We start from the raw sequence: 72,089 nt of genomic DNA, 5'->3' as shown, positions 1-72,089 counted from the left end.
CAGATATATACTAAAAACACCTTCTTTTGGGACAAATAATTGGTTTTCGCCCTTGATTTACGGAAGATTATAGCCAAAACATGCATTTTCATAATTTAGCGAACTGAAATCTACATTAAAACTGCAGATAACTACTTAAAAATTCACTTCCTTGAATTGATAATAGGTTTTTCTTTGTCATTTTAAACAGATTGTAGTCAAAATCGGCTTCTTCGATTCATATCGTATCTAAAACCGCATCAAAACTGCAAATATCAGTTTAAACTATCATTTTTTGATACAAACAGTTATATATTCATGTCAATATCTCTCAAATTCCAGTCAAAATCGGCGTCTTTGGGCATTTTAGTAACGAAAACCTTAATTAACTATTAGATTTCGACGTATGGCAACCTTTCTGAGTCAAATAGTTGCCGATTTCGATAAAATCTTAGTCAGAATCTGCTTTTTCGCCTCTTATTGTACCCAAATCTACCTTAGAAATGCAGATATATACTTAAAACACCTTCTTTTGGGACAAATAATTGGTTTTCGCCCTTGATTTACGGAAGATTATAGCCAAAACATGCATTTTCATAACTTAGCGAACTGAAATCTACATTAAAACTGCAGATAACTACTTAAAAATTCACTTCTTTGAATTGATAATAGGTTTTTCTTTGTCATTTTAAACAGATTCCAGTCAAAATCGGCTTCTTCGACTCATATCGTACCTGAAACCGCATCAAAACTGCAAATATCAGTTTAAACTATCATTTTTTGATACAAACAGTTATATATTCATGTCAATATCTTTCAAATTCTAGTCAAAATCGGCGTCTTTGGGCATTTTATTAACGAAAACCTTAATAAACTATTAGATTTCGACGTAAGGCAACCATTCTGAGTCAAATAGTTGCCGATTTCGATAAAATCTTAGTCAGAATCGGCTTTTTCCCCTCTTATTGTACCCAAATCTACCTTAGAAATGCAGATATATACTTAAAACACCTTCTTTTGGGACAAATAATTGGTTTTCGCCCTTGATTTACGGAAGATTATAGCCAAAACATGCATTTTCATAACTTAGCGAACTGAAATCTACATTAAAACTGCAGATAACTACTTAAAAATTCACTTCCTTGAATTGATAATAGGTTTTTCTTTGTCATTTTAAACAGATTCCAGTCAAAATCGGCTTCTTCGATTCATATCGTATCTAAAACCGCATCAAAACTGCAAATATCAGTTTAAACTATCATTTTTTGATACAAACAGTTATATGTTCATGTCAATATCTTTCAAATTCTAGTCAAAATCGGCGTCTTTGGGCATTTTAGTAACGAAAACCTTAATAAACTATTAGATTTCGACGTAAGGCAACCATTCTGAGTCAAATAGTTGCCGATTTCGATAAAATCTTAGTCAGAATCTGCTTTTTCGCCTCTTATTGTACCCAAATCTACCTTAGAAATGCAGATATATACTTAAAACACCTTCTTTTGGGACAAATAATTGGTTTTCGCCCTTGATTTACAAAAGATTATAGCCAAAACATGCATTTTCATAACTTAGCGAACTGAAATCTACATTAAAACTGCAGATAACTACTTAAAAATTCACTTCCTTGAATTGATAATAGGTTTTTCTTTGTCATTTTTAACAGATTCCAGTCAAAATCGGCTTCTTCGATTCATATCGTATCTAAAAGCGCATCAAAACTGCAAATATCAGTTTAAACTATCATTTTTTGATACAGTTATATATTCATGTCAATATCTTTCAAATTCTAGTCAAAATCGGCGTCTTTGGGCATTTTAGTAACGAAAACCTTAATAAACTATTAGATTTCGACGTAAGGCAACCTTTCTGAGTCAAATAGTTGCCGATTTCGATAAAATCTTAGTCAGAATCTGCTTTTTCGCCTCTTATTGTACCCAAATCTACCTTAGAAATGCAGATATATACTTAAAACACCTTCTTTTGGGACAAATAATTGGTTTTCGCCCTTGATTTACGGAAGATTATAGCCAAAACATGCATTTTCATAACTTAGCGAACTGAAATCTACATTAAAACTGCAGATAACTACTTAAAAATTCACTTCCTTGAATTGATAATAGGTTTTTCTTTGTCATTTTAAACAGATTCCAGTCAAAATCGGCTTCTTCGATTCATATCGTATCTAAAACCGCATCAAAACTGCAAATATCAGTTTAAACTATCATTCTTTGATACAAACAGTTATATATTCATGTCAATATCTTTCAAATTCTAGTCAAAATCGGCGTCTTTGGGCATTTTAGTAACGAAAACCTTAATAAACTATTAGATTTCGACGTAAGGCAACCATTCTGAGTCAAATAGTTGCCGATTTCGATAAAATCTTAGTCAGAATCTGCTTTTTCGCCTCTTATTGTACCCAAATCTACCTTAGAAATGCAGATATATACTTAAAACACCTCCTTTTGGGACAAATAATTGGTTTTCGCCCTTGATTTACGGAAGATTATAGCCAAAACATGCATTTTCATAACTTAGCGAACTGAAATCTACATTAAAACTGCAGATAACTACTTAAAAATTCACTTCCTTGAATTGATAATACGTTTTTCTTTGTCATTTTAAACAGATTCCAGTCAAAATCGGCTTCTTCGATTCATATCGTATCTAAAACCGCATCAAAACTGCAAATATCAGTTTAAACTATCATTTCTTGATACAGTTATATATTCATGTCAATATCTATCAAATTCTAGTCAAAATCGGCGTCTTTGGGCATTTTAGTAACGAAAACCTTAATAAACTATTAGATTTCGACGTAAGGCAACCATTCTGAGTCAAATAGTTGCCGATTTCGATAAAATCTTAGTCAGAATCGGCTTTTTCCCCTCTTATTGTACCCAAATCTACCTTAGAAATGCAGATATATACTTAAAACACCTTCTTTTGGGACAAATAATTGGTTTTCGCCCTTGATTTACGGAAGATTATAGCCAAAACATGCATTTTCATAACTTAGCGAACTGAAATCTACATTAAAACTGCAGATAACTACTTAAAAATTCACTTCCTTGAATTGATAATAGGTTTTTCTTTGTCATTTTAAACAGATTCCAGTCAAAATCGGCTTCTTCGATTCATATCGTATCTAAAACCGCATCAAAACTGCAAATATCAGTTTAAACTATCATTTTTTGATACAAACAGTTATATGTTCATGTCAATATCTTTCAAATTCTAGTCAAAATCGGCGTCTTTGGGCATTTTAGTAACGAAAACCTTAATAAACTATTAGATTTCGACGTAAGGCAACCATTCTGAGTCAAATAGTTGCCGATTTCGATAAAATCTTAGTCAGAATCTGCTTTTTCGCCTCTTATTGTACCCAAATCTACCTTAGAAATGCAGATATATACTTAAAACACCTTCTTTTGGGACAAATAATTGGTTTTCGCCCTTGATTTACAAAAGATTATAGCCAAAACATGCATTTTCATAACTTAGCGAACTGAAATCTACATTAAAACTGCAGATAACTACTTAAAAATTCACTTCCTTGAATTGATAATAGGTTTTTCTTTGTCATTTTTAACAGATTCCAGTCAAAATCGGCTTCTTCGATTCATATCGTATCTAAAAGCGCATCAAAACTGCAAATATCAGTTTAAACTATCATTTTTTGATACAGTTATATATTCATGTCAATATCTTTCAAATTCTAGTCAAAATCGGCGTCTTTGGGCATTTTAGTAACGAAAACCTTAATAAACTATTAGATTTCGACGTAAGGCAACCTTTCTGAGTCAAATAGTTGCCGATTTCGATAAAATCTTAGTCAGAATCTGCTTTTTCGCCTCTTATTGTACCCAAATCTACCTTAGAAATGCAGATATATACTTAAAACACCTTCTTTTGGGACAAATAATTGGTTTTCGCCCTTGATTTACGGAAGATTATAGCCAAAACATGCATTTTCATAACTTAGCGAACTGAAATCTACATTAAAACTGCAGATAACTACTTAAAAATTCACTTCCTTGAATTGATAATAGGTTTTTCTTTGTCATTTTAAACAGATTCCAGTCAAAATCGGCTTCTTCGATTCATATCGTATCTAAAACCGCATCAAAACTGCAAATATCAGTTTAAACTATCATTCTTTGATACAAACAGTTATATATTCATGTCAATATCTTTCAAATTCTAGTCAAAATCGGCGTCTTTGGGCATTTTAGTAACGAAAACCTTAATAAACTATTAGATTTCGACGTAAGGCAACCATTCTGAGTCAAATAGTTGCCGATTTCGATAAAATCTTAGTCAGAATCTGCTTTTTCGCCTCTTATTGTACCCAAATCTACCTTAGAAATGCAGATATATACTTAAAACACCTCCTTTTGGGACAAATAATTGGTTTTCGCCCTTGATTTACGGAAGATTATAGCCAAAACATGCATTTTCATAACTTAGCGAACTGAAATCTACATTAAAACTGCAGATAACTACTTAAAAATTCACTTCCTTGAATTGATAATACGTTTTTCTTTGTCATTTTAAACAGATTCCAGTCAAAATCGGCTTCTTCGATTCATATCGTATCTAAAACCGCATCAAAACTGCAAATATCAGTTTAAACTATCATTTCTTGATACAGTTATATATTCATGTCAATATCTATCAAATTCTAGTCAAAATCGGCGTCTTTGGGCATTTTAGTAACGAAAACCTTAATAAACTATTAGATTTCGATAAGGCAACCTTTCTGAGTCAAATAGTTGCCGATTTCGATAAAATCTTAGTCAGAATCTGCTTTTTCGCCTCTTATTGTACCCAAATCTACCTTAGAAATGCAGATATATACTTAAAACACCTTCTTTTGGGACAAATAATTGGTTTTCGCCCTTGATTTACGGAAGATTATAGCCAAAACATGCATTTTCATAACTTAGCGAACTGAAATCTACATTAAAACTGCAGATAACTACTTAAAAATTCACTTCCTTGAATTGATAATAGGTTTTTCTTTGTCATTTTAAACAGATTCCAGTCAAAATCGGCTTCTTCGACTCATATCGTACCTAAAACCGCATCAAAACTGCAAATATCAGTTTAAACTATCATTTTTTGATACAAACAGTTATATATTCATGTCAATATCTTTCAAATTCTAGTCAAAATCGGCGTCTTTGGGCATTTTATTAACGAAAACCTTAATAAACTATTAGATTTCGACGTAAGGCAACCATTCTGAGTCAAATAGTTGCCGATTTCGATAAAATCTTAGTCAGAATCTGCTTTTTCCCCTCTCATTGTACCCAAATCTACCTTAGAAATGCAGATATATACTTAAAACACCTTCTTTTGGGACAAATAATTGGTTTTCGACCTTGATTTACGGAAGATTATAGCCAAAACATGCATTTTCATAACTTAGCGAACTGAAATCTACATTAAAACTGCAGATAACTACTTAAAAATTCACTTCCTTGAATTGATAATAGGTTTTTCTTTGTCATTTTAAACAGATTCAAGTCAAAATCGGCTTCTTCGATTCATATCGTATCTAAAACCGCATCAAAACTGCAAATATCAGTTTAAACTATCATTTTTTGATACAAACAGTTATATATTCATGTCAATATCTTTCAAATTCTAGTCAAAATCGGCGTCTTTGGGCATTTTAGTAACGAAAACCTTAATAAACTATTAGATTTCGACGTAAGGCAACCTTTCTGAGTCAAATAGTTGCCGATTTCGATAAAATCTTAGTCAGAAACTGCTTTTTCGCCTCTTATTGTACCCAAATCTACCTTAGAAATGCAGATATATACTAAAAACACCTCCTTTTGGGACAAATAATTGGTTTTCGCCCTTGATTTACGGAAGATTATAGCCAAAACATGCATTTTCATAACGTAGCGAACTGAAATCTACATTAAAACTGCATATAACTACTTAAAAATTCACTTCCTTGAATTGATAATAGGTTTTTCTTTGTCATTTTAAACAGATTCCAGTCAAAATCGGCTTCTTCGACTCATATCGTACCTAAAACCGCATCAAAACTGCAAATATCAGTTTAAACTATCATTTTTTGATACAAACAGTTATATATTCATGTCAATATCATTCAAATTCTAGTCAAAATCGGCGTCTTTGGGCATTTTAGTAACGAAAACCTTAATAAACTATTAGATTTCGACGTAAGGCAACCATTCTGAGTCAAATAGTTGCCGATTTCGATAAAATCTTAGTCAGAATCTGCTTTTTCGCCTCTTATTGTACCCAAATCTACCTTAGAAATGCAGATATATACTTAAAACACCTTCTTTTGGGACAAATAATTGGTTTTCGCCCTTGATTTACAAAAGATTATAGCCAAAACATGCATTTTCATAACTTAGCGAACTGAAATCTACATTAAAACTGCAGATAACTACTTAAAAATTCACTTCCTTGAATTGATAATAGGTTTTTCTTTGTCATTTTTAACAGATTCCAGTCAAAATCGGCTTCTTCGATTCATATCGTATCTAAAACCGCATCAAAACTGCAAATATCAGTTTAAACTATCATTTTTTGATACAGTTATATATTCATGTCAATATCTTTCAAATTCTAGTCAAAATCGGCGTCTTTGGGCATTTTAGTAACGAAAACCTTAATAAACTATTAGATTTCGACGTAAGGCAACCTTTCTGAGTCAAATAGTTGCCGATTTCGATAAAATCTTAGTCAGAATCTGCTTTTTCGCCTCTTATTGTACCCAAATCTACCTTAGAAATGCAGATATATACTTAAAACACCTTCTATTGGGACAAATAATTGGTTTTCGCCCTTGATTTACGGAAGATTATAGCCAAAACATGCATTTTCATAACTTAGCGAACTGAAATCTACATTAAAACTGCAGATAACTACTTAAAAATTCACTTCCTTGAATTGATAATAGGTTTTTCTTTGTCATTTTAAACAGATTCCAGTCAAAATCGGCTTCTTCGATTCATATCGTATCTAAAACCGCATCAAAACTGCAAATATCAGTTTAAACTATCATTTTTTGATACAAACAGTTATATGTTCATGTCAATATCTTTCAAATTCTAGTCAAAATCGGCGTCTTTGGGCATTTTAGTAACGAAAACCTTAATAAACTATTAGATTTCGACGTAAGGCAACCATTCTGAGTCAAATAGTTGCCGATTTCGATAAAATCTTAGTCAGAATCTGCTTTTTCGCCTCTTATTGTACCCAAATCTACCTTAGAAATGCAGATATATACTTAAAACACCTTCTTTTGGGACAAATAATTGGTTTTCGCCCTTGATTTACGGAAGATTATAGCCAAAACATGCATTTTCATAACTTAGCGAACTGAAATCTACATTAAAACTGCAGATAACTACTTAAAAATTCACTTCCTTGAATTGATAATAGGTTTTTCTTTGTCATTTTTAACAGATTCCAGTCAAAATCGGCTTCTTCGATTCATATCGTATCTAAAACCGCATCAAAACTGCAAATATCAGTTTAAACTATCATTTCTTGATACAGTTATATATTCATGTCAATATCTTTCAAATTCTAGTCAAAATCGGCGTCTTTGGGCATTTTAGTAACGAAAACCTTAATAAACTATTAGATTTCGACGTAAGGCAACCATTCTGAGTCAAATAGTTGCCGATTTCGATAAAATCTTAGTCAGAATCTGCTTTTTCGCCTCTTATTGTACCCAAATCTACCTTAGAAATGCAGATATATACTTAAAGCACCTTCTTTTGGGACAAATAATTGGTTTTCGCCCTTGATTTACGGAAGATTATAGCCAAAACATGCAATTTCATAATTTAGCGAACTGAAATCTACATTAAAACTGCAGATAACTACTTAAAAATTCACTTCCTTGAATTGATAATAGGTTTTTCTTTGTCATTTTAAACAGATTCCAGTCAAAATCGGCTTCTTCGACTCATATCGTACCTAAAACCGCATCAAAACTGCAAATATCAGTTTATACTATCATTTTTTGATACAAACAGTTATATATTCATGTCAATATCATTCAAATTCTAGTCAAAATCGGCGTCTTTGGGCATTTTAGTAACGAAAACCTTAATAAACTATTAGATTTCGACGTAAGGCAACCATTCTGAGTCAAATAGTTGCCGATTTCGATAAAATCTTAGTCAGAATCTGCTTTTTCGCCTCTTATTGTACCCAAATCTACCTTAGAAATGCAGATATATACTTAAAACACCTTCTTTTGGGACAAATAATTGGTTTTCGCCCTTGATTTACGGAAGATTATAGCCAAAACATGCATTTTCATAACTTAGCGAACTGAAATCTACATTAAAACTGCAGATAACTACTTAAAAATTCACTTCCTTGAATTGATAATAGGTTTTTCTTTGTCATTTTAAACAGATTCCATTCAAAATCGGCTTCTTCGACTCATATCGTACCTAAAACCGCATCAAAACTGCAAATATCAGTTTAAACTATCATTTTTTGATACAAACAGTTATATATTCATGTCAATATCATTCAAATTCTAGTCAAAATCGGCGTCTTTGGGCATTTTAGTAACGAAAACCTTAATAAACTATTAGATTTCGACGTAAGGCAACCATTCTGAGTCAAATAGTTGCCGATTTCGATAAAATCTTAGTCAGAATCTGCTTTTTCGCCTCTTATTGTACCCAAATCTACCTTAGAAATGCAGATATATACTAAAAACACCTCCTTTTGGGACAAATAATTGGTTTTCGCCCTTGATTTACGGAAGATTATAGCCAAAACATGCAATTTCATAATTTAGCGAACTGAAATCTACATTAAAACTGCAGATAACTACTTAAAAATTCACTTCCTTGAATTGATAATAGGTTTTTCTTTGTCATTTTAAACAGATTCCAGTCAAAATCGGCTTCTTCGACTCATATCGTACCTAAAACCGCATCAAAACTGCAAATATCAGTTTATACTATCATTTTTTGATACAAACAGTTATATATTCATGTCAATATCTTTCAAATTCTAGTCAAAATCGGCGTCTTTGGGCATTTTAGTAACGAAAACCTTAATAAACTATTAGATTTCGACGTAAGGCAACCATTCTGAGTCAAATAGTTGCCGATTTCGATAAAATCTTAGTCAGAATCTGCTTTTTCGCCTCTTATTGTACCCAAATCTACCTTAGAAATGCAGATATATACTTAAAACACCTTCTTTTGGGACAAATAATTGGTTTTCGCCCTTGATTTACGGAAGATTATAGCCAAAACATGCATTTTCATAACTTAGCGAACTGAAATCTACATTAAAACTGCAGATAACTACTTAAAAATTCACTTCCTTGAATTGATAATAGGTTTTTCTTTGTCATTTTAAACAGATTCCAGTCAAAATCGGCTTCTTCGACTCATATCGTACCTAAAACCGCATCAAAACTGCAAATATCAGTTTAAACTATCATTTTTTGATACAAACAGTTATATATTCATGTCAATATCTTTCAAATTCTAGTCAAAATCGGCGTCTTTGGGCATTTTATTAACGAAAACCTTAATAAACTATTAGATTTCGACGTAAGGCAACCATTCTGAGTCAAATAGTTGCCGATTTCGATAAAATCTTAGTCAGAATCTGCTTTTTCCCCTCTCATTGTACCCAAATCTACCTTAGAAATGCAGATATATACTTAAAACACCTTCTTTTGGGACAAATAATTGGTTTTCGACCTTGATTTACGGAAGATTATAGCCAAAACATGCATTTTCATAACTTAGCGAACTGAAATCTACATTAAAACTGCAGATAACTACTTAAAAATTCACTTCCTTGAATTGATAATAGGTTTTTCTTTGTCATTTTAAACAGATTCAAGTCAAAATCGGCTTCTTCGATTCATATCGTATCTAAAACCGCATCAAAACTGCAAATATCAGTTTAAACTATCATTTTTTGATACAAACAGTTATATATTCATGTCAATATCTTTCAAATTCTAGTCAAAATCGGCGTCTTTGGGCATTTTAGTAACGAAAACCTTAATAAACTATTAGATTTCGACGTAAGGCAACCTTTCTGAGTCAAATAGTTGCCGATTTCGATAAAATCTTAGTCAGAAACTGCTTTTTCGCCTCTTATTGTACCCAAATCTACCTTAGAAATGCAGATATATACTAAAAACACCTCCTTTTGGGACAAATAATTGGTTTTCGCCCTTGATTTACGGAAGATTATAGCCAAAACATGCATTTTCATAACGTAGCGAACTGAAATCTACATTAAAACTGCATATAACTACTTAAAAATTCACTTCCTTGAATTGATAATAGGTTTTTCTTTGTCATTTTAAACAGATTCCAGTCAAAATCGGCTTCTTCGACTCATATCGTACCTAAAACCGCATCAAAACTGCAAATATCAGTTTAAACTATCATTTTTTGATACAAACAGTTATATATTCATGTCAATATCATTCAAATTCTAGTCAAAATCGGCGTCTTTGGGCATTTTAGTAACGAAAACCTTAATAAACTATTAGATTTCGACGTAAGGCAACCATTCTGAGTCAAATAGTTGCCGATTTCGATAAAATCTTAGTCAGAATCTGCTTTTTCGCCTCTTATTGTACCCAAATCTACCTTAGAAATGCAGATATATACTTAAAACACCTTCTTTTGGGACAAATAATTGGTTTTCGCCCTTGATTTACAAAAGATTATAGCCAAAACATGCATTTTCATAACTTAGCGAACTGAAATCTACATTAAAACTGCAGATAACTACTTAAAAATTCACTTCCTTGAATTGATAATAGGTTTTTCTTTGTCATTTTTAACAGATTCCAGTCAAAATCGGCTTCTTCGATTCATATCGTATCTAAAACCGCATCAAAACTGCAAATATCAGTTTAAACTATCATTTTTTGATACAGTTATATATTCATGTCAATATCTTTCAAATTCTAGTCAAAATCGGCGTCTTTGGGCATTTTAGTAACGAAAACCTTAATAAACTATTAGATTTCGACGTAAGGCAACCTTTCTGAGTCAAATAGTTGCCGATTTCGATAAAATCTTAGTCAGAATCTGCTTTTTCGCCTCTTATTGTACCCAAATCTACCTTAGAAATGCAGATATATACTTAAAACACCTTCTATTGGGACAAATAATTGGTTTTCGCCCTTGATTTACGGAAGATTATAGCCAAAACATGCATTTTCATAACTTAGCGAACTGAAATCTACATTAAAACTGCAGATAACTACTTAAAAATTCACTTCCTTGAATTGATAATAGGTTTTTCTTTGTCATTTTAAACAGATTCCAGTCAAAATCGGCTTCTTCGATTCATATCGTATCTAAAACCGCATCAAAACTGCAAATATCAGTTTAAACTATCATTTTTTGATACAAACAGTTATATGTTCATGTCAATATCTTTCAAATTCTAGTCAAAATCGGCGTCTTTGGGCATTTTAGTAACGAAAACCTTAATAAACTATTAGATTTCGACGTAAGGCAACCATTCTGAGTCAAATAGTTGCCGATTTCGATAAAATCTTAGTCAGAATCTGCTTTTTCGCCTCTTATTGTACCCAAATCTACCTTAGAAATGCAGATATATACTTAAAACACCTTCTTTTGGGACAAATAATTGGTTTTCGCCCTTGATTTACGGAAGATTATAGCCAAAACATGCATTTTCATAACTTAGCGAACTGAAATCTACATTAAAACTGCAGATAACTACTTAAAAATTCACTTCCTTGAATTGATAATAGGTTTTTCTTTGTCATTTTTAACAGATTCCAGTCAAAATCGGCTTCTTCGATTCATATCGTATCTAAAACCGCATCAAAACTGCAAATATCAGTTTAAACTATCATTTCTTGATACAGTTATATATTCATGTCAATATCTTTCAAATTCTAGTCAAAATCGGCGTCTTTGGGCATTTTAGTAACGAAAACCTTAATAAACTATTAGATTTCGACGTAAGGCAACCATTCTGAGTCAAATAGTTGCCGATTTCGATAAAATCTTAGTCAGAATCTGCTTTTTCGCCTCTTATTGTACCCAAATCTACCTTAGAAATGCAGATATATACTTAAAGCACCTTCTTTTGGGACAAATAATTGGTTTTCGCCCTTGATTTACGGAAGATTATAGCCAAAACATGCAATTTCATAATTTAGCGAACTGAAATCTACATTAAAACTGCAGATAACTACTTAAAAATTCACTTCCTTGAATTGATAATAGGTTTTTCTTTGTCATTTTAAACAGATTCCAGTCAAAATCGGCTTCTTCGACTCATATCGTACCTAAAACCGCATCAAAACTGCAAATATCAGTTTATACTATCATTTTTTGATACAAACAGTTATATATTCATGTCAATATCTTTCAAATTCTAGTCAAAATCGGCGTCTTTGGGCATTTTAGTAACGAAAACCTTAATAAACTATTAGATTTCGACGTAAGGCAACCATTCTGAGTCAAATAGTTGCCGATTTCGATAAAATCTTAGTCAGAAACTGCTTTTTCGCCTCTTATTGTACCCAAATCTACCTTAGAAATGCAGATATATACTAAAAACACCTTCTTTTGGGACAAATAATTGGTTTTCGCCCTTGATTTACGGAAGATTATAGCCAAAACATGCATTTTCATAACGTAGCGAACTGAAATCTACATTAAAACTGCCGATAACTACTTAAAAATTCACTTCCTTGAATTGATAATAGGTTTTTCTTTGTCATTTTAAACAGATTCCATTCAAAATCGGCTTCTTCGACTCATATCGTACCTAAAACCGCATCAAAACTGCAAATATCAGTTTAAACTATCATTTTTTGATACAAACAGTTATATATTCATGTCAATATCATTCAAATTCTAGTCAAAATCGGCGTCTTTGGGCATTTTAGTAACGAAAACCTTAATAAACTATTAGATTTCGACGTAAGGCAACCATTCTGAGTCAAATAGTTGCCGATTTCGATAAAATCTTAGTCAGAATCTGCTTTTTCGCCTCTTATTGTACCCAAATCTACCTTAGAAATGCAGATATATACTTAAAACACCTTCTTTTGGGACAAATAATTGGTTTTCGCCCTTGATTTACAGAAGATTATAGCCAAAACATGCATTTTCATAACTTAGCGAACTGAAATCTACATTAAAACTGCAGATAACTACATAAAAATTCACTTCCTTGAATTGATAATAGGTTTTTCTTTGTCATTTTAAACAGATTTTAGTCAAAATCGGCTTCTTCGATTCATATCGTATCTAAAACCGCATCAAAACTGCAAATATCAGATTAAACTATCATTTTTTGATACAAACAGTTATATATTCATGTCAATATCTTTCAAATTCTAGTCAAAATCGGCGTCTTTGGGCATTTTGGAAACGAAAACCTTAATAAACTATTAGATTTCGACGTAAGGCAACCATTCTGAGTCAAATAGTTGCCGATTTCGATAAAATCTTAGTCAGAATCTGCTTTTTCGCTTCTTATTGTACCCAAATCTACCTTAGAAATGCAGATATATACTAAAAACACCTTCTTTTGGGACAAATAATTGGTTTTCGCCCTTGATTTACGGAAGATTATAGCCAAAACATGCATTTTCATAATTTAGCGAACTGAAATCTACATTAAAACTGCAGATAACTACTTAAAAATTCACTTCCTTGAATTGATAATAGGTTTTTCTTTGTCATTTTAAACAGATTCCAGTCAAAATCGGCTTCTTCGATTCATATCGTATCTAAAACCGCATCAAAACTGCAAATATCAGTTTAAACTATCATTTTTTGATACAAACAGTTATATATTCATGTCAATATCTCTCAAATTCCAGTCAAAATCGGCGTCTTTGGGCATTTTAGTAACGAAAACCTTAATTAACTATTAGATTTCGACGTATGGCAACCTTTCTGAGTCAAATAGTTGCCGATTTCGATAAAATCTTAGTCAGAATCTGCTTTTTCGCCTCTTATTGTACCCAAATCTACCTTAGAAATGCAGATATATACTTAAAACACCTTCTTTTGGGACAAATAATTGGTTTTCGCCCTTGATTTACGGAAGATTATAGCCAAAACATGCATTTTCATAACTTAGCGAACTGAAATCTACATTAAAACTGCAGATAACTACTTAAAAATTCACTTCCTTGAATTGATAATAGGTTTTTCTTTGTCATTTTAAACAGATTCCAGTCAAAATCGGCTTCTTCGACTCATATCGTACCTAAAACCGCATCAAAACTGCAAATATCAGTTTAAACTATCATTTTTTGATACAAACAGTTATATATTCATGTCAATATCATTCAAATTCTAGTCAAAATCGGCGTCTTTGGGCATTTTAGTAACGAAAACCTTAATAAACTATTAGATTTCGACGTAAGGCAACCATTCTGAGTCAAATAGTTGCCGATTTCGATAAAATCTTAGTCAGAATCGGCTTTTTCCCCTCTTATTGTACTCAAATCTACCTTAGAAATGCAGATATATACTTAAAACACCTTCTTTTGGGACAAATAATTGGTTTTCGCCCTTGATTTACGGAAGATTATAGCCAAAACATGCATTTTCATAACTTAGCGAACTGAAATCTACATTAAAACTGCAGATAACTACTTAAAAATTCACTTCCTTGAATTGATAATAGGTTTTTCTTTGTCATTTTAAACAGATTCCAGTCAAAATCGGCTTCTTCGATTCATATCGTATCTAAAACCGCATCAAAACTGCAAATATCAGTTTAAACTATCATTTTTTGATACAAACAGTTATATATTCATGTCAATATCTTTCAAATTCAAGTCAAAATCGGAGTCTTTGGGCATTTTAGTAACGAAAACCTTAATAAACTAATAGATTTCGACGTAAGGCAACCTTTCTGAGTCAAATAGTTGCCGATTTCGATAAAATCTTAGTCAGAATCTGCTTTTTCGCCTCTTATTGTATCCAAATCTACCTTAGAAATGCAGATATATACTAAAAACACCTTCTTTTGGGACAAATAATTGGTTTTCGCCCTTGATTTACGGAAGATTATAGCCAAAACATGCATTTTCATAACGTAGCGAACTGAAATCTACATTAAAACTGCAGATAACTACTTAAAAATTCACTTCCTTGAATTGATAATAGGTTTTTCTTTGTCATTTTAAACAGATTCCAGTCAAAATCGGCTTCTTCGACTCATATCGTACCTAAAACCGCATCAAAACTGCAAATATCAGTTTAAACTATCATTTTTTGATACAAACAGTTATATATTCATGTCAATATCTTTCAAATTCTAGTCAAAATCGGCGTCTTTGGGCATTTTAGTAACGAAAACCTTAATAAACTATTAGATTTCGACGTAAGGCAACCATTCTGAGTCAAATAGTTGCCGATTTCGATAAAATCTTAGTCAGAATCTGCTTTTTCGCCTCTTATTGTACCCAAATCTACCTTAGAAATGCAGATATATACTTAAAGCACCTTCTTTTGGGACAAATAATTGGTTTTCGCCCTTGATTTACGGAAGATTATAGCCAAAACATGCATTTTCATAATTTAGCGAACTGAAATCTACATTAAAACTGCAGATAACTACTTAAAAATTCACTTCCTTGAATTGATAATAGGTTTTTCTTTGTCATTTTAAACAGATTCCAGTCAAAATCGGCTTCTTCGATTCATATCGTATCTAAAACCGCATCAAAACTGCAAATATCAGTTTAAACTATCATTTTTTGATACTAACAGTTATATATTCATGTCAATATCTTTCAAATTCTAGTCAAAATCGGCGTCTTTTTGCATTTTAGTAGCGAAAACCTTAATAAACTATTAGATTTCGACGTAAGGCAACCCTTCTGAGTCAAATAGTTGCCGATTTCGATAAAATCTTAGTCAGAATCTGCTTTTTCGCCTCTTATTGTACCCAAATCTACCTTAGAAATGCAGATATATACTTAAAACACCTTCTTTTGGGACAAATAATTGGTTTTCGCCCTTGATTTACGGAAGATTATAGCCAAAACATGCATTTTCATAACTTAGCGAACTGAAATCTACATTAAAACTGCAGATAACTACTTAAAAATTCACTTCCTTGAATTGATAATAGGTTTTTCTTTGTCATTTTAAACAGATTCCAGTCAAAATCGGCTTCTTCGATTCATATCGTATCTAAAACCGCATCAAAACTGCAAATATCAGTTTAAACTATCATTTTTTGATACAAACAGTTATATATTCATGTCAATATCTCTCAAATTCTAGTCAAAATCGGCGTCTTTGGGCATTTTAGTAACGAAAACCTTAATAAACTACTAGATTATGACGTAAGGCAACCTTTCTGAGTCAAATAGTTGCCGATTTCGATAAAATCTTAGTCAGAATCTGCTTTTTCGCCTCTTATTGTACCCAAATCTACCTTAGAAATGCAGATATATACTTAAAACACCTTCTTTTGGGACAAATAATTGGTTTTCGCCATTGATTTACGGAAGATTATAGCCAAAACATGCATTTTCATAACTTAGCGAACTGAAATCTACATTAAAACTGCAGATAACTACTTAAAAATTCACTTCCTTGAATTGATAATAGGTTTTTCTTTGTCATTTTAAACAGATTCCAGTCAAAATCGGCTTCTTCGACTCATATCGTACCTAAAACCGCATCAAAACTGCAAATATCAGTTTAAACTATCATTTTTTGATACAAACAGTTATATATTCATGTCAATATCTTTCAAATTCTAGTCAAAATCGGCGTCTTTGGGCATTTTAATAACGAAAACCTTAATAAACTATTAGTTTTCGACGTAAGGCAACCATTCTGAGTCAAATAGTTGCCGATTTCGATAAAATCTTAGTCAGAATCTGCTATTTCGCCTCTTATTGTACCCAAATCTACCTTAGAAATGCAGATATATACTTAAAACACCTTATTTTGGGACAAATAATTGGTTTTCGCCCTTGATTTAACTAAGATTATAGCCAAAACATGCATTTTCATAACTTAGCGAACTGAAATCTACATTAAAACTGCAGATAACTACATAAAAATTCACTTCCTTGAATTGATAATAGGTTTTTCTTTGTCATTTTAAACAGATTCCAGTCAAAATCGGCTTCTTCGATTCATATCGTATCAAACCGCATCAAAACTGCAAATATCAGTTTAAACTATCATTTTTTGATACAAACAGTTATATATTCATGTCAATATCATTCAAATTCTAGTCAAAATCGGCGTCTTTGGGCATTTTAGTAACGAAAACCTTAATAAACTATTAGATTTCGACGTAAGGCAACAATTCTGAGTCAAATAGTTGCCGATTTCGATAAAATCTTAGTCAGAATCTGCTTTTTCGCCTCTTATTGTACCCAAATCTACCTTAGAAATGCAGATATATACTTAAAACACCTTCTTTTGGGACAAATAATTGGTTTTCGCCCTTGATTTACAAAAGATTATAGCCAAAACATGCATTTTCATAACTTAGCGAACTGAAATCTACATTAAAACTGCAGATAACTACTTAAAAATTCACTTCCTTGAATTGATAATAGGTTTTTCTTTGTCATTTTAAACAGATTCCAGTCAAAATCGGCTTCTTCGATTCATATCGTATCTAAAACCGCATCAAAACTGCAAATATCAGTTTAAACTATCATTTTTTGATACAAACAGTTATATATTCATGTCAATATCTTTCAAATTCTAGTCAAAATCGGCGTCTTTGGGCATTTTAGTAACGAAAACCTTAATAAACTATTAGATTTCGACGTAAGGCAACCTTTCTGAGGCAAATAGTTGCCGATTTCGATAAAATCTTAGTCAGAATCTGCTTTTTCGCCTCTTATTGTACCCAAATCTACCTTAGAAATGCAGATATATACTTAAAACACCTTCTTTTGGGACAAATAATTGGTTTTCGCCCTTGATTTACGGAAGATTATAGCCAAAACATGCATTTTCATAACTTAGCGAACTGAAATCTACATTAAAACTGCAGATAACTACTTAAAAATTCACTTCCTTGAATTGATAATAGGTTTTTCTTTGTCATTTTAAACAGATTCCAGTCAAAATCGGCTTCTTCGATTCATATCGTATCTAAAACCGCATCAAAACTGCAAATATCAGTTTAAACTATCATTTTTTGATACAAACAGTTATATGTTCATGTCAATATCTTTCAAATTCTAGTCAAAATCGGCGTCTTTGGGCATTTTAGTAACGAAAACCTTAATAAACTATTAGATTTCGACGTAAGGCAACCATTCTGAGTCAAATAGTTGCCGATTTCGATAAAATCTTAGTCAGAATCTGCTTTTTCGCCTCTTATTGTACCCAAATCTACCTTAGAAATGCAGATATATACTTAAAACACCTTCTTTTGGGACAAATAATTGGTTTTCGCCCTTGATTTACGGAAGATTATAGCCAAAACATGCATTTTCATAACTTAGCGAACTGAAATCTACATTAAAACTGCAGATAACTACTTAAAAATTCACTTCCTTGAATTGATAATAGGTTTTTCTTTGTCATTTTTAACAGATTCCAGTCAAAATCGGCTTCTTCGATTCATATCGTATCTAAAACCGCATCAAAACTGCAAATATCAGTTTAAACTATCATTTCTTGATACAGTTATATATTCATGTCAATATCTTTCAAATTCTAGTCAAAATCGGCGTCTTTGGGCATTTTAGTAACGAAAACCTTAATAAACTATTAGATTTCGACGTAAGGCAACCATTCTGAGTCAAATAGTTGCCGATTTCGATAAAATCTTAGTCAGAATCTGCTTTTTCGCCTCTTATTGTACCCAAATCTACCTTAGAAATGCAGATATATACTTAAAGCACCTTCTTTTGGGACAAATAATTGGTTTTCGCCCTTGATTTACGGAAGATTATAGCCAAAACATGCAATTTCATAATTTAGCGAACTGAAATCTACATTAAAACTGCAGATAACTACTTAAAAATTCACTTCCTTGAATTGATAATAGGTTTTTCTTTGTCATTTTAAACAGATTCCAGTCAAAATCGGCTTCTTCGACTCATATCGTACCTAAAACCGCATCAAAACTGCAAATATCAGTTTATACTATCATTTTTTGATACAAACAGTTATATATTCATGTCAATATCTTTCAAATTCTAGTCAAAATCGGCGTCTTTGGGCATTTTAGTAACGAAAACCTTAATAAACTATTAGATTTCGACGTAAGGCAACCATTCTGAGTCAAATAGTTGCCGATTTCGATAAAATCTTAGTCAGAAACTGCTTTTTCGCCTCTTATTGTACCCAAATCTACCTTAGAAATGCAGATATATACTAAAAACACCTTCTTTTGGGACAAATAATTGGTTTTCGCCCTTGATTTACGGAAGATTATAGCCAAAACATGCATTTTCATAACGTAGCGAACTGAAATCTACATTAAAACTGCCGATAACTACTTAAAAATTCACTTCCTTGAATTGATAATAGGTTTTTCTTTGTCATTTTAAACAGATTCCATTCAAAATCGGCTTCTTCGACTCATATCGTACCTAAAACCGCATCAAAACTGCAAATATCAGTTTAAACTATCATTTTTTGATACAAACAGTTATATATTCATGTCAATATCATTCAAATTCTAGTCAAAATCGGCGTCTTTGGGCATTTTAGTAACGAAAACCTTAATAAACTATTAGATTTCGACGTAAGGCAACCATTCTGAGTCAAATAGTTGCCGATTTCGATAAAATCTTAGTCAGAATCTGCTTTTTCGCCTCTTATTGTACCCAAATCTACCTTAGAAATGCAGATATATACTTAAAACACCTTCTTTTGGGACAAATAATTGGTTTTCGCCCTTGATTTACAGAAGATTATAGCCAAAACATGCATTTTCATAACTTAGCGAACTGAAATCTACATTAAAACTGCAGATAACTACATAAAAATTCACTTCCTTGAATTGATAATAGGTTTTTCTTTGTCATTTTAAACAGATTTTAGTCAAAATCGGCTTCTTCGATTCATATCGTATCTAAAACCGCATCAAAACTGCAAATATCAGATTAAACTATCATTTTTTGATACAAACAGTTATATATTCATGTCAATATCTTTCAAATTCTAGTCAAAATCGGCGTCTTTGGGCATTTTGGAAACGAAAACCTTAATAAACTATTAGATTTCGACGTAAGGCAACCATTCTGAGTCAAATAGTTGCCGATTTCGATAAAATCTTAGTCAGAATCTGCTTTTTCGCTTCTTATTGTACCCAAATCTACCTTAGAAATGCAGATATATACTAAAAACACCTTCTTTTGGGACAAATAATTGGTTTTCGCCCTTGATTTACGGAAGATTATAGCCAAAACATGCATTTTCATAATTTAGCGAACTGAAATCTACATTAAAACTGCAGATAACTACTTAAAAATTCACTTCCTTGAATTGATAATAGGTTTTTCTTTGTCATTTTAAACAGATTCCAGTCAAAATCGGCTTCTTCGATTCATATCGTATCTAAAACCGCATCAAAACTGCAAATATCAGTTTAAACTATCATTTTTTGATACAAACAGTTATATATTCATGTCAATATCTCTCAAATTCCAGTCAAAATCGGCGTCTTTGGGCATTTTAGTAACGAAAACCTTAATTAACTATTAGATTTCGACGTATGGCAACCTTTCTGAGTCAAATAGTTGCCGATTTCGATAAAATCTTAGTCAGAATCTGCTTTTTCGCCTCTTATTGTACCCAAATCTACCTTAGAAATGCAGATATATACTTAAAACACCTTCTTTTGGGACAAATAATTGGTTTTCGCCCTTGATTTACGGAAGATTATAGCCAAAACATGCATTTTCATAACTTAGCGAACTGAAATCTACATTAAAACTGCAGATAACTACTTAAAAATTCACTTCCTTGAATTGATAATAGGTTTTTCTTTGTCATTTTAAACAGATTCCAGTCAAAATCGGCTTCTTCGACTCATATCGTACCTAAAACCGCATCAAAACTGCAAATATCAGTTTAAACTATCATTTTTTGATACAAACAGTTATATATTCATGTCAATATCATTCAAATTCTAGTCAAAATCGGCGTCTTTGGGCATTTTAGTAACGAAAACCTTAATAAACTATTAGATTTCGACGTAAGGCAACCATTCTGAGTCAAATAGTTGCCGATTTCGATAAAATCTTAGTCAGAATCGGCTTTTTCCCCTCTTATTGTACTCAAATCTACCTTAGAAATGCAGATATATACTTAAAACACCTTCTTTTGGGACAAATAATTGGTTTTCGCCCTTGATTTACGGAAGATTATAGCCAAAACATGCATTTTCATAACTTAGCGAACTGAAATCTACATTAAAACTGCAGATAACTACTTAAAAATTCACTGCCTTGAATTGATAATAGGTTTTTCTTTGTCATTTTAAACAGATTCCAGTCAAAATCGGCTTCTTCGATTCATATCGTATCTAAAACCGCATCAAAACTGCAAATATCAGTTTAAACTATCATTTTTTGATACAAACAGTTATATATTCATGTCAATATCTTTCAAATTCAAGTCAAAATCGGAGTCTTTGGGCATTTTAGTAACGAAAACCTTAATAAACTAATAGATTTCGACGTAAGGCAACCTTTCTGAGTCAAATAGTTGCCGATTTCGATAAAATCTTAGTCAGAATCTGCTTTTTCGCCTCTTATTGTATCCAAATCTACCTTAGAAATGCAGATATATACTAAAAACACCTTCTTTTGGGACAAATAATTGGTTTTCGCCCTTGATTTACGGAAGATTATAGCCAAAACATGCATTTTCATAACGTAGCGAACTGAAATCTACATTAAAACTGCAGATAACTACTTAAAAATTCACTTCCTTGAATTGATAATAGGTTTTTCTTTGTCATTTTAAACAGATTCCAGTCAAAATCGGCTTCTTCGACTCATATCGTACCTAAAACCGCATCAAAACTGCAAATATCAGTTTAAACTATCATTTTTTGATACAAACAGTTATATATTCATGTCAATATCTTTCAAATTCTAGTCAAAATCGGCGTCTTTGGGCATTTTAGTAACGAAAACCTTAATAAACTATTAGATTTCGACGTAAGGCAACCATTCTGAGTCAAATAGTTGCCGATTTCGATAAAATCTTAGTCAGAATCTGCTTTTTCGCCTCTTATTGTACCCAAATCTACCTTAGAAATGCAGATGTATACTTAAAGCACCTTCTTTTGGGACAAATAATTGGTTTTCGCCCTTGATTTACGGAAGATTATAGCCAAAACATGCATTTTCATAATTTAGCGAACTGAAATCTACATTAAAACTGCAGATAACTACTTAAAAATTCACTTCCTTGAATTGATAATAGGTTTTTCTTTGTCATTTTAAACAGATTCCAGTCAAAATCGGCTTCTTCGATTCATATCGTATCTAAAACCGCATCAAAACTGCAAATATCAGTTTAAACTATCATTTTTTGATACTAACAGTTATATATTCATGTCAATATCTTTCAAATTCTAGTCAAAATCGGCGTCTTTTTGCATTTTAGTAGCGAAAACCTTAATAAACTATTAGATTTCGACGTAAGGCAACCCTTCTGAGTCAAATAGTTGCCGATTTCGATAAAATCTTAGTCAGAATCTGCTTTTTCGCCTCTTATTGTACCCAAATCTACCTTAGAAATGCAGATATATACTTAAAACACCTTCTTTTGGGACAAATAATTGGTTTTCGCCCTTGATTTACGGAAGATTATAGCCAAAACATGCATTTTCATAACTTAGCGAACTGAAATCTACATTAAAACTGCAGATAACTACTTAAAAATTCACTTCCTTGAATTGATAATAGGTTTTTCTTTGTCATTTTAAACAGATTCCAGTCAAAATCGGCTTCTTCGATTCATATCGTATCTAAAACCGCATCAAAACTGCAAATATCAGTTTAAACTATCATTTTTTGATACAAACAGTTATATATTCATGTCAATATCTCTCAAATTCTAGTCAAAATCGGCGTCTTTGGGCATTTTAGTAACGAAAACCTTAATAAACTACTAGATTATGACGTAAGGCAACCTTTCTGAGTCAAATAGTTGCCGATTTCGATAAAATCTTAGTCAGAATCTGCTTTTTCGCCTCTTATTGTACCCAAATCTACCTTAGAAATGCAGATATATACTTAAAACACCTTCTTTTGGGACAAATAATTGGTTTTCGCCATTGATTTACGGAAGATTATAGCCAAAACATGCATTTTCATAACTTAGCGAACTGAAATCTACATTAAAACTGCAGATAACTACTTAAAAATTCACTTCCTTGAATTGATAATAGGTTTTTCTTTGTCATTTTAAACAGATTCCAGTCAAAATCGGCTTCTTCGACTCATATCGTACCTAAAACCGCATCAAAACTGCAAATATCAGTTTAAACTATCATTTTTTGATACAAACAGTTATATATTCATGTCAATATCTTTCAAATTCTAGTCAAAATCGGCGTCTTTGGGCATTTTAGTAACGAAAACCTTAATAAACTATTAGTTTTCGACGTAAGGCAACCATTCTGAGTCAAATAGTTGCCGATTTCGATAAAATCTTAGTCAGAATCTGCTATTTCGCCTCTTATTGTACCCAAATCTACCTTAGAAATGCAGATATATACTTAAAACACCTTCTTTTGGGACAAATAATTGGTTTTCGCCCTTGATTTAACTAAGATTATAGCCAAAACATGCATTTTCATAACTTAGCGAACTGAAATCTACATTAAAACTGCAGATAACTACATAAAAATTCACTTCCTTGAATTGATAATAGGTTTTTCTTTGTCATTTTAAACAGATTCCAGTCAAAATCGGCTTCTTCGATTCATATCGTATCAAACCGCATCAAAACTGCAAATATCAGTTTAAACTATCATTTTTTGATACAAACAGTTATATATTCATGTCAATATCATTCAAATTCTAGTCAAAATCGGCGTCTTTGGGCATTTTAGTAACGAAAACCTTAATAAACTATTAGATTTCGACGTAAGGCAACAATTCTGAGTCAAATAGTTGCCGATTTCGATAAAATCTTAGTCAGAATCTGCTTTTTCGCCTCTTATTGTACCCAAATCTACCTTAGAAATGCAGATATATACTTAAAACACCTTCTTTTGGGACAAATAATTGGTTTTCGCCCTTGATTTACAAAAGATTATAGCCAAAACATGCATTTTCATAACTTAGCGAACTGAAATCTACATTAAAACTGCAGATAACTACTTAAAAATTCACTTCCTTGAATTGATAATAGGTTTTTCTTTGTCATTTTAAACAGATTCCAGTCAAAATCGGCTTCTTCGATTCATATCGTATCTAAAACCGCATCAAAACTGCAAATATCAGTTTAAACTATCATTTTTTGATACAAACAGTTATATATTCATGTCAATATCTTTCAAATTCTAGTCAAAATCGGCGTCTTTGGGCATTTTAGTAACGAAAACCTTAATAAACTATTAGATTTCGACGTAAGGCAACCTTTCTGAGGCAAATAGTTGCCGATTTCGATAAAATCTTAGTCAGAATCTGCTTTTTCGCCTCTTATTGTACCCAAATCTACCTTAGAAATGCAGATATATACTTAAAACACCTTCTTTTGGGACAAATAATTGGTTTTCGCCCTTGATTTACGGAAGATTATAGCCAAAACATGCATTTTCATAACTTAGCGAACTGAAATCTACATTAAAACTGCAGATAACTACTTAAAAATTCACTTCCTTGAATTGATAATAGGTTTTTCTTTGTCATTTTAAACAGATTCCAGTCAAAATCGGCTTCTTCGATTCATATCGTATCAAACCGCATCAAAACTGCAAATATCAGTTTAAACTATCATTTTTTGATACAAACAGTTATATATTCATGTCAATATCTTTCAAATTCTAGTCAAAATCGGCGTCTTTGGGCATTTTAGTAACGAAAACCTTAATAAACTATTAGATTTCGACGTAAGGCAACCATTCTGAGTCAAATAGTTGCCGATTTCGATAAAATCTTAGTCAGAATCTGCTTTTTCGCCTCTTATTGTACCCAAATCTACCTTATAAATGCAGATATATACTAAAAACACCTTCTTTTGGGACAAATAATTGGTGTTCGCCCTTGATTTACGGAAGATTATAGCCAAAACATGCATTTTCATAATTTAGCGAACTGAAATCTACATTAAAACTGCAGATAACTACTTAAAAATTCACTTCCTTGAATTGATAATAGGTTTTTCTTTGTCATTTTAAACAGATTCCAGTCAAAATCGGCTTCTTCGACTCATATCGTACCTAAAACCGCATCAAAACTGCAAATATCAGTTTAAACTATCATTTTTTGATACAAACAGTTATATATTCATGTCAATATCTTTCAAATTCTAGTCAAAATCGGCGTCTTTGGGCATTTTAGTAACGAAAACCTTAATAAACTATTAGTTTTCGACGTAAGGCAACCATTCTGAGTCAAATAGTTGCCGATTTCGATAAAATCTTAGTCAGAATCTGCTTCTTCGCCTCTTATTGTACCCAAATCTACCTTAGAAATGCAGATATATACTTAAAACACCTTCTTTTGGGACAAATAATTGGTTTTCGCCCTTGATTTACAAAAGATTATAGCCAAAACATGCATTTTCATAAATTAGCGAACTGAAATCTACATTAAAACTGCAGATAACTACTTAAAAATTCACTTCCTTGAATTGATAATAGGTTTTTCTTTGTCATTTTAAACAGATTCCAGTCAAAATCGGCTTCTTCGATTCATATCGTATCTATAACCGCATCAAAACTGCAAATATCAGTTTAAACTATCATTTTTTGATACAAACAGTTATATATTCATGTCAATATCTCTCAAATTCTAGTCAAAATCGGCGTCTTTGGGCATTTTAGTAACGAAAACCTTAATAAACTATTAGATTTCGACGTAAGGCAACCATTCTGAGTCAAATAGTTGCCGATTTCGATAAAATCTTAGTCAGAATCTGCTTTTTCGCCTCTTATTGTACCCAAATCTACCTTAGAAATGCAGATATATACTTAAAACACCTTCTTTTGGGACAAATAATTGGTTTTCGCCCTTGATTTACGGAAGATTATAGCCAAAACATGCATTTTCATAACTTAGCGAACTGAAATCTACATTAAAACTGCAGATAACTACTTAAAAATTCACTTCCTTAAATTGATAATAGGTTTTTCTTTGTCATTTTAAACAGATTCCAGTCAAAATCGGCTTCTTCGATTCATATCGTATCTAAAACCGCATCAAAACTGCAAATATCAGTTTAAACTATCATTTTTTGATACAAACAGTTATATATTCATGTCAATATCTTTCAAATTCTAGTCAAAATCGGCGTCTTTGGGCATTTTAGTAACGAAAACCTTAATAAACTATTAGATTTCGACGTAAGGCAACCATTCTGAGTCAAATAGTTGCCGATTTCGATAAAATCTTAGTCAGAATCTGCTTTTTCGCCTCTTATTGTACCCAAATCTACCTTAGAAATGCAGATATATACTTAAAACACCTTCTTTTGGGACAAATAATTGGTTTTCGCCCTTGATTTACGGAAGATTATAGCCAAAACATGCATTTTCATAACTTAGCGAACTGAAATCTACATTAAAACTGCAGATAACTACTTAAAAATTCACTTCCTTGAATTGATAATAGGTTTTTCTTTGTCATTTTAAACAGATTCCAGTCAAAATCGGCTTCTTCGACTCATATCGTACCTAAAACCGCATCAAAACTGCAAATATCAGTTTAAACTATCATTTTTTGATACAAACAGTTATATATTCATGTCAATATCTTTCAAATTCTAGTCAAAATCGGCGTCTTTGGGCATTTTATTAACGAAAACCTTAATAAACTATTAGATTTCGACGTAAGGCAACCATTCTGAGTCAAATAGTTGCCGATTTCGATAAAATCTTAGTCAGAATCTGCTTTTTCCCCTCTCATTGTACCCAAATCTACCTTAGAAATGCAGATATATACTTAAAACACCTTCTTTTGGGACAAATAATTGGTTTTCGCCCTTGATTTACGGAAGATTATAGCCAAAACATGCATTTTCATAACTTAGCGAACTGAAATCTACATTAAAACTGCAGATAACTACTTAAAAATTCACTTCCTTGAATTGATAATAGGATTTTCTTTGTCATTTTAAACAGATTCAAGTCAAAATCGGCTTCTTCGATTCATATCGTATCTAAAACCGCATCAAAACTGCAAATATCAGTTTAAACTATCATTTTTTGATACAAACAGTTATATATTCATGTCAATATCTTTCAAATTCTAGTCAAAATCGGCGTCTTTGGGCATTTTAGTAACGAAAACCTTAATAAACTATTAGATTTCGACGTAAGGCAACCTTTCTGAGTCAAATAGTTGCCGATTTCGATAAAATCTTAGTCAGAAACTGCTTTTTCGCCTCTTATTGTACCCAAATCTACCTTAGAAATGCAGATATATACTAAAAACACCTTCTTTTGGGACAAATAATTGGTTTTCGCCCTTGATTTACGGAAGATTATAGCCAAAACATGCATTTTCATAACTTAGCGAACTGAAATCTACATTAAAACTGCAGATAACTACTTAAAAATTCACTTCCTTGAATTGATAATAGGTTTTTCCTTGTCATTTTAAACAGATTCCAGTCAAAATCGGCTTCTTCGATTCATATCGTATCTAAAACCGCATCAAAACTGCAAATATCAGTTTAAACTATCATTTTTTGATACAAACAGTTATATATTCATGTCAATGTCTTTCAAATTCTAGTCAAAATCGGCGTCTTTGGGCATTTTAGTAACGAAAACCTTAATAAACTATTAGATTTCGACGTAAAGCAACCATTCTGAGTAAAATAGTTGCCGATTTCGATAAAATCTTAGTCAGAATCTGCTTTTTCGCCTCTTATTGTACCCAAATCTACCTTAGAAATGCAGATATATACTTAAAACACCTTCTTTTGGGACAAATAATTGGTTTTCGCCCTTGATTTACGGAAGATTATAGCCAAAACATGCATTTTCATAACTTAGCGAACTGAAATCTACATTAAAACTGCAGATAACTACATAAAAATTCACTTCCTTGAATTGATAATAGGTTTTTCTTTGTCATTTTAAACAGATTCCAGTCAAAATCGGCTTCTTCGATTCATATCGTATCTAAAACCGTATCAAAACTGCAAATATCAGTTTAAACTATCATTATTTGATACAAACAGTTATATATTCATGTCAATATCTTTCAAATTCTAGTCAAAATCGGCGTCTTTGGGCATTTTAGTAACGAAAACCTTAATAAACTATTAGCTTTCGACGTAAGGCAACCATTCTGAGTCAAATAGTTGCCGATTTCGATAAAATCTTAGTCAGAATCTGCTTTTTCGCCTCTTATTGTACCCAAATCTACCTTAGAAATGCAGATATATACTTAAAACACCTTCTTTTGGGACAAATAATTGGTTTTCGCCCTTGATTTACGGAAGATTATAGCCAAAACATGCATTTTCATAACTTAGCGAACTGAAATCTACATTAAAACTGCAGATAACTACTTAAAAATTCACTTCCTTGAATTGATAATAGGTTTTTCTTTGTCATTTTAAACAGATTCCAGTCAAAATCGGCTTCTTCGATTCATATCGTATCTAAAACCGCATCAAAACTGCAAATATCAGTTTAAACTATCATTATTTGATACAAACAGTTATATATTCATGTCAATATCTTTCAAATTCTAGTCAAAATCGGCGTCTTTGGGCATTTTAGTAACGAAAACCTTAATAAACTATTAGATTTCGACGTAAGGCAACCATTCTGAGTCAAATAGTTGCCGATTTCGATAAAATCTTAGTCAGAATCTGCTTTTTCGCCTCTTATTGTACCCAAATCTACCTTAGAAATGCAGATATATACTTAAAACACCTTCTTTTGGGACAAATAATTGGTTTTCGCCCTTGATTTACGGAAGATTATAGCCAAAACATGCATTTTCATAACTTAGCGAACTGAAATCTACATTAAAACTGCAGATAACTACTTAAAAATTCACTTCCTTGAATTGATAATAGGTTTTTCTTTGTCATTTTAAAAAGATTCCAGTCAAAATCGGCTTCTTCGATTCATATCGTATCAAACCGCATCAAAACTGCAAATATCAGTTTAAACTATCATTTTTTGATACAAACAGTTATATATTCATGTCAATATCTTTCAAATTCTAGTCAAAATCGGCGTCTTTGGGCATTTTAGTAACGAAAACCTTAATAAACTATTAGATTTCGACGTAAGGCAACCATTCTGAGTCAAATAGTTGCCGATTTCGATAAAATCTTAGTCAGAATCTGCTTTTTCGTCTCTTATTGTACCAGAATCTACCTTAGAAATGCAGATATATACTAAAAACACCTTCTTTTGGGACAAATAATTGGTTTTCGCCCTTGATTTACGGAAGATTATAGCCAAAACATGCATTTTCATAATTTAGCGAACTGAAATCTACATTAAAACTGCAGATAACTACTTAAAAATTCACTTCCTTGAATTGATAATAGGTTTTTCTTTGTCATTTTAAACAGATTCCAGTCAAAATCGGCTTCTTCGATTCATATCGTATCTAAAACCGCATCAAAACTGCAAATATCAGTTTAAACTATCATTTTTTGATACAAACAGTTATATATTCATGTCAATATCTCTCAAATTCTAGTCAAAATCGGCGTCTTTGGGCATTTTAGTAACGAAAACCTTAATAAACTATTAGATTTCGACGTAAGGCAACCTTTCTGAGTCAAATAGTTGCCGATTTCGATAAAATCTTAGTCAGAATCTGCTTTTTCGCCTCTTATTGTACCCAAATCTACCTTAGAAATGCAGATATATACTTAAAACACCTTCTTTTGGGACAAATAATTGGTTTTCGCCCTTGATTTACGGAAGATTATAGCCAAAACATGCATTTTCATAACTTAGCGAACTGAAATCTACATTAAAACTGCAGATAACTACTTAAAAATTCACTTCCTTGAATTGATAATAGGTTTTTCTTTGTCATTTTAAACAGATTCCAGTCAAAATCGGCTTCTTCGACTCATATCGTACCTAAAACCGCATCAAAACTGCAAATATCAGTTTAAACTATCATTTTTTGATTCAAACAGTTATATATTCATGTCAATATCTTTCAAATTCTAGTCAAAATCGGCGTCTTTGGGCATTTTAGTAACGAAAACCTTTATAAACTATTAGATTTCGACGTAAGGCAACCTTTCTGAGTCAAATAGTTGCCGATTTCGATAAAATCTTAGTCAGAATCTGCTTTTTCGCCTCTTATTGTACCCAAATCTACCTTAGAAATGCAGATATATACTTAAAACACCTTCTTTTGGGACAAATAATTGGTTTTCGCCCTTGATTTACGGAAGATTATAGCCAAAACATGCATTTTCATAACTTAGCGAACTGAAATCTACATTAAAACTGCAGATAACTACTTAAAAATTCACTTAGTTGAATTGATAATAGGTTTTTCTTTGTCATGTTAAACAGATTCCAGTCAAAATCGGCTTCTTCGATTCATATCGTATCAAACCACATCAAAACTGCAAATATCAGTTTAAACTATCATTTTTTGATACAAACAGTTATATATTCATGTCAATATCTTTCAAATTCTAGTCAAAATCGGCGTCTTTGGGCATTTTAGTAACGAAAACCTTAATAAACTATTAGATTTCGACGTAAGGCAACCATTCTGAGTCAAATAGTTGCCGATTTCGATAAAATCTTAGTCAGAATCTGCTTTTTCGCCTCTTATTGTACCCAAATCTACCTTAGAAATGCAGACATATACTAAAAACACCTTCTTTTGGGACAAATAATTGGTTTTCGCCCTTGATTTACGGAAGATTATAGCCAAAACATGCATTTTCATAATTTAGCGAACTGAAATCTACATTAAAACTGCAGATAACTACTTAAAAATTCACTTCCTTGAATTGATAATAGGTTTTTCTTTGTCATTTTAAGCAGATTCCAGTCAAAATCGGCTTCTTCGATTCATATCGTATCTAAAACCGCATCAAAACTGCAAATATCAGTTTAAACTATCATTTTTTGATACAAACAGTTATATATTCATGTCAATATCTCTCAAATTCTAGTCAAAATCGGCGTCTTTGGGCATTTTAGTAACGAAAACCTTAATAAACTATTAGATTTCGACGTAAGGCAACCTTTCTGAGTGAAATAGTTGCCGATTTCGATAAAATCTTAGTCAGAATCTGCTTTTTCGCCTCTTATTGTACCCATATCTACCTTAGAAATGCAGACATATACTTAAAACACCTTCTTTTGGGACAAATAATTGGTTTTCGCTCTTGATTTACGGAAGATTATAGCCAAAACATGCATTTTCATAACTTAGCGAACTGAAATCTACATTAAAACTGCAGATAACTACTTAAAAATTCACTTCCTTGAATTGATAATAGGTTTTTCTTTGTCATTTTAAACAGATTCCAGTCAAAATCGGCTTCTTCGACTCATATCGTACCTAAAACCGCATCAAAACTGCAAATATCAGTTTAAACTATCATTTTTTGATACAAACAGTTATATATTCATGTCAATATCTTTCAAATTCTAGTCAAAATCGGCGTCTTTGGGCATTTTAGTAACGAAAACCTTTATAAACTATTAGATTTCGACGTAAGGCAACCTTTCTGAGTCAAATAGTTGCCGATTTCGATAAAATCTTAGTCAGAATCTGCTTTTTCGCCTCTTATTGTACCCAAATCTACCTTAGAAATGCAGATATATACTTAAAACACCTTCTTTTGGGACAAATAATTGGTTTTCGCCCTTGATTTACGGAAGATTATAGCCAAAACATGCATTTTCAAAACTTAGCGAACTGAAATCTACATTAAAACTGCAGATAACTACTTAAAAATTCACTTCCTTGAATTGATAATAGGTTTTTCTTTGTCATTTTAAACAGATTCCAGTCAAAATCGGCTTCTTCGACTCATATCGTACCTAAAACCGCATCAAAACTGCAAATATCAGTTTAAAAAAGTTTGATACAAACAGTTATATGTTCATGTCAATATCATTCAAATTCTAGTCAAAATCGGCGTCTTTGGGCATTTTAGTAACGAAAACCTTAATAAACTATTAATTTTCGACGTAAGGCAACCATTCTGAGTCAAATAGTTGCCGATTTCGATAAAATCTTAGTCAGAATCTGCTTTTTCGCCTCTTATTGTACCCAAATCTACCTTAGAAATGCAGATATATACTTAAAACACCTTCTTTTGGGACAAATAATTGGTTTTCGCCCTTGATTTACAAAAGATTATAGCCAAAACATGCATTTTCATAACTTAGCGAACTGAAATCTACATTAAAACTGAAGATAACTACTTAAAAATTCACTTCCTTGAATTGATAATAGGTTTTTCTTTGTCATTTTAAACAGATTCCAGTCAAAATCGGCTTCTTCGATTCATATCGTATCTAAAACCGCATCAAAACTGAAAATATCAGTTTAAACTATCATTTTTTGATACAAACAGTTATATATTCATGTCAATATCTTTCAAATTCTAGTCAAAATCGGCGTCTTTGGGCATTTTAGTAACGAAAACCTTAATAAACTATTAGATTTCGACGTAAGGCAACCATTCTGAGTCAAATAGTTGCCGATTTCGATAAAATCTTAGTCAGAATCTGCTTTTTCGCATCTTATTGTACCCAAATCTACCTTAGAAATGCAGACATATACTAAAAACACCTTCTTTTGGGACAAATAATTGGTTTTCGCCCTTGATTTACGGAAGATTATAGCCAAAACATGCATTTTCATAATTTAGCGAACTGAAATCTAGATTAAAACTGCAGATAACTACTTAAAAATTCACTTCCTTGAATTGATAATAGGTTTTTCTTTGTCATTTTAAACAGATTCCAGTCAAAATCGGCTTCTTCGATTCATATCGTATCTAAAACCGCATCAAAACTGCAAATATCAGTTTAAACTATCATTTTTTGATACAAACAGTTATATATTCATGTCAATATCTTTCAAATTCTAGTCAAAATCGGCGTCTTTGGGCATTTTAGTAACGAAAACCTTTATAAACTATTAGATTTCGACGTAAGGCAACCTTTCTGAGTCAAATAGTTGCCGATTTCGATAAAATCTTAGTCAGAATCTGCTTTTTCGCCTCTTATTGTACCCAAATCTACCTTAGAAATGCAGATATATACTTAAAACACCTTCTTTTGGGACAAATAATTGGTTTTCGCCCTTGATTTACAAAAGATTATAGCCAAAACATGCATTTTCATAACTTAGCGAACTGAAATCTACATTAAAACTGCAGATAACTACTTAAAAATTCACTTCCTTGAATTGATAATAGGTTTTTCTTTGTCATTTTAAACAGATTCCAGTCAAAATCGGCTTCTTCGATTCATATCGTATCTAAAACCGCATCAAAACTGCAAATATCAGTTTAAACTATCATTTTTTGATACAAACAGTTATATATTCATGTCAATATCTTTCAAATTCTAGTCAAAATCGGCGTCTTTGGGCATTTTAGTAACGAAAACCTTTATAAACTATTAGATTTCGACGTAAGGCAACCTTTCTGAGTCAAATAGTTGCCGATTTCGATAAAATCTTAGTCAGAATCTGCTTTTTCGCCTCTTATTGTACCCAAATCTACCTTAGAAATGCAGATATATACTTAAAACACCTTCTTTTGGGACAAATAATTGGTTTTCGCCCTTGATTTACGGAAGATTATAGCCAAAACATGCATTTTCATAACTTAGCGAACTGAAATCTACATTAAAACTGCAGATAACTACTTAAAAATTCACTTCCTTGAATTGATAATAGGTTTTTCTTTGTCATTTTAAACAGATTCCAGTCAAAATCGGCTTCTTCGACTCATATCGTACCTAAAACCGCATCAAAACTGCAAATATCAGTTTAAAAAAGTTTGATACAAACAGTTATATGTTCATGTCAATATCATTCAAATTCTAGTCAAAATCGGCGTCTTTGGGCATTTTAGTAACGAAAACCTTAATAAACTATTAATTTTCGACGTAAGGCAACCATTCTGAGTCAAATAGTTGCCGATTTCGATAAAATCTTAGTCAGAATCTGCTTTTTCGCCTCTTATTGTACCCAAATCTAAGTTAGAAATGCAGATATATACTTAAAACACCTTCTTTTGGGACAAATAATTGGTTTTCGCCCTTGATTTACAAAAGATTATAGCCAAAACATGCATTTTCATAACTTAGCGAACTGAAATCTACATTAAAACTGCAGATAACTACTTAAAAATTCACTTCCTTGAATTGATAATAGGTTTTTCTTTGTCATTTTAAACAGATTCCAGTCAAAATCGGCTTCTTCGATTCATATCGTATCTAAAACCGCATCAAAACTGCAAATATCAGTTTAAACTATCATTTTTTGATACAAACAGTTATATATTCATGTCAATATCTTTCAAATTCTAGTCAAAATCGGCGTCTTTGGGCATTTTAGTAACGAAAACCTTAATAAACTATTAGATTTCGACGTAAGGCAACCATTCTGAGTCAAATAGTTGCCGATTTCGATAAAATCTTATTCAGAATCTGCTTTTTCGCCTCTTATTGTACCCAAATCTACCTTAGAAATGCAGATATATACTTAAAACACCTTCTTTTGGGACAAATAATTGGTTTTCGACCTTGATTTACGGAAGATTATAGCCAAAACTTGCATTTTCATAACTTAGCGAACTGAAATCTACATTAAAACTGCAGATAACTACATAAAAATTCACTTCCTTGAATTGATAATAGGTTTTTCTTTGTCATTTTAAACAGATTCCCGTCAAAATCGGCTTCTTCGATTCATATCGTATCTAAAACCGCATCAAAACTGCAAATATCAGTTTAAACTATCATTATTTGATAAAAACAGTTATATATTCATGTCAATATCTTTCAAATTCTAGTCAAAATCGGCGTCTTTGGGCATTTTAGTAACGAAAGCCTTAATAAACTATTAGATTTCGACGTAAGGCAACCATTCTGAGTCAAATAGTTGCCGATTTCGATAAAATCTTAGTCAGAATCTGCTTTTTCGCCTCTTATTGTACCCCAATCTACCTTAGAAATGCAGATATATACTAAAAACACCTTCTTTTGCGACAAATAATTGGTTTTCGCCCTTGATTTACGGAAGATTATAGCCAAAACATGCATTTTCATAATTTAGTGAACTGAAATCTACATTAAAACTGCAGATAACTACTTAAAAATTCACTTCCTTGAATTGATAATAGGTTTTTCTTTGTCATTTTAAACAGATTCCAGTCAAAATCGGCTTCTTCGATTCATATCGTATCTAAAACCGCATCAAAACTGCAAATATCAGTTTAAACTATCATTTTTTGATACAAACAGTTATATATTCATGTCAATATCTCTCAAATTCTAGTCAAAATCGGCGTCTTTGGGCATTTTAGTAACGAAAACCTTAATAAACTATTAGATTTCGACGTAAGGCAACCTCTCTGAGTCAAATAGTTGCCGATTTCGATAAAATCTTAGTCAGAATCTGCTTTTTCGCCTCTTATTGTACCCAAATCTACCTTAGAAATGCAGATATATACTTAAAACACCTTCTTTTGGGACAAATAATTGGTTTTCGCCCTTGATTTACGGAAGATTATAGCCAAAACATGCATTTTCATAACTTAGCGAACTGAAATCTACATTAAAACTGCAGATAACTACTTAAAAATTCACTTCCTTGAATTTATAATAGGTTTTTCTTTGTCATTTTAAACAGATTCCAGTCAAAATCGGCTTCTTCGACTCATATCGTACCTAAAACCGCATCAAAACTGCAAATATCAGTTTAAACTATCATTTTTTGATACAAACAGTTATATATTCATGTCAATATCTTTCAAATTCTAGTCAAAATCGGCGTCTTTGGGCATTTTAGTAACGAAAACCTTTATAAACTATTAGATTTCGACGTAAGGCAACCTTTCTGAGTCAAGTAGTTGCCGATTTCGATAAAATCTTAGTCAGAATCTGCTTTTTCGCCTCTTATTGTACCCAAATCTACCTTAGAAATGCAGATATATACTTAAAACACCTTCTTTTGGGACAAATAATTGGTTTTCGCCCTTGATTTACGGAAGATTATAGCCAAAACATGCATTTTCATAACTTAGCGAACTGAAATTTACATTAAAACTGCAGATAACTACTTAAAAATTCACTTCCTTGAATTGATAATAGGTTTTTCTTTGTCATTTTAAACAGATTCCAGTCAAAATCGGCTTCTTCGATTCATATCGTATCAAACCGCATCAAAACTGCAAATATCAGTTTAAACTATCATTTTTTGATACAAACAGTTATATATTCATGTCAATATCTTTCAAATTCTAGTCAAAATCGGCGTCTTTGGGCATTTTAGTAACGAAAACCTTAATAAACTATTAGATTTCGACGTAAGGCAACCATTCTGAGTCAAATAGTTGCCGATTTCGATAAAATCTTAGTCAGAATCTGCTTTTTCGCCTCTTATTGTACCCAAATCTACCTTAGAAATGCAGATATATACTTAAAACACCTTCTTTTGGGACAAATAATTGGTTTTCGCCCTTGATTTACGGAAGATTATAGCCAAAACATGCATTTTCATAACTTAGCGAAATGAAATCTACATTAAAACTGCAGTTAACTACTTAAAAATTCACTTCCTTGAATTGATAATAGGTTTTTCTTTGTCATTTTAAACAGATTCCAGTCAAAATCGGCTTCTTCGACTCATATCGTACCTAAAACTGCATCAAAACTGCAAATATCAGTTTAAACTATCATTTTTTGATACAAACAGTTATATATTCATGTCAATATCATTCAAATTCTAGTCAAAATCGGCGTCTTTGGGCATTTTAGTAACGAAAACCTTAATAAACTATTAGTTTTCGACGTAAGGCAACCATTCTGAGTCAAATAGTTGCCGATTTCGATAAAATCTTAGTCAGAATCTGCTTTTTCGCCTCTTATTGTACCCAAATCTACCTTAGAAATGCAGATATATACTTAAAACACCTTCTTTTGGGACAAATAATTGGTTTTCGCCCTTGATTTACAAAAGATTATAGCCAAAACATGCATTTTCATAACTTAGCGAACTGAAATCTACATTAAAACTGCAGATAACTACTTAAAAATTCACTTCCTTGAATTGATAATAGGTTTTTCTTTGTCATTTTAAACAGATTCCAGTCAAAATCGGCTTCTTCGATTCATATCGTATCTAAAACCGCATCAAAACTGCAAATATCAGTTTAAACTATCATTTTTTGATACAAACAGTTATATATTCATGTCAATATCTTTCAAATTCTAGTCAAAATCGGCGTCTTTGGGCATTTTAGTAACGAAAACCTTAATAAACTATTAGATTTCGACGTAAGGCAACCATTCTGAGTCAAATAGTTGCCGATTTCGATAAAATCTTAGTCAGAATCTGCTTTTTCGCCTCTTATTGTACCCAAATCTACCTTAGAAATGCAGATATATACTTAAAACACCTTCTTTTGGGACAAATAATTGGTTTTCGCCCTTGATTTACGGAAGATTATAGCCAAAACATGCATTTTCATAACTTAGCGAACTGAAATCTACATTAAAACTGCAGATAACTACATAAAAATTCACTTCCTTGAATTGATAATAGGTTTTTCTTTGTCATTTTAAACAGATTCCAGTCAAAATCGGCTTCTTCGATTCATATCGTATCTAAAACCGCATCAAAACTGCAAATATCAGTTTAAACTATAATTATTTGATACAAACAGTTATATATTCATGTCAATATCTTTCAAATTCTAGTCAAAATCGGCTTCTTTGTGCATTTTAGTAACGAAAACCTTAATAAACTATTAGATTTCGACGTAAGGCAACCATTCTGAGTCAAATAGTTGCCGATTTCGATAAAATCTTAGTCAGAATCTGCTTTTTCGCCTCTTATTGTACCCAAATCTACCTTAGAAATGCAGATATATACTTAAAACACCTTCTTTTGGGACAAATAATTGGTTTTCGCCCTTGATTTACGGAAGATTATAGCCAAAACATGCATTTTCATAACTTAGCGAACTGAAATCTACATTAAAACTGCAGATAACTACTTAAAAATTCACTTCCTTGAATTGATAATAGGTTTTTCTTTGTCATTTTAAACAGATTCCAGTCAAAATCGGCTTCTTCGATTCATATCGTATCTAAAACCGCATCAAAACTGCAAATATCAGTTTAAACTATCATTAATTGATACAAACAGTTATATATTCATGTCAATATCTTTCAAATTCTAGTCAAAATCGGCGTCTTTGAGCATTTTAGTAACGAAAACCTTTATAAACTATTAGTTTTCGACGTAAGGCAACCATTCTGAGTCAAATAGTTGCCGATTTCGATAAAATCTTAGTCAGAATCTGCTTTTTCGCCTCTTATTGTACCCAAATCTACCTTAGAAATGCAGATATATACTTAAAACACCTTCTTTTGGGACAAATAATTGGTTTTCGCCCTTGATTTACAGAAGATTATAGCCAAAACATGCATTTTCATAACTTAGCGAACTGAAATCTACATTAAAACTGCAGATAACTACTTAAAAATTCACTTCCTTGAATTGATAAAAGGTTTTTCTTTGTCATTTTAAACAGATTCCAGTCAAAATCGGCTTCTTCGACTCATATCGTACCTAAAACCGCATCAAAACTGCAAATATCAGTTTAAAAAAGTTTGATACAAACAGTTATATGTTCATGTCAATATCATTCAAATTCTAGTCAAAATCGGCGTCTTTGGGCATTTTAGTAACGAAAACCTTAATAAACTATTAGTTTTCGACGTAAGGCAACCATTCTGAGTCAAATAGTTGCCGATTTCGATAAAATCTTAGTCAGAATCTGCTTTTTCGCCTCTTATTGTACCCAAATCTACCTTAGAAATGCAGATATATACTTAAAACACCTTCTTTTGGGACAAATAATTGGTTTTCGCCCTTGATTTACGGAAGATTATAGCCAAAACATGCATTTTCATAACTTAGCGAACTGAAATCTACATTAAAACTGCAGATAACTACTTAAAAATTCACTTCCTTGAATTGATAAAAGGTTTTTCTTTGTCATTTTAAACAGATTCCAGTCAAAATCGGCTTCTTCGATTCATATCGTATCTAAAACCGCATCAAAACTGCAAATATCAGTTTAAACTATCATTTTTTGATACAAACAGTTATATATTCATGTCAATATCTTTCAAATTCTAGTCAAAATCGGCGTCTTTGGGCATTTTAGTAACGAAAACCTTAATAAACTATTAGATTTCGACGTAAGGCAACCATTCTGAGTCAAATAGTTGCCGATTTCGATAAAATCTTAGTCAGAATCTGCTTTTTCGCCTCTTATTGTACCCAAATCTACCTTAGAAATGCAGATATATACTTAAAACACCTTCTTTTGGGACAAATAATTGGTTTTCGCCCTTGATTTACGGAAGATTATAGCCAAAACATGCATTTTCATAACTTAGCGAACTGAAATCTACATTAAAACTGCAGATAACTACATAAAAATTCACTTCCTTGAATTGATAATAGGTTTTTCTTTGTCATTTTAAACAGATTCCAGTCAAAATCGGCTTCTTCGATTCATATCGTATCTAAAACCGCATCAAAACTGCAAATATCAGTTTAAACTATAATTATTTGATACAAACAGTTATATATTCATGTCAATATCTTTCAAATTCTAGTCAAAATCGGCTTCTTTGTGCATTTTAGTAACGAAAACCTTAATAAACTATTAGATTTCGACGTAAGGCAACCATTCTGAGTCAAATAGTTGCCGATTTCGATAAAATCTTAGTCAGAATCTGCTTTTTCGCCTCTTATTGTACCCAAATCTACCATAGAAATGCAGATATATACTTAAAACACCTTCTTTTGGGACAAATAATTGGTTTTCGCCCTTGATTTACGGAAGATTATAGCCAAAACATGCATTTTCATAACTTAGCGAACTGAAATCTACATTAAAACTGCAGATAACTACTTAAAAATTCACTTCCTTGAATTGATAATAGGTTTTTCTTTGTCATTTTAAACAGATTCCAGTCAAAATCGACTTCTTCGATTAATATCGTATCTAAAACCGCATCAAAACTGCAAATATCAGTTTAAACTATCATTAATTGATACAAACAGTTATATATTCATGTCAATATCTTTCAAATTCTATTCAAAATCGGCGTCTTTGAGCATTTTAGTAACGAAAACCTTTATAAACTATTAGTTTTCGACGTAAGGCAACCATTCTGAGTCAAATAGTTGCCGATTTCGATAAAATCTTAGTCAGAATCTGCTTTTTCGCCTCTTATTGTACCCAAATCTACCTTAGAAATGCAGATATATACTTAAAACACCTTCTTTTGGGACAAATAATTGGTTTTCGCCCTTGATTTAGAGAAGATTATAGCCAAAACATGCATTTTCATAACTTAGCGAACTGAAATCTACATTAAAACTGCAGATAACTACTTAAAAATTCACTTCCTTGAATTGATAAAAGGTTTTTCTTTGTCATTTTAAACAGATTCCAGTCAAAATCGGCTTCTTCGACTCATATCGTACCTAAAACCGCATCAAAACTGCAAATATCAGTTTAAAAAAGTTTGATACAAACAGTTATATGTTCATGTCAATATCATTCAAATTCTAGTCAAAATCGGCGTCTTTGGGCATTTTAGTAACGAAAACCTTAATAAACTATTAGTTTTCGACGTAAGGCAACCATTCTGAGTCAAATAGTTGCCGATTTCGATAAAATCTTAGTCAGAATCTGCTTTTTCGCCTCTTATTGTACCCAAATCTACCTTAGAAATGCAGATATATACTTAAAACACCTTCTTTTGGGACAAATAATTGGTTTTCGCCCTTGATTTACGGAAGATTATAGCCAAAACTTGCATTTTCATAACTTAGCGAACTGAAATCTACATTAAAACTGCAGATAACTACTTAAAAATTCACTTCCTTGAATTGATAATAGGTTTTTCTTTGTCATTTTAAACAGATTCCAGTCAAAATCGACTTCTTCGATTAATATCGTATCTAAAACCGCATCAAAACTGCAAATATCAGTTTAAACTATCATTATTTGATACAAACAGTTATATATTCATGTCAATATCTTTCAAATTCTAGTCAAAATCGGCGTCTTTGGGCATTTTAGTAACGAAAACCTTTATAAACTATTAGATTTCGACGTAAGGCAACCTTTCTGAGTCAAGTAGTTGCCGATTTCGATAAAATCTTAGTCAGAATCTGCTTTTTCGCCTCTTATTGTACCCAAATCTACCTTAGAAATGCAGATATATACTTAAAACACCTTCTTTTGGGACAAATAATTGGTTTTCGCCCTTGATTTACGGAAGATTATAGCCAAAACTTGCATTTTCATAACTTAGCGAACTGAAATCTACATTAAAACTGCAGATAACTACTTAAAAATTCACTTCCTTGAATTGATAATAGGTTTTTCTTTGTCATTTTAAACAGATTCCAGTCAAAATCGGCTTCTTCGATTCATATCGTATCTAAAACCGCATCAAAACTGCAAATATCAGTTTAAACTATCATTATTTGATACAAACAGTTATATATTCATGTCAATATCTTTCAAATTCTAGTCAAAATCGGCGTCTTTGGGCATTTTAGTAACGAAAGCCTTAATAAACTATTAGATTTCGACGTAAGGCAACCATTCTGAGTCAAATAGTTGCCGATTTCGATAAAATCTTAGTCAGAATCTGCTTTTTCGCCTCTTATTGTACCCCAATCTACCTTAGAAATGCAGATATATACTAAAAACACCTTCTTTTGCGACAAATAATTGGTTTTCGCCCTTGATTTACGGAAGATTATAGCCAAAACATGCATTTTCATAATTTAGCGAACTGAAATCTACATTAAAACTGCAGATAACTACTTAAAAATTCACTTCCTTGAATTGATAATAGGTTTTTCTTTGTCATTTTAAACAGATTCCAGTCAAAATCGGCTTCTTCGATTCATATCGTATCTAAAACCGCATCAAAACTGCAAATATCAGTTTAAACTATCATTTTTTGACACAAACAGTTATATATTCATGTCAATATCTCTCAAATTCTAGTCAAAATCGGCGTCTTTGGGCATTTTAGTAACGAAAACCTTAATAAACTATTAGATTTCGACGTAAGGCAACCTCTCTGAGTCAAATAGTTGCCGATTTCGATAAAATCTTAGTCAGAATCTGCTTTTTCGCCTCTTATTGTACCCAAATCTACCTTAGAAATGCAGATATATACTTAAAACACCTTCTTTTGGGACAAATAATTGGTTTTCGCCCTTGATTTACGGAAGATTATAGCCAAAACATGCATTTTCATAACTTAGCGAACTGAAATCTACATTAAAACTGCAGATAACTACTTAAAAATTCACTTCCTTGAATTGATAATAGGTTTTTCTTTGTCATTTTAAACAGATTCCAGTCAAAATCGGCTTCTTCGACTCATATCGTACCTAAAACCGCATCAAAACTGCAAATATCAGTTTAAACTATCATTTTTTGATACAAACAGTTATATATTCATGTCAATATCTTTCAAATTCTAGTCAAAATCGGCGTCTTTGGGCATTTTAGTAACGAAAACCTTTATAAACTATTAGATTTCGACGTAAGGCAACCTTTCTGAGTCAAGTAGTTGCCGATTTCGATAAAATCTTAGTCAGAATCTGCTTTTTCGCCTCTTATTGTACCCAAATCTACCTTAGAAATGCAGATATATACTTAAAACACCTTCTTTTGGGACAAATAATTGGTTTTCGCGCTTGATTTACAAAAGATTATAGCCAAAACATGCATTTTCATAACTTAGCGAACTGAAATCTACATTAAAACTGCAGATAACTACTTAAACATTCACTTCCTTGAATTGATAATAGGTTTTTCTTTGTCATTTTAAACAGATTCCAGTCAAAATCGGCTTCTTCGATTCATATCGTATCTAAAACCGCATCAAAACTGCAAATATCAGTTTAAACCATCATTTTTTGATACAAACAGTTATATATTCATGTCAATATCTTTCAAATTCTAGTCAAAATCGGCGTCTTTGGGCATTTTAGTAACGAAAACCTTAATAAACTATTAGATTTCGACGTAAGGCAACCATTCTGAGTCAAATAGTTGCCGATTTCGATAAAATCTTAGTCAGAATCTGCTTTTTCGCCTCTTATTGTACCCAAATCTACCTTAGAAATGCAGATATATACTTAAAACACCTTCTTTTGGGACAAATAATTGGTTTTCGCCCTTGATTTACGGAAGATTATAGCCAAAACTTGCATTTTCATAACTTAGCGAACTGAAATCTACATTAAAACTGCAGATAACTACATAAAAATTCACTTCCTTGAATTGATAATAGGTTTTTCTTTGTCATTTTAAACAGATTCCAGTCAAAATCGGCTTCTTCGATTCATATCGTATCTAAAACCGCATCAAAACTGCAAATATCAGTTTAAACTATCATTATTTGATACAAACAGTTATATATTCATGTCAATATCTTTCAAATTCTAGTCAAAATCGGCGTCTTTGGGCATTTTAGTAACGAAAGCCTTAATAAACTATTAGATTTCGACGTAAGGCAACCATTCTGAGTCAAATAGTTGCCGATTTCGATAAAATCTTAGTCAGAATCTGCTTTTTCGCCTCTTATTGTACCCCAATCTACCTTAGAAATGCAGATATATACTAAAAACACCTTCTTTTGCGACAAATAATTGGTTTTCGCCCTTGATTTACGGAAGATTATAGCCAAAACATGCATTTTCATAATTTAGCGAACTGAAATCTACATTAAAACTGCAGATAACTACTTAAAAATTCACTTCCTTGAATTGATAATAGGTTTTTCTTTGTCATTTTAAACAGATTCCAGTCAAAATCGGCTTCTTCGATTCATATCGTATCTAAAACCGCATCAAAACTGCAAATATCAGTTTAAACTATCATTTTTTGATACAAACAGTTATATATTCATGTCAATATCTCTCAAATTCTAGTCAAAATCGGCGTCTTTGGGCATTTTAGTAACGAAAACCTTAATAAACTATTAGATTTCGACGTAAGGCAACCTCTCTGAGTCAAATAGTTGCCGATTTCGATAAAATCTTAGTCAGAATCTGCTTTTTCGCCTCTTATTGTACCCAAATCTACCTTAGAAATGCAGATATATACTTAAAACACCTTCTTTTGGGACAAATAATTGGTTTTCGCCCTTGATTTACGGAAGATTATAGCCAAAACATGCATTTTCATAACTTAGCGAACTGAAATCTACATTAAAACTGCAGATAACTACTTAAAAATTCACTTCCTTGAATTGATAATAGGTTTTTCTTTGTCATTTTAAACAGATTCCAGTCAAAATCGGCTTCTTCGACTCATATCGTACCTAAAACCGCATCAAAACTGCAAATATCAGTTTAAACTATCATTTTTTGATACAAACAGTTATATATTCATGTCAATATCTTTCAAATTCTAGTCAAAATCGGCGTCTTTGGGCATTTTAGTAACGAAAACCTTTATAAACTATTAGATTTCGACGTAAGGCAACCTTTCTGAGTCAAGTAGTTTGCCGATTTCGATAAAATCTTAGTCAGAATCTGCTTTTTCGCCTCTTATTGTACCCAAATCTACCTTAGAAATGCAGATATATACTTAAAACACCTTCTTTTGGGACAAATAATTGGTTTTCGCCCTTGATTTACGGAAGATTATAGCCAAAACATGCATTTTCATAACTTAGCGAACTGAAATTTACATTAAAACTGCAGATAACTACTTAAAAATTCACTTCCTTGAATTGATAATAGGTTTTTCTTTGTCATTTTAAACAGATTCCAGTCAAAATCGGCTTCTTCGATTCATATCGTATCAAACCGCATCAAAACTGCAAATATCAGTTTAAACTATCATTTTTTGATACAAACAGTTATATATTCATGTCAATATCTTTCAAATTCTAGTCAAAATCGGCGTCTTTGGGCATTTTAGTAACGAAAACCTTAATAAACTATTAGATTTCGACGTAAGGCAACCATTCTGAGTCAAATAGTTGCCGATTTCGATAAAATCTTAGTCAGAATCTGCTTTTTCGCCTCTTATTGTACCCAAATCTACCTTAGAAATGCAGATATATACTAAAAACACCTTCTATTGGGACAAATAATTGGTTTTCGCCCTTGATTTACGGAAGATTATAGCCAAAACATGCATTTTCATAATTTAGCGAACTGAAATCTACATTAAAACTGCAGATAACTACTTAAAAATTCACTTCCTTGAATTGATAATAGGTTTTTCTTTGTCATTTTAAACAGATTCCAGTCAAAATCGGCTTCTTCGATTCATATCGTATCTAAAACCGCATCAAAACTGCAAATATCAGTTTAAACTATCATTTTTTGATACAAACAGTTATATATTCATGTCAATATCTCTCAAATTCTAGTCAAAATCGGCGTCTTTGGGCATTTTAGTAACGAAAACCTTAATAAACTATTAGATTTCGACGTAAGGCAACCTTTCTGAGTGAAATAGTTGCCGATTTCGATAAAATCTTAGTCAGAATCTGCTTTTTCGCCTCTTATTGTACCCAAATCTACCTTAGAAATGCAGATATATACTTAAAACACCTTCTTTTGGGACAAATAATTGGTTTTCGCTCTTGATTTACGGAAGATTATAGCCAAAACATGCATTTTCATAACTTAGCGAACTGAAATCTACATTAAAACTGCAGATAACTACTTAAAAATTCACTTCCTTGAATTGATAATAGGTTTTTCTTTGTCATTTTAAACAGATTCCAGTCAAAATCGGCTTCTTCGACTCATATCGTACCTAAAACCGCATCAAAACTGCAAATATCAGTTTAAACTATCATTTTTTGATACAAACAGTTATATATTCATGTCAATATCTTTCAAATTCTAGTCAAAATCGGCGTCTTTGGGCATTTTAGTAACGAAAACCTTTATAAACTATTGGATTTCGACGTAAGGCAACCTTTCTGAGTCAAATAGTTGCCGATTTCGATAAAATCTTAGTCAGAATCTGCTTTTTCGCCTCTTATTGTACCCAAATCTACCTTAGAAATGCAGATATATACTTAAAACACCTTCTTTTGGGACAAATAATTGGTTTTCGCCCTTGATTTACGGAAGATTATAGCCAAAACATGCATTTTCATAACTTAGCGAACTGAAATCTACATTAAAACTGCAGATAACTACTTAAAAATTCACTTCCTTGAATTGATAATAGGTTTTTCTTTGTCATTTTAAACAGATTCCAGTCAAAATCGGCTTCTTCGACTCATATCGTACCTAAAACCGCATCAAAACTGCAAATATCAGTTTAAAAAAGTTTGATACAAACAGTTATATGTTCATGTCAATATCATTCAAATTCTAGTCAAAATCGGCGTCTTTGGGCATTTTAGTAACGAAAACCTTAATAAACTATTAATTTTCGACGTAAGGCAACCATTCTGAGTCAAATAGTTGCCGATTTCGATAAAATCTTAGTCAGAATCTGCTTTTTCGCCTCTTATTGTACCCAAATCTACCTTAGAAATGCAGATATATACTTAAAACACCTTCTTTTGGGACAAATAATTGGTTTTCGCCCTTGATTTACAAAAGATTATAGCCAAAACATGCATTTTCATAACTTAGCGAACTGAAATCTACATTAAAACTGCAGATAACTACTTAAAAATTCACTTCCTTGAATTGATAATAGGTTTTTCTTTGTCATTTTAAACAGATTCCAGTCAAAATCGGCTTCTTCGATTCATATCGTATCTAAAACCGCATCAAAACTGCAAATATCAGTTTAAACTATCATTTTTTGATACAAACAGTTATATATTCATGTCAATATCTTTCAAATTCTAGTCAAAATCGGCGTCTTTGGGCATTTTAGTAACGAAAACCTTAATAAACTATTAGATTTCGACGTAAGGCAACCATTCTGAGTCAAATAGTTGCCGATTTCGATAAAATCTTAGTCAGAATCTGCTTTTTCGCCTCTTATTGTACCCAAATCTACCTTAGAAATGCAGATATATACTTAAAACACCTTCTTTTGGGACAAATAATTGGTTTTCGCCCTTGATTTACGGAAGATTATAGCCAAAACTTGCATTTTCATAACTTAGCGAACTGAAATCTACATTAAAACTGCAGATAACTACATAAAAATTCACTTCCTTGAATTGATAATAGGTTTTTCTTTGTCATTTTAAACAGATTCCAGTCAAAATCGGCTTCTTCGATTCATATCGTATCTAAAACCGCATCAAAACTGCAAATATCAGTTTAAACTATCATTATTTGATACAAACAGTTATATATTCATGTCAATATCTTTCAAATTCTAGTCAAAATCGGCGTCTTTGGGCATTTTAGTAACGAAAGCCTTAATAAACTATTAGATTTCGACGTAAGGCAACCATTCTGAGTCAAATAGTTGCCGATTTCGATAAAATCTTAGTCAGAATCTGCTTTTTCGCCTCTTATTGTACCCCAATCTACCTTAGAAATGCAGATATATACTAAAAACACCTTCTTTTGCGACAAATAATTGGTTTTCGCCCTTGATTTACGGAAGATTATAGCCAAAACATGCATTTTCATAATTTAGTGAACTGAAATCTACATTAAAACTGCAGATAACTACTTAAAAATTCACTTCCTTGAATTGATAATAGGTTTTTCTTTGTCATTTTAAACAGATTCCAGTCAAAATCGGCTTCTTCGATTCATATCGTATCTAAAACCGCATCAAAACTGCAAATATCAGTTTAAACTATCATTTTTTGATACAAACAGTTATATATTCATGTCAATATCTCTCAAATTCTAGTCAAAATCGGCGTCTTTGGGCATTTTAGTAACGAAAACCTTAATAAACTATTAGATTTCGACGTAAGGCAACCTCTCTGAGTCAAATAGTTGCCGATTTCGATAAAATCTTAGTCAGAATCTGCTTTTTCGCCTCTTATTGTACCCAAATCTACCTTAGAAATGCAGATATATACTTAAAACACCTTCTTTTGGGACAAATAATTGGTTTTCGCCCTTGATTTACGGAAGATTATAGCCAAAACATGCATTTTCATAACTTAGCGAACTGAAATCTACATTAAAACTGCAGATAACTACTTAAAAATTCACTTCCTTGAATTGATAATAGGTTTTTCTTTGTCATTTTAAACAGATTCCAGTCAAAATCGGCTTCTTCGACTCATATCGTACCTAAAACCGCATCAAAACTGCAAATATCAGTTTAAACTATCATTTTTTGATACAAACAGTTATATATTCATGTCAATATCTTTCAAATTCTAGTCAAAATCGGCGTCTTTGGGCATTTTAGTAACGAAAACCTTTATAAACTATTAGATTTCGACGTAAGGCAACCTTTCTGAGTCAAATAGTTGCCGATTTCGATAAAATCTTAGTCAGAATCTGCTTTTTCGCCTCTTATTGTACCCAAATCTACCTTAGAAATGCAGATATATACTTAAAACACCTTCTTTTGGGACAAATAATTGGTTTTCGCCCTTGATTTACGGAAGATTATAGCCAAAACATGCATTTTCATAACTTAGCGAACTGAAATCTACATTAAAACTGCAGATAACTACTTAAAAATTCACTTCCTTGAATTGATAATAGGTTTTTCTTTGTCATTTTAAACAGATTCCAGTCAAAATCGGCTTCTTCGACTCATATCGTACCTAAAACCGCATCAAAACTGCAAATATCAGTTTAAAAAAGTTTGATACAAACAGTTATATGTTCATGTCAATATCATTCAAATTCTAGTCAAAATCGGCGTCTTTGGGCATTTTAGTAACGAAAACCTTAATAAACTATTAATTTTCGACGTAAGGCAACCATTCTGAGTCAAATAGTTGCCGATTTCGATAAAATCTTAGTCAGAATCTGCTTTTTCGCCTCTTATTGTACCCAAATCTACCTTAGAAATGCAGATATATACTTAAAACACCTTCTTTTGGGACAAATAATTGGTTTTCGCCCTTGATTTACAAAAGATTATAGCCAAAACATGCATTTTCATAACTTAGCGAACTGAAATCTACATTAAAACTGCAGATAACTACTTAAAAATTCACTTCCTTGAATTGATAATAGGTTTTTCTTTGTCATTTTAAACAGATTCCAGTCAAAATCGGCTTCTTCGATTCATATCGTATCTAAAACCGCATCAAAACTGCAAATATCAGTTTAAACTATCATTTTTTGATACAAACAGTTATATATTCATGTCAATATCTTTCAAATTCTAGTCAAAATCGGCGTCTTTGGGCATTTTAGTAACGAAAACCTTAATAAACTATTAGATTTCGACGTAAGGCAACCATTCTGAGTCAAATAGTTGCCGATTTCGATAAAATCTTAGTCAGAATCTGCTTTTTCGCCTCTTATTGTACCCAAATCTACCTTAGAAATGCAGATATATACTTAAAACACCTTCTTTTGGGACAAATAATTGGTTTTCGCCCTTGATTTACGGAAGATTATAGCCAAAACTTGCATTTTCATAACTTAGCGAACTGAAATCTACATTAAAACTGCAGATAACTACATAAAAATTCACTTCCTTGAATTGATAATAGGTTTTTCTTTGACATTTTAAACAGATTCCAGTCAAAATCGGCTTCTTCGATTCATATCGTATCTAAAACCGCATCAAAACTGCAAATATCAGTTTAAACTATCATTATTTGATACAAACAGTTATATATTCATGTCAATATCTTTCAAATTCTAGTCAAAATCGGCGTCTTTGGGCATTTTAGTAACGAAAGCCTTAATAAACTATTAGATTTCGACGTAAGGCAACCATTCTGAGTCAAATAGTTGCCGATTTCGATAAAATCTTAGTCAGAATCTGCTTTTTCGCCTCTTATTGTACCCCAATCTACCTTAGAAATGCAGATATATACTAAAAACACCTTCTTTTGCGACAAATAATTGGTTTTCGCCCTTGATTTACGGAAGATTATAGCCAAAACATGCATTTTCATAATTTAGTGAACTGAAATCTACATTAAAACTGCAGATAACTACTTAAAAATTCACTTCCTTGAATTGATAATAGGTTTTTCTTTGTCATTTTAAACAGATTCCAGTCAAAATCGGCTTCTTCGATTCATATCGTATCTAAAACCGCATCAAAACTGCAAATATCAGTTTAAACTATCATTTTTTAATACAAACAGTTATATATTCATGTCAATATCTCTCAAATTCTAGTCAAAATCGGCGTCTTTGGGCATTTTAGTAACGAAAACCTTAATAAACTATTAGATTTCGACGTAAGGCAACCTCTCTGAGTCAAATAGTTGCCGATTTCGATAAAATCTTAGTCAGAATCTGCTTTTTCGCCTCTTATTGTACCCAAATCTACCTTAGAAATGCAGATATATACTTAAAACACCTTCTTTTGGGACAAATAATTGGTTTTCGCCCTTGATTTACGGAAGATTATAGCCAAAACATGCATTTTCATAACTTAGCGAACTGAAATCTACATTAAAACTGCAGATAACTACTTAAAAATTCACTTCCTTGAATTGATAATAGGTTTTTCTTTGTCATTTTAAACAGATTCCAGTCAAAATCGGCTTCTTCGACTCATATCGTACCTAAAACCGCATCAAAACTGCAAATATCAGTTTAAACTATCATTTTTTGATACAAACAGTTATATATTCATGTCAATATCTTTCAAATTCTAGTCAAAATCGGCGTCTTTGGGCATTTTAGTAACGAAAACCTTTATAAACTATTAGATTTCGACGTAAGGCAACCTTTCTGAGTCAAGTAGTTGCCGATTTCGATAAAATCTTAGTCAGAATCTGCTTTTTCGCCTCTTATTGTACCCAAATCTACCTTAGAAATGCAGATATATACTTAAAACACCTTCTTTTGGGACAAATAATTGGTTTTCGCCCTTGATTTACGGAAGATTATAGCCAAAACATGCATTTTCATAACTTAGCGAACTGAAATTTACATTAAAACTGCAGATAACTACTTAAAAATTCACTTCCTTGAATTGATAATAGGTTTTTCTTTGTCATTTTAAACAGATTCCAGTCAAAATCGGCTTCTTCGATTCATATCGTATCAAACCGCATCAAAACTGCAAATATCAGTTTAAACTATCATTTTTTGATACAAACAGTTATATATTCATGTCAATATCTTTCAAATTCTAGTCAAAATCGGCGTCTTTGGGCATTTTAGTAACGAAAACCTTAATAAACTATTAGATTTCGACATAAGGCAACCATTCTGAGTCAAATAGTTGCCGATTTCGATAAAATCTTAGTCAGAATCTGCTTTTTCGCCTCTTATTGTACCCAAATCTACCTTAGAAATGCAGATTTATACTAAAAACACCTTCTATTGGGACAAATAATTGGTTTTGGCCCTTGATTTACGGAAGATTATAGCCAAAACATGCATTTTCATAATTTAGCGAACTGAAATCTACATTAAAACTGCAGATAACTACTTAAAAATTCACTTCCTTGAATTGATAATAGGTTTTTCTTTGTCATTTTAAACAGATTCCAGTCAAAATCGGCTTCTTCGATTCATATCGTATCTAAAACCGCATCAAAACTGCAAATATCAGTTTAAACTATCATTTTTTGATACAAACAGTTATATATTCATGTCAATATCTCTCAAATTCTAGTCAAAATCGGCGTCTTTGGGCATTTTAGTAACGAAAACCTTAATAAACTATTAGATTTCGACGTAAGGCAACCTTTCTGAGTCAAATAGTTGCCGATTTCGATAAAATCTTAGTCAGAATCTGCTTTTTCGCCTCTTATTGTACCCAAATCTACCTTAGAAATGCAGATATATACTTAAAACACCTTCTTTTGGGACAAATAATTGGTTTTCGCCCTTGATTTACGGAAGATTATAGCCAAAACATGCATTTTCATAACTTAGCGAACTGAAATCTACATTAAAACTGCAGATAACTACTTAAAAATTCACTTCCTTGAATTGATAATAGGTTTTTCTTTGTCATTTTAAACAGATTCCAGTCAAAATCGGCTTCTTCGACTCATATCGTACCTAAAACTGCATCAAAACTGCAAATATCAGTTTAAACTATCATTTTTTGATACAAACAGTTATATATTCATGTCAATATCATTCAAATTCTAGTCAAAATCGGCGTCTTTGGGCATTTTAGTAACGAAAACCTTAATAAACTATTAGATTTCGACGTAAGGCAACCATTCTGAGTCAAATAGTTGCCGATTTCGATAAAATCTTAGTCAGAATCTGCTTTTTCGCCTCTTATTGTACCCCAATCTACCTTAGAAATGCAGATATATACTAAAAACACCTTCTTTTGCGACAAATAATTGGTTTTCGCCCTTGATTTACGGAAGATTATAGCCAAAACATGCATTTTCATAATTTAGTGAACTGAAATCTACAATAAAACTGCAGATAACTACTTAAAAATTCACTTCCTTGAATTGATAATAGGTTTTTCTTTGTCATTTTAAACAGATTCCAGTCAAAATCGGCTTCTTCGATTCATATCGTATCTAAAACCGCATCAAAACTGCAAATATCAGTTTAAACTATCATTTTTTAATACAAACAGTTATATATTCATGTCAATATCTCTCAAATTCTAGTCAAAATCGGCGTCTTTGGGCATTTTAGTAACGAAAACCTTAATAAACTATTAGATTTCGACGTAAGGCAACCTCTCTGAGTCAAATAGTTGCCGATTTCGATAAAATCTTAGTCAGAATCTGCTTTTTCGCCTCTTATTGTACCCAAATCTACCTTAGAAATGCAGATATATACTTAAAACACCTTCTTTTGGGACAAATAATTGGTTTTCGCCCTTGATTTACGGAAGATTATAGCCAAAACATGCATTTTCATAACTTAGCGAACTGAAATCTACATTAAAACTGCAGATAACTACTTAAAAATTCACTTCCTTGAATTGATAATAGGTTTTTCTTTGTCATTTTAAACAGATTCCAGTCAAAATCGGCTTCTTCGACTCATATCGTACCTAAAACCGCATCAAAACTGCAAATATCAGTTTAAACTATCATTTTTTGATACAAACAGTTATATATTCATGTCAATATCTTTCAAATTCTAGTCAAAATCGGCGTCTTTGGGCATTTTAGTAACGAAAACCTTTATAAACTATTAGATTTCGACGTAAGGCAACCTTTCTGAGTCAAGTAGTTGCCGATTTCGATAAAATCTTAGTCAGAATCTGCTTTTTCGCCTCTTATTGTACCCAAATCTACCTTAGAAATGCAGATATATACTTAAAACACCTTCTTTTGGGACAAATAATTGGTTTTCGCCCTTGATTTACGGAAGATTATAGCCAAAACATGCATTTTCATAACTTAGCGAACTGAAATTTACCTTAAAACTGCAGATAACTACTTAAAAATTCACTTCCTTGAATTGATAATAGGTTTTTCTTTGTCATTTTAAACAGATTCCAGTCAAAATCGGCTTCTTCGATTCATATCGTATCAAACCGCATCAAAACTGCAAATATCAGTTTAAACTATCATTTTTTGATACAAACAGTTATATATTCATGTCAATATCTTTCAAATTCTAGTCAAAATCGGCGTCTTTGGGCATTTTAGTAACGAAAACCTTAATAAACTATTAGATTTCGACGTAAGGCAACCATTCTGAGTCAAATAGTTGCCGATTTCGATAAAATCTTAGTCAGAATCTGCTTTTTCGCCTCTTATTGTACCCAAATCTACCTTAGAAATGCAGATATATACTAAAAACACCTTCTATTGTACCCAAATCTACCTTAGAAATGCAGATATATACTTAAAACACCTTCTTTTGGGACAAATAATTGGTTTTCGCCCTTGATTTACGGAAGATTATAGCCAAAACATGCATTTTCATAACTTAGCGAACTGAAATCTACATTAAAACTGCAGATAACTACTTAAAAATTCACTTCCTTGAATTGATAATAGGTTTTTCTTTGTCATTTTAAACAGATTCCAGTCAAAATCGGCTTCTTCGACTCATATCGTACCTAAAACTGCATCAAAACTGCAAATATCAGTTTAAACTATCATTTTTTGATACAAACAGTTATATATTCATGTCAATATCATTCAAATTCTAGTCAAAATCGGCGTCTTTGGGCATTTTAGTAACGAAAACCTTAATAAACTATTAGTTTTCGACGTAAGGCAACCATTCTGAGTCAAATAGTTGCCGATTTCGATAAAATCTTAGTCAGAATCTGCTTTTTCGCCTCTTATTGTACCCAAATCTACCTTAGAAATGCAGATATATACTTAAAACACCTTCTTTTGGGACAAATAATTGGTTTTCGCCCTTGATTTACAAAAGATTATAGCCAAAACATGCATTTTCATAACTTAGCGAACTGAAATCTACATTAAAACTGCAGATAACTACTTAAAAATTCACTTCCTTGAATTGATAATAGGTTTTTCTTTGTCATTTTAAACAGATTCCAGTCAAAATCGGCTTCTTCGATTCATATCGTATCTAAAACCGCATCAAAACTGCAAATATCAGTTTAAACTATCATTTTTTGATACAAACAGTTATATATTCATGTCAATATCTTTCAAATTCTAGTCAAAATCGGCGTCTTTGGGCATTTTAGTAACGAAAACCTTAATAAACTATTAGATTTCGACGTAAGGCAACCATTCTGAGTCAAATAGTTGCCGATTTCGATAAAATCTTAGTCAGAATCTGCTTTTTCGCCTCTTATTGTACCCAAATCTACCTTAGAAATGCAGATATATACTTAAAACACCTTCTTTTGGGACAAATAATTGGTTTTCGCCCTTGATTTACGGAAGATTATAGCCAAAACATGCATTTTCATAACTTAGCGAACTGAAATCTACATTAAAACTGCAGATAACTACTTAAAAATTCACTTCCTTGAATTGATAATAGGTTTTTCTTTGTCATTTTAAACAGATTCCAGTCAAAATCGGCTTCTTCGATTCATATCGTATCTAAAACCGCATCAAAACTGCAAATATCAGTTTAAACTATCATTTTTTGATACAAACAGTTATATATTCATGTCAATATCTCTCAAATTCTAGTCAAAATCGGCGTCTTTGGGCATTTTAGTAACGAAAACCTTAATAAACTATTAGATTTCGACGTAAGGCAACCTCTCTGAGTCAAATAGTTGCCGATTTCGATAAAATCTTATTCAGAATCTGCTTTTTCGCCTCTTATTGTACCCAAATCTACCTTAGAAATGCAGATATATACTTAAAACACCTTCTTTTGGGACAAATAATTGGTTTTCGCCCTTGATTTACGGAAGATTATAGCCAAAACATGCATTTTCATAACTTAGCGAACTGAAATCTACATTAAAACTGCAGATAACTACTTAAAAATTCACTTCCTTGAATTGATAATAGGTTTTTCTTTGTCATTTTAAACAGATTCCAGTCAAAATCGGCTTCTTCGACTCATATCGTACCTAAAACCGCATCAAAACTGCAAATATCAGTTTAAACTATCATTTTTTGATACAAACAGTTATATATTCATGTCAATATCTTTCAAATTCTAGTCAAAATCGGCGTCTTTGGGCATTTTAGTAACGAAAACCTTTATAAACTATTAGATTTCGACGTAAGGCAACCTTTCTGAGTCAAGTAGTTGCCGATTTCGATAAAATCTTAGTCAGAATCTGCTTTTTCGCCTCTTATTGTACCCAAATCTACCTTAGAAATGCAGATATATACTTAAAACACCTTCTTTTGGGACAAATAATTGGTTTTCGCCCTTGATTTACGGAAGATTATAGCCAAAACATGCATTTTCATAACTTAGCGAACTGAAATTTACATTAAAACTGCAGATAACTACTTAAAAATTCACTTCCTAGAATTGATAAAAGGTTTTTCTTTGTCATTTTAAACAGATTCCAGTCAAAATCGGCTTCTTCGATTCATATCGTATCAAACCGCATCAAAACTGCAAATATCAGTTTAAACTATCATTTTTTGATACAAACAGTTATATATTCATGTCAATATCTTTCAAATTCTAGTCAAAATCGGCGTCTTTGGGCATTTTAGTAACGAAAACCTTAATAAACTATTAGATTTCGACGTAAGGCAACCATTCTGAGTCAAATAGTTGCCGATTTCGATAAAATCTTAGTCAGAATCTGCTTTTTCGCCTCTTATTGTACCCAAATCTACCTTAGAAATGCAGATATATACTAAAAACACCTTCTATTGGGACAAATAATTGGTTTTCGCCCTTGATTTACGGAAGATTATGGCCAAAACATGCATTTTCATAATTTAGCGAACTGAAATCTACATTAAAACTGCAGATAACTACTTCAAAATTCACTTCCTTGAATTGATAATAGGTTTTTCTTTGTCATTTTAAACAGATTCCAGTCAAAATCGGCTTCTTCGACTCATATCGTACCTAAAACCGCATCAAAACTGCAAATATCAGTTTAAACTATCATTTTTTGATACAAACAGTTATATATTCATGTCAATATCTTTCAAATTCTAGTCAAAATCGGCGTCTTTGGGCATTTTAGTAACGAAAACCTTTATAAACTATTAGATTTCGACGTAAGGCAACCTTTCTGAGTCAAGTAGTTGCCGATTTCGATAAAATCTTAGTCAGAATCTGCTTTTTCGCCTCTTATTGTACCCAAATCTACCTAAGAAATGCAGATATATACTTAAAACACCTTCTTTTGGGACAAATAATTGGTTTTCGCCCTTGATTTACGGAAGATTATAGCCAAAACATGCATTTTCATAACTTAGCGAACTGAAATTTACATTAAAACTGCAGATAACTACTTAAAAATTCACTTCCTTGAATTGATAATAGGTTTTTCTTTGTCATTTTAAATAGATTCCAGTCAAAATCGGCTTCTTCGATTCATATCGTATCAAACCGCATCAAAACTGCAAATATCAGTTTAAACTATCATTTTTTGATACAAACAGTTATATATTCATGTCAATATCTTTCAAATTCTAGTCAAAATCGGCGTCTTTGGGCATTTTAGTAACGAAAACCTTAATAAACTATTAGATTTCGACGTAAGGCAACCATTCTGAGTCAAATAGTTGCCGATTTCGATAAAATCTTAGTCAGAATCTGCTTTTTCGCCTCTTATTGTACCCAAATCTACCTTAGAAATGCAGATATATACTAAAAACACCTTCTATTGGGACAAATAATTGGTTTTCGCCCTTGATTTACGGAAGATTATAGCCAAAACATGCATTTTCATAATTTAGCGAACTGAAATCTACATTAAAACTGCAGATAACTACTTAAAAATTCACTTCCTTGAATTGATAATAGGTTTTTCTTTGTCATTTTAAACAGATTCCAGTCAAAATCGGCTTCTTCGACTCATATCGTACCTAAAACCGCACCAAAACTGCAAATATCAGTTTAAACTATCATTTTTTGATACAAACAGTTATATATTCATGTCAATATCTTTCAAATTCTAGTCAAAATCGGCGTCTTTGGGCATTTTAGTAACGAAAACCTTTATAAACTATTAGATTTCGACGTAAGGCAACCTTTCTGAGTCAAGTAGTTGCCGATTTCGATAAAATCTTAGTCAGAATCTGCTTTTTCGCCTCTTATTGTACCCAAATCTACCTTAGAAATGCAGATATATACTTAAAACACCTTCTTTTGGGACAAATAATTGGTTTTCGCCCTTGATTTACGGAAGATTATAGCCAAAACATGCATTTTCATAACTTAGCGAACTGAAATTTACATTAAAACTGCAGATAACTACTTAAAAATTCACTTCCTTGAATTGATAAAAGGTTTTTCTTTGTCATTTTAAACAGATTCCAGTCAAAATCGGCTTCTTCGACTCATATCGTACCTAAAACCGCATCAAAACTGCAAATATCAGTTTAAAAAAGTTTGATACAAACAGTTATATGTTCATGTCAATATCATTCAAATTCTAGTCAAAATCGGCGTCTTTGGGCATTTTAGTAACGAAAACCTTAATAAGCTATTAGTTTTCGACGTAAGGCAACCATTCTGAGTCAAATAGTTGCCGATTTCGATAAAATCTTAGTCAGAATCTGCTTTTTCGCCTCTTATTGTACCCAAATCTACCTTAGAAATGCAGATATATACTTAAAACACCTTCTTTTGGGACAAATAATTGGTTTTCGCCCTTGATTTACAAAAGATTATAGCCAAAACATGCATTTTCATAACTTAGCGAACTGAAATCTACATTAAAACTGCAGATAACTACTTAAAAATTCACTTCCTTGAATTGATAATAGGTTTTTCTTTGTCATTTTAAACAGATTCCAGTCAAAATCGGCTTCTTCGATTCATATCGTATCTAAAACCGCATCAAAACTGCAAATATCAGTTTAAACTATCATTTTTTGATACAAACAGTTATATATTCATGTCAATATCTTTCAAATTCTAGTCAAAATCGGCGTCTTTGGGCATTTTAGTAACGAAAACCTTAATAAACTATTAGATTTCGACGTAAGGCAACCATTCTGAGTCAAATAGTTGCCGATTTCGATAAAATTTTAGTCAGAATCTGCTTTTTCGCCTCTTATTGTACCCAAATCTACCTTAGAAATGCAGATATATACTTAAAACACCTTCTTTTGGGACAAATAATTGGTTTTCGCCCTTGATTTACGGAAGATTATAGCCAAAACTTGCATTTTCATAACTTAGTGAACTGAAATCTACATTAAAACTGCAGATAACTACATAAAAATTCACTTCCTTGAATTGATAATAGGTTTTTCTTTGTCATTTTAAACAGATTCCAGTCAAAATCGGCTTCTTCGATTCATATCGTATCTAAAACCGCATCAAAACTGCAAATATCAGTTTAAACTATCATTATTTGATACAAACAGTTATATATTCATGTCAATATCTTTCAAATTCTAGTCAAAATCGGCGTCTTTGGGCATTTTAGTAACGAAAGCCTTAATAAACTATTAGATTTCGACGTAAGGCAACCATTCTGAGTCAAATAGTTGCCGATTTCGATAAAATCTTAGTCAGAATCTGCTTTTTCGCCTCTTATTGTACCCCAATCTACCTTAGAAATGCAGATATATACTAAAAACACCTTCTTTTGCGACAAATAATTGGTTTTCGCCCTTGATTTACCTAAGATTATAGCCAAAACATGCATTTTCATAATTTAGCGAACTGAAATCTACATTAAAACTGCAGATAACTACTTAAAAATTCACTTCCTTGAATTGATAATAGGTTTTTCTTTGTCATTTTAAACAGATTCCAGTCAAAATCGGCTTCTTCGATTCATATCGTATCTAAAACCGCATCAAAACTGCAAATATCAGTTTAAACTATCATTTTTTGATACAAACAGTTATATATTCATGTCAATATCTCTCAAATTCTAGTCAAAATCGGCGTCTTTGGGCATTTTAGTAACGAAAACCTTAATAAACTATTAGATTTCGACGTAAGGCAACCTCTCTGAGTCAAATAGTTGCCGATTTCGATAAAATCTTAGTCAGAATCTGCTTTTTCGCCTCTTATTGTACCCAAATCTACCTTAGAAATGCAGATATATACTTAAAACACCTTCTTTTGGGACAAATAATTGGTTTTCGCCCTTGATTTACGGAAGATTATAGCCAAAACATGCATTTTCATAACTTAGCGAACTGAAATCTACATTAAAACTGCAGATAACTACTTAAAAATTCACTTCCTTGAATTGATAATAGGTTTTTCTTTGTCATTTTAAACAGATTCCAGTCAAAATCGGCTTCTTCGACTCATATCGTACCTAAAACCGCATCAAAACTGCAAATATCAGTTTAAACTATCATTTTTTGATACAAACAGTTATATATTCATGTCAATATCTTTCAAATTCTAGTCAAAATCGGCGTCTTTGGGCATTTTAGTAACGAAAACCTTTATAAACTATTAGATTTCGACGTAAGGCAACCTTTCTGAGTCAAGTAGTTGCCGATTTCGATAAAATCTTAGTCAGAATCTGCTTTTTCGCCTCTTATTGTACCCAAATCTACCTTAGATATGCAGATATATACTTAAAACACCTTCTTTTGGGACAAATAATTGGTTTTCGCCCTTGATTTACGGAAGATTATAGCCAAAACATGCATTTTCATAACTTAGCGAACTGAAATTTACATTAAAACTGCAGATAACTACTTAAAAATTCACTTCCTTGAATTGATAATAGGTTTTTCTTTGTCATTTTAAACAGATTCCAGTCAAAATCGGCTTCTTCGATTCATATCGTATCAAACCGCATCAAAACTGCAAATATCAGTTTAAACTATCATTTTTTGATACAAACAGTTATATATTCATGTCAATATCTTTCAAATTCTAGTCAAAATCGGCGTCTTTGGGCATTTTAGTAACGAAAACCTTAATAAACTATTAGATTTCGACGTAAGGCAACCATTCTGAGTCAAATAGTTGCCGATTTCGATAAAATCTTAGTCAGAATCTGCTTTTTCGCCTCTTATTGTACCCAAATCTACCTTAGAAATGCAGATATATACTTAAAACACCTTCTTTTGGGACAAATAATTGGTTTTCGCCCTTGATTTACGGAAGATTATAGCCAAAACATGCATTTTCATAACTTAGCGAACTGAAATTTACATTAAAACTGCAGATAACTACTTAAAAATTCACTTCCTTGAATTGATAATAGGTTTTTCTTTGTCATTTTAAACAGATTCCAGTCAAAATCGGCTTCTTCGATTCATATCGTATCAAACCGCATCAAAACTGCAAATATCAGTTTAAACTATCATTTTTTGATACAAACAGTTATATATTCATGTCAATATCTTTCAAATTCTAGTCAAAATCGGCGTCTTTGGGCATTTTAGTAACGAAAACCTTAATAAACTATTAGATTTCGACGTAAGGCAACCATTCTGAGTCAAATAGTTGCCGATTTCGATAAAATCTTAGTCAGAATCTGCTTTTTCGCCTCTTATTGTACCCAAATCTACCTTAGAAATGCAGATATATACTAAAAACACCTTCTATTGGGACAAATAATTGGTTTTGGCCCTTGATTTACGGAAGATTATAGCCAAAACATGCATTTTCATAATTTAGCGAACTGAAATCTACATTAAAACTGCAGATAACTACTTAAAAATTCACTTCCTTGAATTGATAATAGGTTTTTCTTTGTCATTTTAAACAGATTCCAGTCAAAATCGGCTTCTTCGATTCATATCGTATCTAAAACCGCATCAAAACTGCAAATATCAGTTTAAACTATCATTTTTTGATACAAACAGTTATATATTCATGTCAATATCTCTCAAATTCTAGTCAAAATCGGCGTCTTTGGGCATTTTAGTAACGAAAACCTTAATAAACTATTAGATTTCGACGTAAGGCAACCTTTCTGAGTCAAATAGTTGCCGATTTCGATAAAATCTTAGTCAGAATCTGCTTTTTCGCCTCTTATTGTACCCAAATCTACCTTAGAAATGCAGATATATACTTAAAACACCTTCTTTTGGGACAAATAATTGGTTTTCGCCCTTGATTTACGGAAGATTATAGCCAAAACATGCATTTTCATAACTTAGCGAACTGAAATCTACATTAAAACTGCAGATAACTACTTAAAAATTCACTTCTTTGAATTGATAATAGGTTTTTCTTTGTCATTTTAAACAGATTCCAGTCAAAATCGGCTTCTTCGACTCATATCGTACCTAAAACTGCATCAAAACTGCAAATATCAGTTTAAACTATCATTTTTTGATACAAACAGTTATATATTCATGTCAATATCATTCAAATTCTAGTCAAAATCGGCGTCTTTGGGCATTTTAGTAACGAAAACCTTAATAAACTATTAGTTTTCGACGTAAGGCAACCATTCTGAGTCAAATAGTTGCCGATTTCGATAAAATCTTAGTCAGAATCTGCTTTTTCGCCTCTTATTGTACCCAAATCTACCTTAGAAATGCAGATATATATTTAAAACACCTTCTTTTGGGACAAATAATTGGTTTTCGCCCTTGATTTACAAAAGATTATAGCCAAAACATGCATTTTCATAACTTAGCGAACTGAAATCTACATTAAAACTGCAGATAACTACTTAAAAATTCACTTCCTTGAATTGATAATAGGTTTTTCTTTGTCATTTTAAACAGATTCCAGTCAAAATCGGCTTCTTCGATTCATATCGTATCTAAAACCGCATCAAAACTGCAAATATCAGTTTAAACTATCATTTTTTGATACAAACAGTTATATATTCATGTCAATATCTTTCAAATTCTAGTCAAAATCGGCGTCTTTGGGCATTTTAGTAACGAAAACCTTAATAAACTATTAGATTTCGACGTAAGGCAACCATTCTGAGTCAAATAGTTGCCGATTTCGATAAAATCTTAGTCAGAATCTGCTTTTTCGCCTCTTATTGTACCCAAATCTACCTTAGAAATGCAGATATATACTTAAAACACCTTCTTTTGGGACAAATAATTGGTTTTCGCCCTTGATTTACGGAAGATTATAGCTAAAACATGCATTTTCATAACTTAGCGAACTGAAATCTACATTAAAACTGCAGATAACTACTTAAAAATTCACTTCCTTGAATTGATAATAGGTTTTTCTTTGTCATTTTAAACAGATTCCAGTCAAAATCGGCTTCTTCGACTCATATCGTACCTAAAACCGCATCAAAACTGCAAATATCAGTTTAAACTATCATTTTTTGATACAAACAGTTATATATTCATGTCAATATCTTTCAAATTCTAGTCAAAATCGGCGTCTTTGGGCATTTTAGTAACGAAAACCTTTATAAACTATTAGATTTCGACGTAAGGCAACCTTTCTGAGTCAAGTAGTTGCCGATTTCGATAAAATCTTAGTCAGAATCTGCTTTTTCGCCTCTTATTGTACCCAAATCTACCTTAGAAATGCAGATATATACTTAAAACACCTTCTTTTGGGACAAATAATTGGTTTTCGCCCTTGATTTACGGAAGATTATAGCCAAAACATGCATTTTCATAACTTAGCGAACTGAAATTTACATTAAAACTGCAGATAACTACTTAAAAATTCACTTCCTTGAATTGATAATAGGTTTTTCTTTGTCATTTTAAACAGATTCCAGTCAAAATCGGCTTCTTCGATTCATATCGTATCAAACCGCATCAAAACTGCAAATATCAGTTTAAACTATCATTTTTTGATACAAACAGTTATATATTCATGTCAATATCTTTCAAATTCTAGTCAAAATCGGCGTCTTTGGGCATTTTAGTAACGAAAACCTTAATAAACTATTAGATTTCGACGTAAGGCAACCATTCTGAGTCAAATAGTTGCCGATTTCGATAAAATCTTAGTCAGAATCTGCTTTTTCGCCTCTTATTGTACCCAAATCTACCTTAGAAATGCAGATATATACTAAAAACACCTTCTATTGGGACAAATAATTGGTTTTCGCCCTTGATTTACGGAAGATTATGGCCAAAACATGCATTTTCATAATTTAGCGAATTGAAATCTACATTAAAACTGCAGATAACTACTTAAAAATTCACTTCCTTGAATTGATAATAGGTTTTTCTTTGTCATTTTAAACAGATTCCAGTCAAAATCGGCTTCTTCGACTCATATCGTACCTAAAACCGCATCAAAACTGCAAATATCAGTTTAAACTATCATTTTTTGATACAAACAGTTATATATTCATGTCAATATCTTTCAAATTCTAGTCAAAATCGGCGTCTTTGGGCATTTTAGTAACGAAAACCTTAATAAACTATTAGATTTCGACGTAAGGCAACCATTCTGAGTCAAATAGTTGCCGATTTCGATAAAATCTTAGTCAGAATCTGCTTTTTCGCCTCTTATTGTACCCAAATCTACCTTAGAAATGCAGATATATACTTAAAACACCTTCTTTTGGGACAAATAATTGGTTTTCGCCCTTGATTTACGGAAGATTATAGCCAAAACATGCATTTTCATAACTTAGCGAACTGAAATTTACATTAAAACTGCAGATAAGTACTTAAAAATTCACTTCCTTGAATTGATAATAGGTTTTTCTTTGTCATTTTAAACAGATTCCAGTCAAAATCGGCTTCTTCGATTCATATCGTATCAAACCGCATCAAAACTGCAAATATCAGTTTAAACTATCATTTTTTGATACAAACAGTTATATATTCATGTCAATATCTTTCAAATTCTAGTCAAAATCGGCGTCTTTGGGCATTTTAGTAACGAAAACCTTAATAAACTATTAGATTTCGACGTAAGGCAACCATTCTGAGTCAAATAGTTGCCGATTTCGATAAAATCTTAGTCAGAATCTGCTTTTTCGCCTCTTATTGTACCCAAATCTACCTTAGAAATGCAGATATATACTAAAAACACCTTCTATTGGGACAAATAATTGGTTTTCGCCCTTGATTTACGGAAGATTATAGCCAAAACATGCATTTTCATAATTTAGCGAACTGAAATCTACATTAAAACTGCAGATAACTACTTAAAAATTCACTTCCTTGAATTGATAATAGGTTTTTCTTTGTCATTTTAAACAGATTCCAGTCAAAATCGGCTTCTTCGACTCATATCGTACCTAAAACCGCATCAAAACTGCAAATATCAGTTTAAACTATCATTTTTTGATTCAAACAGTTATATATTCATGTCAATATCTTTCAAATTCTAGTCAAAATCGGCGTCTTTGGGCATTTTAGTAACGAAAACCTTTATAAACTATTAGATTTCGACGTAAGGCAACCTTTCTGAGTCAAGTAGTTGCCGATTTCGATAAAATCTTAGTCAGAATCTGCTTTTTCGCCTCTTATTGTACCCAAATCTACCTTAGAAATGCAGATATATACTTAAAACACCTTCTTTTGGGACAAATAATTGGTTTTCGCCCTTGATTTACGGAAGATTATAGCCAAAACATGCATTTTCATAACTTAGCGAACTGAAATTTACATTAAAACTGCAGATAACTACTTAAAAATTCACTTCCTTGAATTGATAAAAGGTTTTTCTTTGTCATTTTAAACAGATTCCAGTCAAAATCGGCTTCTTCGACTCATATCGTACCTAAAACCGCATCAAAACTGCAAATATCAGTTTAAAAAAGTTTGATACAAACAGTTATATGTTCATGTCAATATCATTCAAATTCTAGTCAAAGTCGGCGTCTTTGGGCATTTTAGTAACGAAAACCTTAATAAACTATTAGTTTTCGACGTAAGGCAACCATTCTGAGTCAAATAGTTGCCGATTTCGATAAAATCTTAGTCAGAATCTGCTTTTTCGCCTCTTATTGTACCCAAATCTACCTTAGAAATGCAGATATATACTTAAAACACCTTCTTTTGGGACAAATAATTGGTTTTCGCCCTTGATTTACAAAAGATTATAGCCAAAACATGCATTTTCATAACTTAGCGAACTGAAATCTACATTAAAACTGCAGATAACTACTTAAAAATTCACTTCCTTGAAGTGATAATAGGTTTTTCTTTGTCATTTTAAACAGATTCCAGTCAAAATCGGCTTCTTCGATTCATATCGTATCTAAAACCGCATCAAAACTGCAAATATCAGTTTAAACTCTCATTTTTTGATACAAACAGTTATATATTCATGTCAATATCTTTCAAATTCTAGTCAAAATCGGCGTCTTTGGGCATTTTAGTAACGAAAACCTTAATAAACTATTAGATTTCGACGTAAGGCAACCATTCTGAGTCAAATAGTTGCCGATTTCGATAAAATTTTAGTCAGAATCTGCTTTTTCGCCTCTTATTGTACCCAAATCTACCTTAGAAATGCAGATATATACTTAAAACACCTTCTTTTGGGACAAATAATTGGTTTTCGCCCTTGATTTACGGAAGATTATAGCCAAAACTTGAATTTTCATAACTTAGCGAACTGAAATCTACATTAAAACTGCAGATAACTACATAAAAATTCACTTCCTTGAATTGATAATAGGTTTTTCTTTGTCATTTTAAACAGATTCCAGTCAAAATCGGCTTCTTCGATTCATATCGTATCTAAAACCGCATCAAAACTGCAAATATCAGTTTAAACTATCATTATTTGATACAAACAGTTATATATTCATGTCAATATCTTTCAAATTCTAGTCAAAATCGGCGTCTTTGGGCATTTTAGTAACGAAAGCCTTAATAAACTATTAGATTTCGACGTAAGGCAACCATTCTGAGTCAAATAGTTGCCGATTTCGATAAAATCTTAGTCAGAATCTGCTTTTTCGCCTCTTATTGTACCCAAATCTACCTTAGAAATGCAGATATATACTAAAAACACCTTCTATTGGGACAAATAATTGGTTTTCGCCCTTGATTTACGGAAGATTATAGCCAAAACATGCATTTTCATAATTTAGCGAACTGAAATCTACATTAAAACTGCAGATAACTACTTAAAAATTCACTTCCTTGAATTGATAATAGGTTTTTCTTTGTCATTTTAAACAGATTCCAGTCAAAATCGGCTTCTTCGACTCATATCGTACCTAAAACCGCATCAAAACTGCAAATATCAGTTTAAACTATCATTTTTTGATTCAAACAGTTATATATTCATGTCAATATCTTTCAAATTCTAGTCAAAATCGGCGTCTTTGGGCATTTTAGTAACGAAAACCTTTATAAACTATTAGATTTCGACGTAAGGCAACCTTTCTGAGTCAAGTAGTTGCCGATTTCGATAAAATCTTAGTCAGAATCTGCTTTTTCGCCTCTTATTGTACCCAAATCTACCTTAGAAATGCAGATATATACTTAAAACACCTTCTTTTGGGACAAATAATTGGTTTTCGCCCTTGATTTACGGAAGATTATAGCCAAAACATGCATTTTCATAACTTAGCGAACTGAAATTTACATTAAAACTGCAGATAACTACTTAAAAATTCACTTCCTTGAATTGATAAAAGGTTTTTCTTTGTCATTTTAAACAGATTCCAGTCAAAATCGGCTTCTTCGACTCATATCGTACCTAAAACCGCATCAAAACTGCAAATATCAGTTTAAAAAAGTTTGATACAAACAGTTATATTTTCATGTCAATATCATTCAAATTCTAGTCAAAATCGGCGTCTTTGGGCATTTTAGTAACGAAAACCTTAATAAACTATTAGTTTTCGACGTAAGGCAACCATTCTGAGTCAAATAGTTGCCGATTTCGATAAAATCTTAGTCAGAATCTGCTTTTTCGCCTCTTATTGTACCCAAATCTACCTTAGAAATGCAGATATATACTTAAAACACCTTCTTTTGGGACAAATAATTGGTTTTCGCCCTTGATTTACAAAAGATTATAGCCAAAACATGCATTTTCATAACTTAGCGAACTGAAATCTACATTAAAACTGCAGATAACTACTTAAAAATTCACTTCCTTGAAGTGATAATAGGTTTTTCTTTGTCATTTTAAACAGATTCCAGTCAAAATCGGCTTCTTCGATTCATATCGTATCTAAAACCGCATCAAAACTGCAAATATCAGTTTAAACTCTCATTTTTTGATACAAACAGTTATATATTCATGTCAATATCTTTCAAATTCTAGTCAAAATCGGCGTCTTTGGGCATTTTAGTAACGAAAACCTTAATAAACTATTAGATTTCGACGTAAGGCAACCATTCTGAGTCAAATAGTTGCCGATTTCGATAAAATTTTAGTCAGAATCTGCTTTTTCGCCTCTTATTGTACCCAAATCTACCTTAGAAATGCAGATATATACTTAAAACACCTTCTTTTGGGACAAATAATTGGTTTTCGCCCTTGATTTACGGAAGATTATAGCCAAAACTTGAATTTTCATAACTTAGCGAACTGAAATCTACATTAAAACTGCAGATAACTACATAAAAATTCACTTCCTTGAATTGATAATAGGTTTTTCTTTGTCATTTTAAACAGATTCCAGTCAAAATCGGCTTCTTCGATTCATATCGTATCTAAAACCGCATCAAAACTGCAAATATCAGTTTAAACTATCATTATTTGATACAAACAGTTATATATTCATGTCAATATCTTTCAAATTCTAGTCAAAATCGGCGTCTTTGGGCATTTTAGTAACGAAAGCCTTAATAAACTATTAGATTTCGACGTAAGGCAACCATTCTGAGTCAAATAGTTGCCGATTTCGATAAAATCTTAGTCAGAATCTGCTTTTTCGCCTCTTATTGTACCCCAATCTACCTTAGAAATGCAGATATATACTAAAAACACCTTCTTTTGCGACAAATAATTTGTTTTGCGCCCTTGATTTACCTAAGATTATAGCCAAAACATGCATTTTCATAATTTAGCGAACTGAAATCTACATTAAAACTGCAGATAACTACTTAAAAATTCACTTCCTTGAATTGATAATAGGTTTTTCTTTGTCATTTTAAACAGATTCCAGTCAAAATCGGCTTCTTCGATTCATATCGTATCTAAAACCGCATCAAAACTGCAAATATCAGTTTAAACTATCATTTTTTGATACAAACAGTTATATATTCATGTCAATATCTCTCAAATTCTAGTCAAAATCGGCGTCTTTGGGCATTTTAGTAACGAAAACCTTAATAAACTATTAGATTTCGACGTAAGGCAACCTCTCTGAGTCAAATAGTTGCCGATTTCGATAAAATCTTAGTCAGAATCTGCTTTTTCGCCTCTTATTGTACCCAAATCTACCTTAGAAATGCAGATATATACTTAAAACACCTTCTTTTGGGACAAATAATTGGTTTTCGCCCTTGATTTACGGAAGATTATAGCCAAAACATGCATTTTCATAACTTAGCGAACTGAAATCTACATTAAAACTGCAGATAACTACTTAAAAATTCACTTCCTTGAATTGATAATAGGTTTTTCTTTGTCATTTTAAACAGATTCCAGTCAAAATCGGCTTCTTCGACTCATATCGTACCTAAAACCGCATCAAAACTGCAAATATCAGTTTAAACTATCATTTTTTGATACAAACAGTTATATATTCATGTCAATATCTTTCAAATTCTAGTCAAAATCGGCGTCTTTGGGCATTTTAGTAACGAAAACCTTTATAAACTATTAGATTTCGACGTAAGGCAACCTTTCTGAGTCAAGTAGTTGCCGATTTCGATAAAATCTTAGTCAGAATCTGCTTTTTCGCCTCTTATTGTTCCCAAATCTACCTTAGAAATGCAGATATATACTTAAAACACCTTCTTTTGGGACAAATAATTGGTTTTCGCCCTTGATTTACGGAAGATTATAGCCAAAACATGCATTTTCATAACTTAGCGAACTGAAATCTACATTAAAACTGCAGATAACTACTTAAAAATTCACTTCCTTGAATTGATAATAGGTTTTTCTTTGTCATTTTAAACAGATTCCAGTCAAAATCGGCTTCTTCGATTCATATCGTATCTAAAACCGCATCAAAACTGCAAATATCAGTTTAAACTATCATTTTTTGATACAAACAGTTATATATTCATGTCAATATCTCTCAAATTCTAGTCAAAATCGGCGTCTTTGGGCATTTTAGTAACGAAAACCTTAATAAACTATTAGATTTCGACGTAAGGCAACCTTTCTGAGTCAAATAGTTGCCGATTTCGATAAAATCTTAGTCAGAATCTGCTTTTTCGCCTCTTATTGTACCCAAATCTACCTTAGAAATGCAGATATATACTTAAAACACCTTCTTTTGGGACAAATAATTGGTTTTCGCCCTTGATTTACGGAAGATTATAGCCAAAACATGCATTTTCATAACTTAGCGAACTGAAATCTACATTAAAACTGCAGATAACTACTTAAAAATTCACTTCCTTGAATTGATAATAGGTTTTTCTTTGTCATTTTAAACAGATTCCAGTCAAAATCGGCTTCTTCGACTCATATCGTACCTAAAACTGCACCAAAACTGCAAATATCAGTTTAAACTATCATTTTTTGATACAAACAGTTATATATTCATGTCAATATCATTCAAATTCTAGTCAAAATCGGCGTCTTTGGGCATTTTAGTAACGAAAACCTTAATAAACTATTAGTTTTCGACCTAAGGCAACCATTCTGAGTCAAATAGTTGCCGATTTCGATAAAATCTTAGTCAGAATCTGCTTTTTCGCCTCTTATTGTACCCAAATCTACCTTAGAAATGCAGATATATACTTAAAACACCTTCTTTTGGGACAAATAATTGGTTTTCGCCCTTGATTTACAAAAGATTATAGCCAAAACATGCATTTTCATAACTTAGCGAACTGAAATCTACATTAAAACTGCAGATAACTACTTAAAAATTCACTTCCTTGAATTGATAATAGGTTTTTCTTTGTCATTTTAAACAGATTCCAGTCAAAATCGGCTTCTTCGATTCATATCGTATCTAAAACCGCATCAAAACTGCAAATATCAGTTTAAACTATCATTTTTTGATACAAACAGTTATATATTCATGTCAATATCTTTCAAATTCTAGTCAAAATCGGCGTCTTTGGGCATTTTAGTAACGAAAACCTTAATAAACTATTAGATTTCGACGTAAGGCAACCATTCTGAGTCAAATAGTTGCCGATTTCGATAAAATCTTAGTCAGAATCTGCTTTTTCGCCTCTTATTGTACCCAAATCTACCTTAGAAATGCAGATATATACTTAAAACACCTTCTTTTGGGACAAATAATTGGTTTTCGCCCTTGATATACGGAAGATTATAGCTAAAACATGCATTTTCATAACTTAGCGAACTGAAATCTACATTAAAACTGCAGATAACTACATAAAAATTCACTTCCTTGAATTGATAATAGGTTTTTCTTTGTCATTTTAAACAGATTCCAGTCAAAATCGGCTTCTTCGATTCATATCGTATCTAAAACCGCATCAAAACTGCAAATATCAGTTTAAACTATCATTATTTGATACAAACAGTTATATATTCATGTCAATATCTTTCAAATTCTAGTCAAAATCGGCTTCTTTGTGCATTTTAGTAACGAAAACCTTAATAAACTATTAGATTTCGACGTAAGGCAACCATTCTGAGTCAAATAGTTGCCGATTTCGATAAAATCTTAGTCAGAATCTGCTTTTTCGCCTCTTATTGTACCCAAATCTACCTTAGAAATGCAGATATATACTTAAAACACCTTCTTTTGGGACAAATAATTGGTTTTCGCCCTTGATTTACGGAAGATTATAGCCAAAACATGCATTTTCATAACTTAGCGAACTGAAATCTACATTAAAACTGCAGATAACTACTTAAAAATTCACTTCCTTGAATTGATAATAGGTTTTTCTTTGTCATTTTAAACAGATTCCAGTCAAAATCAGCTTCTTCGATTCATATCGTATCTAAAACCGCATCAAAACTGCAAATATCAGTTTAAACTATCATTATTTGATACAAACAGTTATATATTCATGTCAATATCTTTCAAATTCTAGTCAAAATCGGCGTCTTTGGGCATTTTAGTAACGAAAACCTTTATAAA

This window comes from Cylas formicarius, unplaced genomic scaffold (genome assembly GCF_029955315.1).
Source record: "Cylas formicarius isolate icCylForm1 unplaced genomic scaffold, icCylForm1.1 PGA_scaffold_3__17_contigs__length_32017465, whole genome shotgun sequence".
In the NCBI taxonomy this organism is placed as follows: Eukaryota; Metazoa; Arthropoda; class Insecta; order Coleoptera; family Brentidae; genus Cylas; species Cylas formicarius.
The sequence above is the reverse complement of the archived record's forward strand: the minus strand, read 5'-3'. Positions refer to the sequence as shown.